At 33.5% G+C, this 72089-nt stretch overlaps 3 protein-coding genes across 3 annotated transcripts; 2 read left to right on the top strand and 1 right to left on the bottom strand.

The window, feature by feature from the left end:
- Positions 1-14873: 14873 nt before the first annotated feature.
- LOC106717994 lies at positions 14874-48085 on the top strand. Its single transcript, XM_045679805.1, has 46 exons — positions 14874-14928; positions 15131-15342; positions 27903-28149; positions 28412-28515; positions 28924-29099; positions 29419-29488; positions 29617-29748; positions 30028-30238; positions 30529-30707; positions 30916-30993; positions 31078-31185; positions 31363-31504; positions 31616-31758; positions 31836-32009; positions 32273-32500; positions 32779-32880; positions 32946-33107; positions 33476-33577; positions 33772-33863; positions 33951-34068; positions 34363-34482; positions 35290-35388; positions 35593-35700; positions 35781-35876; positions 36505-36593; positions 36839-36962; positions 37096-37290; positions 37357-37416; positions 37512-37740; positions 37838-37891; positions 38003-38154; positions 38234-38353; positions 38766-38981; positions 39122-39196; positions 39444-39639; positions 39789-39863; positions 40048-40175; positions 45104-45256; positions 45709-45842; positions 45936-46053; positions 46198-46322; positions 46440-46705; positions 46927-46991; positions 47096-47255; positions 47478-47674; positions 47975-48085. The coding sequence occupies exons 1-46, from the start codon at positions 14874-14876 to the stop codon at positions 48083-48085; spliced, it is 6300 nt and encodes a 2099-aa protein (XP_045535761.1).
- Positions 48086-48694: 609 nt separating this feature from the next.
- LOC106718178 (ubiquitin carboxyl-terminal hydrolase 7) lies at positions 48695-52789 on the bottom strand. Its single transcript, XM_014512191.2, has 10 exons — positions 52699-52789; positions 52000-52319; positions 51644-51807; positions 51282-51541; positions 50776-50950; positions 50149-50341; positions 49682-49835; positions 49191-49324; positions 48969-49065; positions 48695-48757 (listed from the first exon to the last, which is right to left on the bottom strand). The coding sequence occupies exons 1-10, from the start codon at positions 52753-52755 to the stop codon at positions 48725-48727; spliced, it is 1587 nt and encodes a 528-aa protein (XP_014367677.1). The 5' UTR covers positions 52756-52789; the 3' UTR covers positions 48695-48724.
- A 4264-nt stretch (positions 52790-57053) lies between these two features.
- LOC106717993 (kunitz-type U19-barytoxin-Tl1a) lies at positions 57054-58547 on the top strand. Its single transcript, XM_014511984.2, has 5 exons — positions 57054-57293; positions 57408-57486; positions 57634-57743; positions 57859-57946; positions 58374-58547. The coding sequence occupies exons 1-5, from the start codon at positions 57065-57067 to the stop codon at positions 58489-58491; spliced, it is 624 nt and encodes a 207-aa protein (XP_014367470.2). The 5' UTR covers positions 57054-57064; the 3' UTR covers positions 58492-58547.
- The last annotated feature ends 13542 nt before the right edge of the window (positions 58548-72089 follow it).

Raw genomic sequence — 72089 nt, 5'->3', positions numbered from 1 at the left:
ATTTAAAAAGAATTGTAAATACATAAAACATATTATGAATTAAAAAAAATAGTGAAACATTGTAAATGTAATTACTTTATGATAAGCGTAAATAATCCAAGCATAATGAGAAATTCACATTTATTTTTCTGGGGTCGTCCATTAATCAACAAATTTTTTAGAAACTTTTTGACCCCAATCCACTGGTGATATGTCGTTACGTTATAGACTACGCCCCCGTGACATCTTTAGTGTTGAAAATACTCCTTGGTTAGTTTCTGGTATTTTCTTTTTTTTTTGTAATCAAATATTCAGACAAAAATGTTCTTTTGTTAATTCAAAATATAAAGTCTACAAATTAAAACAATATTTTATTTCACCAAAAATCTAATATTTTACAATATTTAGACCCCCTTTTCGTGATGTTACGTGATTTTTACAGAACCCCTCTTTTGAGCCTCACGGCATTAATGGACGATGACTTTGCAGATTAGGGAACGTACCCATACTACGTGACCCGTTTAGGGGTTTTTTTTTTTTTTTTTGTGACTGAGTAGTCACTGTTTGCCTTGAGGAGGCATTTACAGTTTCACCGGACTTGAGGTGGCCGGGCGCAGATGGCGCTTAGCCTAAACCTCGTTTATGAGTAACTGGGCTCGAGGGCTCGCTCAGGAGCCTCGGCTCGGGCTGTTACTTCGTTATTATTATCGGATTGGGAGGTCACCGAGCTCTTAGGTCGCTTCGGTGGACGCTCCATGGAGTGACTGGGCACAAGGGCCCCCGAGAGGGGACCTCGGCTTGGGCTGTCACTCATTACGCGTTTAGCATTCCGATTCAAGGGTGCCCGAGAGGGCCGAACCTCGGCTTGATCGGTTGCTATTATCTGATTGCTATTATTAATACAGCTAACATTACTACCACTTCGGAAAGCGTTAGCGCTGGGAGAAGAAGTGGCGGAAGAAACTCCAGCAACGCTTCTACTATTAATAGGTGAAAACCTGCCTGCTATGAGGCCGTATCGCGAGAATGATTGTCGCAGCCGACAGCGACTGCGGCGTGTGATCTGTCTGTGATGTTTAGCCTTAGTCTGAGCTATAGTTATTGCATCGTCTTGAAAGTCAAGAACGTGCCTAGGTCTACGATAATCCCGACGAAACTTACCGAGCGCGATTGGATTGTAGGTGGCGGCACCTACAATAAGCGGATTAGGATGACCGACGGCAGAGTCAAAATAACGACGCGACGCCAACTTCAGGTGTTGGGCAATGGTGGGCAAGTCCAAATCTATATGAAGATTGCTGTTGCGCATGTACCACGGGGCTCCCGTGGCTCTACGCAAGAATCTATTTTGAATAACCTGAAGTCGATGTATTTGTTTCGGGGCGATGTGCGCGAATACCGGACTAGCATACGTCATGACGGGACGAACTACTGATTTATAGAGTGTCACCTTGTTCCGAAGGGACATTTTACTCTTTCTATTAATCAACGCGGAAAGACGACCTAGGATGAAAGCCGCGCGGTTCCTGACCCGGGTCACGTGAGCGGAGAAGTTAAGTTTAGAGTCAACAAGTATGACACCTAAGTATTTAACTTGGTCTTCCCAAGGTATTGGGCTGTCCATGAGTTTAATGGACGGAAGAGCAGTACCTTTCTGGCGTGAAAAGTATAGCGCCGCGCTTTTGCTAGGATTAATTTCGATCCTCCATTTCCGAAACCAGGCACCTAACGTGTTGGCAGCGGTTTGGAGACGTCGACATATAGCATCGGGGGAACGTCCAGATGTGTATACGCAGGTGTCATCGGCGAATAGAGCTAGCTCTACACCGTGTACGCGGGGAATGTCATTGGTGTATAGGGTAAAGAGAACTGGCCCTAACACCGAACCTTGGGGCACCCCGGCTCGAACGGGGTGCAATTGTGAGCACACTCCCTCGACGCGGTAGCGAAACGTGCGATTACTTAGGAAGTCTCGTATTATGCATACGAGACGGTCGGGTACTCCGTACTCATATAGCTTGTATATAAGCCCGTTGTGCCATACTTTATCGAACGCTTTCGCTACGTCGAGGAAGATAGCTCCGGTGCTAAGGCCACGTTGGCGTTTGACAAGTATGTGCTCCGTGATGCGGTGTACTTGATTGGTGCATGAATGTTTGGCGCGAAAGCCAAACTGTTCTGCAATAGGCATGCCTTTTGTGTCCATAAAGGTGCGAAGGCGAGCTAATATTAATCTTTCATAAATCTTCCCAAGGGTTTTGAGAAGGCTTATGGGGCGATAAGACGTGGGATTGGAAGGTGGCTGTGAGGGTTTGAGGAACCCTATGACTTCGGCGTCCTTCCACTCGCTGGGAAAGACGCCTTTGGTCATTGCCGCATTATAAATGGCTACAAGAAGTTGTATGATGGCAACTGGAAATAGTTTCGCCACCCTATTGGTGATGTCATCTGAGCCGGGAGCTTTGCGTGGACGTAGATTTTTAATTAATTTCTCGACTTCGTCGCTAGTAACCGGAGGAATCGAGTCGAGAAGGGGTTCGTTTTTCCTCCGGTCGACCTCGCTGTCCACCTTCCGTAGGTGGTCAGGGTCGACCGGTAGGCTACTGGGGGAACACTGGGCCTCGAGGCTGTCGGCAAGACATTCGGCTTTCTCTTCGTCCAGCATAGCTGGTGTTGTATTTGGGCGCGACAATGGCGGCATCGTTGAGTACATGTCGCCTTTAAGTGACTTGGGAAGCTTCCAGAATGCTAAATGTGATGGCTTTATATTTCGAAGCGTTGAATCCCACCGTTCGTTCCGGATGGCAGCTATGCGTGTTTTTACTTCACGCTGTAATTTACGTAGCTGTTTTCGGTTCGATTCAGTGGGATACAAATCGTGAGCTCGTTTAGCCGCGTTCTTGCGTCTTAACAAGTCTCTGGCATCTGGTGGTAGTGCCCAGCGTTGGTTGTCTGACTCTGGCATTTGCCTTGAGCAGTCCTTGATGGCGGTTTGGATATGACTTGTTAGAGAGCCGATCGCGACGCCCATATCGTTATCAGTATTAATTAGGTCGGGGATATCGTTTAGATGTGGGGAGTTAATGTCTTTGAGCCTAGCACTAAGTTTGTGCCAGTCAATGACTGTTTTAATTGGGGGGTCAGCCGGTGCAGAGGGCCCTAGCTGTAACAGAACCGGTCGATGATCTGAGTGAAGCTCATGTATCACCTCAATATTACGTAAGGTTAGGTTAATATTCTTGATGATTGCAATATCAAGCACATCCGGAGTGTGTCCCAGTACATGGGGGTAGTGAGTGGGTCCTAATGGCGCTATGATTTCAAAATCAAGTAAGTTCGACAGTGAGTCAAGCTCACGGCCGCGTTTACTGATTCTGGTAGAGTTCCATCGAATGTGCTTGCTATTGAAGTCACCAGCAAGGATGGTGGCTCCTCCTAGAGATAGAAGGGATTCAAAGTCGGAGCGTATGTTGGTTGCACTTGATCTACAAGGAAGGTAGACCGAAGCTATCGTAATGGGGGCATGGCCAGTCATGGCTAGCTGACAGATCGAGGCCTCTAAGTGCGTTAGCGCGGGCGTGTCAATCGGTACACAGTGCAGAGATTTTTTATAGTAAATGACAGTGCCACCGCCTGGGGCGCCGGTCCTATCATTTCTAACGATATTGTAATTAGAGACTTTCGGGTCCCTCATAGCCGGTTTGAGAAAGGTTTCCTGCACGAGTAACACGTCGACTTGATGATCGCGAAGGAAGTTATGAATTTCGTCGCGTTGTTTTCTAACACCGTTCGAGTTGAAAAAAGCTACGATAATTGAACGCGGTTTGACTCTGCCATTATTATGCGCGAGGGGCGGATGACTACAATTATTTAACGCGTTTGCAGCCATCGGAAAGCCTAATTGTGTTCGAGAGCACTGACGATGTGCTTGTACTTCTTAATCAAGTACAGTCGGGTGCCTATATTTCCTGACGCCTTTTCGTATTCGTCGGCGAACGTTAAGACTTCCTCCATGTTGAGGCCTGAAAGACGATTGAGGGATTCAAACGGATTCCCTGTCGTTTTAGGTGGCGTAGGCATTGCCACCGGCTTGACCGGTACCGGTTTAGCAATGGGCGCGGTAGATGTATTGTACGCGGGTGCGCTAGCGGTGGGCCTGTTACTGCCCCATGCGGGGGTGTTAGTTTTCCACGATGGTTGAAGAGGTGGAAATTCGTTGGCTGACGGTATCGGAAGCGTTAGAAGACGTCGCGACGGTCGCTGGGGTTGCGATTGGATTCGCTTTGGTGCCTTCGGGCATCCGTGATAGTTAGCGGTATGATCACCGCGGCAAAGGACGCATGCAGGCTTCCCGAAAGCCTCTAATAATGATTTGTCTTTCGGCCTTGTACAATCCGACGTTCTGTTATAACCCTTCACAATATGGAAGTATTGATTAATCAGCATTATATTGAAGACGAAGTTTTCCATTGTTGTAATTATTGTGCAATATCTGCCATCAGCAGATATAGCTTTCTTTATAAGTAATTTATTTAAATAATTTAGTCGATTGCTAGAGCTCGAGGTGACAACCCGGATTCGGAGACCATCCAAGTTTTTAATTAAAAAGTGTGTGGAAAAGTTTTGGGTTTCCTTTTTTTAAAAAGAATCCCAGCGCCGCCCGCAAAACAATTGGTGTCAGAAGTGTGGGATGTCGGTAAGTCTTAACATTTAAGGCTCTGACATCTGAATCCCGGCTCCGGCACTGCAAGATCGACAGTAAGCCTTGACTAGTTCAAGCCTGCGTCTTGATCTCTACCAACACACTACTAGGACGACGGTCAGCCTCCGCTAAAAGCGTGAGCCCGCTCCACGCAACTCCGATCCGCTGCACGACGGTCAGTCTCCACTATACAACGTGAGCCCGCTGCAGGCGAGTTAGCAACTCGACTCACCAACTGATCACTCCTCATGAAGCCACACCTTCTAATCATCATACAGTGAGTGATTCTAAATTATTTATTGTGTTCAGTGAAGTTTTCCAGAAATTCCAGAGTTTTACCATTTTTGATGTTATACTATTTCAAATGTTTTAATATTTCTACATTCTACTATTTTCAATATTTTACCAATTTTGATTTTAATTATTTACTATTTTTATTGTTTGCTATTTTACCATTTTTGATGTGTTTATTTTTATGATTTACCATTTCTTGTGAATTTTGTGTGTATAAACATATATTTTTCTATTCTATCCGCAAATTGCATAAATGCTAATGGCACCTACTAGATCAGAAAGTTCCAAAGCAATCATGACGGAAAAAGTTACTCTCTCAGTTCTTACTAAATTCATTAAACCTTATAATGGGGACAGAGATCTGCTCCCCGCATTTTTAACTGACTGCGACAACGCAATGTCTTTAGCAACAGCAGAACAACAAAGTATTTTATGTAAATTCATTATTTCACAATTAGACGGAAAAGCTAAAATAGCATGTAGTCTAAAATCATTTAATACATGGTCAGAAATAAAATTATTCCTTAGAAATACATTTGGAGAAAAAAAACATTCTACGCATTTATTATTAGACTTACAAAACTGTAAACAACTTAGCACAGAAGACGTTACTAAATTTTCTCTGAGGTTAGAATCAATCTTAACCCGACTACAGTCAGATATACATTATAGTTGCAAAGTTGAGGGCGAACTTGCGGGTCGAATAGCGGCCATGGAAGATCTAGCACTCAATACCTTCCTTCTGGGATTAAACTCATCAATATCAACCATTGTTAGATGTAGGAATCCGACTGACCTCAACGAGGCAATACAACATGCTATAGAGGAAGAAAAGTTATACAATCTATCAAAAACACACTTAATTAAACATCAAAAACATTGTCACATATGTAACAAAACAGGTCACAATTCTTCGGGATGTTTCAAAAATAAAAAAAATAATAATATAAATAAACAGCAACCGCAAAGCTTCTTTCATGTGAATTCAAATTACAACGCCAAGTATTATAAGAAGCGTGACTCATGTTCCAATATAAACTCTAACATTAAGTCATGCAATTATTGCAAAACTTTGGGTCACACGATCGCGGAATGTCGCAAGCGCAAATTCAATGAACAGCGTCGCGAGAGTGCATCGCTTACAAAACCGGAACAATGTACATCGCGTGACTCAAACGTTAAGGCAAAAGTACACTTGTGCGATTTTAATGAAAATTTAAACTAAACGCGATTTCCGACACGTGTCTTAAGAAATCGTATATATGCAAAGACACGATACATTCTACTAATTTTACTAATTTTACTAATTTTACTAAATCAAACACACCTCAACCACAGCAGTTGAGTTCTACTAAATCTACTATTTTTACTAAATCAAATACATCTCAACCAAAGCAGTTGAGTTCTACTAAATCAAATACATCTCAATCAAAGCAATTGAGTTCTACTAAATCTACTATTTTTACTAAATCAAATACATCTCAACCAAGGCAGTTGAGTTCTACTAAATCAAATACATCTCAACCAAAGCAGTTGAGTTCTACTAAATCAAATACATCTCAATCAAAGCAATTGAGTTCTACTATATCTACTATTTCTAATTTACCAAACCTTAACTCTGAAATTATTTGCGAAATAAATGCTAACAACAAAAAGATATCGTTACCTCATGTTTTTATTAAAACTAAACATGCCACAGAGCAGCTATGCTTCCTAATTGACACAGGAGCTAGTATCAGTATAATAAAAAAATCTAGTTTACAACAATTTCCAAATCTCTCTTCCGAAAAAGTAAAATTAAAAGGCATTAATAACTCAGAGCAGTTGGTCGAAACCTTAGGTACATTCCAATTAAAATTTATTTTATGTCATGAAACATTACATTACAAATTTCACGTTACTACCGATGACGTCAACTTAGATAACTACGACGGCATTATTGGTAGCGACTTTTGTAGTTACTTTAAAGCAAACATTAATTACGCCTCAAAGTCTTTATTAATAAAAAAATATTCTATACCTATTATTTATACACAACCAACTTATATAATTCCCGCGCGCTCTGAAACAGTTATTGAATGCGGCATATCAAATTACATTTATGAACATTGTCCCGACAATGAAGCTCTGGTATTGCATCACGTCATATGTAAAGGTGTTTACGTTGCCAATTCCATTGTTAAAATTAAACCCAATGGTAAAATAAATATATCAGTTTTAAATACAACTGATTCTGATATTGAAGTCAAAGACTATTACGTAGAGTTGACTTTTCTAGATCGCAATAATTTTAACTCAGATCAATGTCGCGATATTAATACTATATCTACTACTAAATCAAATCGTCTCAATCAAGTACTAAATTTAATTCGCTGTTCTCATTTAAATGAAGAAGAGAAAAAGTCTCTTCTCGAATGTTGCTCTCAATACACTGATATTTTCCATATCGAAGGTGAACCATTATCCTTCACAAACGCAATTGAGCATAATATCAATACAGGGGATACGCCCCCTATTCATGTAAAATCTTATCGATTTCCTGAATTTCACAAAAACGAAGTTGACACTCAAATTCAGAAAATGTTAGAACAAAACATTATTCGCCCTTCTAATTCGCCCTGGAGCGCCCCAGTATGGGTTGTCCCGAAAAAAATGGATGCCTCTGGCAAAAAGAAATGGAGAATTGTTATTGATTATCGTAAACTTAATGATGCCACTGTTTCCGAAAGTTATCCACTGCCTCTTATCACTGATATTCTAGACCAATTAGGTCATTCCAAATATTTCAGCACACTGGATTTAGCAAGTGGTTTTCATCAATTGAAGATGAACGCCAAAGATGCGCCAAAGACAGGATTCACTGTTAGTACTAATTCTAGCATGTCTGGGCACTACGAATTTACTAGGATGCCCTTCGGATTAAAGAATGCTCCAGCCACTTTCCAGCGTCTCATGAATACGGTTTTATCCGGTCTTCAAGGTCTTCACGCATATGTTTATTTAGATGATTGCATCATATACTCACATGATCTCGAATCTCACATGTCTAAGCTTAAATTAGTGTTTGATAGATTCAGACAATTCAATTTAAAACTTCAACCAGATAAATGCGAATTTTTACGTCGCGAAGTTGCATATTTAGGTCATATCATCACCGACAAAGGTGTCTCTCCAAATCCTGATAAAGTAAAAGCTGTCTCTGAATTCCCAACTCCAGTCAATGTAAAACAAATTCGAGCATTTCTAGGTCTTGTTGGATATTATCGACGTTTTATTGAAAATTTTTCTAAGTTAACCAAGCCTCTTACGGCCTTATTAAAAAAGGATGTTCCTTTTAACTGGACCTCTGAGCAGGACAATTCATTTCAAATTCTCAAAGATAAGCTTACCACGGCACCACTGCTTCAATATCCAGATTTTTCTGCTCCGTTTGTACTAACTACGGATGCCTCTAACTACGCCATAGGTGCAGTTCTCTCACAAGGTGACATAGGTAAAGATAAACCTATCGCCTATGCGTCCAGAACGCTTAACAAGCCTGAAGGTAATTATTCTACTACGGAAAAAGAACTTTTAGCTATTATTTTTGCAGTTAAAACTTTCCGTCCTTATTTATATGGTCAAAAATTTAAAATAGTAACTGATCATCGCCCTTTAGTTTGGCTATTTAATGTCAAAGATCCAGGCAGTAGACTCATTCGTTGGCGCCTAAAGCTCGAAGAATACGATTACGAAATCGTTTATAAACAAGGTCGTCTTAATTCTAATGCTGACGCATTATCTCGATATCCAATAAATACAATTGATATTAATAATTTAAATAATTCAAGTTATGAAAAATATTTCAAAAATCAATTTACAAAAAATATTTCAAGTCTTAACACCGTTATCGAAGAATGTTCACAAGGTTTACACTTGTCCAAGTTTAAAACAATTGCATGTCCAGTCTCTTTAGACTTTGATTATTCTTTGCCACATTGTGAAGAAATATTATCGCAACTCGATAATTCTGCTGAGTTACTAAATTCCGAACGCGAGCCGTTCACAGTGAAACGTGTTAATGATAAAGACAAAACATACTATTTCTTATTTACTAAAATCCATCATTACGAAGAAACTAAATACAAAGATGTTTATAATTTACTAATAAAATTAAGAAACCAAATATTAAGCGAAGATGCAGATATTACTGATCTCGCTGTATCAGATTTCTCAGATCCTTTTTCTAAAATATCATATGTTAAAATTTATAATATGATTGCTTACATTTTTCATAATACTAATATTACAATTCATATTTACAAAAATCAATTAATTTATCCTACCCCAGTCGAAGTTCCAAAGATATTAAAAGAAAATCATGACTCTCCTATCGCAGGTCACCCAGGATCAAATCGCATGTATAAGCGAATTAAAGCAGCCTATTATTGGAAAGGCATGCGCTCTGACATTGAACAATATGTAAAGAAATGTAAATTGTGCCAAATTAATAAACCTTTACGTAGATCAAACAAAGCTCCAATGGAAATAACTTCTACTTCCACACGACCATTTGAGCGGTTAGCTCTTGACGTTGTAGGTCCTTTACCAGAATCAGGGCCCCAACAATTTAAATTCATTCTAACTCTTCAAGATGATCTTACTAAATTTTCTAGCGCTTATCCCATGGTCACATCTACAAGTGACGAGATAGCTCGTAACATTGTACATTTTATGTCTCTATTCGGTTTTCCAAAAATGATTTTAACCGATTTAGGTACTTGTTTTACCTCAGATTTATTTAAACAATTAACTGAAATCTTAAAAATTAAGGCTCTATTTACGTCTCCTTATCATCCTCAAACGAATGGAGCATTAGAAAGGTCTCATGCTACCTTAAAAGAATATCTCAAGTCGTTTACAAACGAAAATCAAAATGATTGGCACTGTTATCTATTCACTGCTATTTTAACCTACAATACTACTCCTCACTGTACCACTGATTTTACCCCATACGAATTATTATATGGTTATAAACCACATATTCCAAATTCATTATATGAAAATAATAATAATAACACTTATAACGATTACATTCGTGCTTTACAATATCGTATGCGGTTTAGCCGAGAAAAGGCAATACAAAATATAATTAATAGCAAAGAAAAGTCTAAACAATATTATGATTCTAATTCTCGCGAAATTACTTATAAAACCGGCGACATGGTGTATTTGAAACATCACCACAGGCTCCGGAAGGCCTTATCTCCCATATGGAAAGGTCCATTTAAAATAATAAAGGTTCACAATAAACATAATGTTACGTTACAAGTAGGTCGAAAACACGTGAAGTATCATACTAACGAGATTAAACCTTCTACATCTTAATTTATCTTATGATTACTATATTTTTAATAATTAGTATATCTCTATTTCCAGAGCCATATGCTATGGATCTCGCGCTGAATTCAAGATTACTCCTATATCGCATAGTCCCGGAATTTATTTTGAACCTACTACTAATATTAATTTTTACAATGATTATTGGAAGGTAATAACGCACATCGATCTAATATCTTTAGAACCTTATCTTGAAAATGTTGAAAAACAATTATATAAAACTCAAGATTTATGTATTAAAATTCAGTCGCAAGACGAAATTCAATGTAAGGATATCTGTAGTCCTATAGAAGTTTTAATACAATCAAATTACATTAAATTGCAATCTTTGTCTCATGTCATTATTAATAAATCTTCCACGAAGACCAAAAGGTCTCTAGAATTTGGTGGAGAAATTTTAAAATTTATTTTCGGTACCTTAGACGCCGATGACGCAAGGAAATATGACGCTGCAATTAACGCCTGTCAAAAGAGTGAGACAGAATTATTTCGTCTTATGAAAGATAACATACATATTGTTAAATCAACTATAAATAATTTTAATTCTACTATTTCCAAACTTAATCAAAACGAATTAAAGTTAAATACGCAAATTAATAACATGAATGAAATACTATCTCAAATCACTAAAATCGATAATTCGTTACTCTATACTTCTAAGATAAATACATTTTTAAATATTATTGAAGGCTCTTTATTAACGATTTCTAATTTGTTAGATACTACATTAAATGCTATTTTGTTTTCTAAGGTAAATGTACTACATCCTAGCGTAATTAGTCCCTTAGGTTTATACACCGAATTATCAAAGCATAGTAACCAAATAAATAAAAGACTCGATTTTCCAGTTCAATTAAACTTAGCTAACATTCATTCTATAATTGATGTCTCTAAATTAACGTCTTATTATTATAATAATAAGGTTATTTTTGTCTTACAAATTCCACTAATTACACAAGACAAATACATTGTTTATAAAAACATTCCTCTGCCTACAGCTCATGAAGATTCACATTACAAAACATTTGCACTTATCCAACCTTCTAACTCCTATATTGCCATTAGTACCGATAGGATGCATTTTGCAATGTTGGATAGTCTAGAAACTTGTAAATCTTTAAATGATGAATATTCGATATGTCAATTAACTACTATACTTTCAACACTAATAAATCCAAGTTGTGAATCAAAGTTATTAACAGAAGTAGTCCTTACACTACCACCCGAATGTAATTCTAAATTATTATATGGTGAAATTGATATTTGGCATAAGTTGAATAATAATAAATGGATTTATGTTCAGTCAAATATAAATAAACTTACAATAAAATGCGATGACGCAATTAGTGATCACTCGTTAATCGGAACGGGAATAGTCAAAATCACCGATAACTGTATTGGTTTTTCCAAGACTATTCAGTTGATGCCAGATAGCTCAATTTCTGTTAAAATATCGTCTCCTTTAGACATAAATTTTGATATAACTATTGATGATTGTTGTAAGAAAGACATATTCAATAAATCATTACCATATCTTACTCCTATATCTTTAAGCAAAATTAATCTAGACTCATTAAAATATGCAAATCACCAAATGGATGATTTAGAGAAAGAGTTAAATAATGTACAAAACGAATCTCATTTTATTAAATATGTCTCATATTATTCTACATTTACTTATATCTTTATTGTTTGTTTAATTTTCTATATTTGTTTCAAATTGTATAAATGTTACAAACAAAGTCGTCACAGCAGTGTTGGTTGTTGCATACAAATATTCAATCAATGCCATAATAAAAAATCAACTAAACAAAGTAATAAGTTGTCAAATGTCATAGAAATGACAGATATTTCTACATCCGACGATGAGAAATCTACTAAATCTCTGCCAGTTATAAACTACAAATCATGTAATTCTAATCTAAGTAAAAATCTGACAATGTCAAAAAGAAATATAAACTTTTAAGTAATTGAATGTTACTAATTTTGTGCACTTACTATTTCTAAGATTAATTAATAATTTCTATATCATTTGTTTAATTATGTTTAATTACTAGTTCTACTATTTTTGAATTGTAAACATTTTATTCAATTACTATTTTCAAGAATTTTTACTACATTTACTATATCAATTATGTTTAATTTCTAGTTCTACTATTTTTGAATTGTGAATATTTTATTCAACTACTATTTTCAAGAATGATTACTATATTTACTATATCAATGTGTTTAATTGCTAGTTCTACTATTTTTGAATTATGGACATTTTGTTCAATTACTATTTTTAAGAATTTTTACTACATTTACTATATCAAGTGTTTAATTATAATTCTACTATTTTTGATTATAACAACATTGTATTGTTATTTCTAAGTTATTTTTACTATGTCTTATGTTTAATATTGTCCAATTTCTAATTTTCTATTTTTAATGATGTTCAATTTTTGTATGTTATTTCTATTTTCAATGGTCTCCTAATTCGCGATTCTAATTCTAATTCCAATTCTAATTCTACTTCGCTTCATCTTAAATGGATAAAGCTTCGTCAAAAAGGGGGAGCTGTTATAACCCTTCACAATATGGAAGTATTGATTAATCAGCATTATATTGAAGACGAAGTTTTCCATTGTTGTAATTATTGTGCAATATCTGCCATCAGCAGATATAGCTTTCTTTATAAGTAATTTATTTAAATAATTTAGTCGATTGCTAGAGCTCGAGGTGACAACCCGGATTCGGAGACCATCCAAGTTTTTAATTAAAAAGTGTGTGGAAAAGTTTTGGGTTTCCTTTTTTTAAAAAGAATCCCAGCGCCGCCCGCAAAACATGATCGCCTAAGCACTTAACGCACCTAGGGCGGGCGAAGCAGTTGCGGGCAGAATGCCCGTACAACTGGCATTTGTGGCACTGTCCGGGTAGGCCATTCTTGCGTGGCGGTTCAACTATGAGCCCGCTAAGACCACAGATTGACTTAACGTCAAAAATGGCCTTCCCTTCGGGCGACAGGTCTAGATGTACCTGTACCAAGTCCATAGGCGATTTTGTACGCCTATTTGTCATGCGGAAGACGCTTATTACTGGATATTTTTGATCCTTGAGGGACTGGACTATGTCTTCTACCGGGATTTCCTTAGGGATGCGTTTGACCACCACTCTAAGGATACGCTCGTCGGCGAGCGTGTACGTGTGATAATAAACCTCTTTTTCTTGGAGGAATCGGGTTACGTATCTGAAGGCCTCGGCGGTCTCCAGTTGCATTCTGATTCCTTGGGCTGTCGCTGAAGCGACGACCTTGAACTTGTTGGATATGGCCGATTGGATCATTGGCCACTTGTCCTGTGCTTGGATATATATGGGCGGAGGTTTTTTATCAAACAGCGCGCGGGCTGCGGGGGGGACCGGACGGACAGCCGACGGTGGCTGAGTAGCGGGCTTTACGGGAGCAGTTTTGGGCGGCGCGACTGGGATGGTCATGAGGGATGGGATGGGTACCGGCTGTAAGGGTCCGGATTCGACCTGGGAGTGTGGACGCGGTGCCTTCTGAGGCACCGGAGATGGGGAGGATGATGATGCCGACGAAGGTGTGGGGGAGGAGCGCTTCTTGCGCTTTTTCTTGTTTTTCACTTCCGTGAAAAGACCGCCTGCATCTTCGGGGTTTTCGGGCGATAGAGGAGAGTCAAGCTCCATGTCTTCGGCGTCACTATTCGATAGTGACGCATCACTAGACGTCGAGTCTGAAGTGGATGGCCCTGCGCGGGCCTGGGATTCCGCGGCTGTTAACGAGGCATTAAGTGCCATAAATACATCAGGGAATTTTGTCCTCAGAAAGTCCAGGACAGCTACTAGACTGTGGTCCGCCATTTGGACTTATGGTGGACCGTACCTATTCTAAATGTAATCTCCCGGTGGGATGCCGGGGTGTGTATCCCTAGCTCCCTCCCTGCTGGGTTAAGCAGGGAGGATGTGTGCCTACTACGTGTAGCCCTAGTGTGTCCGAGTGCCGATCTTATTGTGCACTCGGGTGTGTACTTAGGTCTAACTAAAGCTTCCCGTGGGCTCTAAAGGGCCAAGCGTGGACCAACGTTGACTAGGGCACTACCCAAGGCCAATGATGGAGGTCCCTTCCGAATTACGCGGTTCCCTGAAGGGGAAACGCAGGCGAACGGGGCTGCCTGACTAGCTTCGTTATCACCGTTAGGTATCCTCTAGCCTTTCTCAAAATTGCGGTTATTAAGATATTGCTCAGCGCAGTGAAAACTGCACTTCACAATTTCTTTCACGCAGTTCCCGAAGTCGGAAACAATGACGTCGCTATCCCAAGAAACCAGATGGCTTGCCAGATGGCAGAGCAATAATAGTTCCTTAGCGGAACAATAGACGTTACGACGTTCTACCTAGAAACTAGGATTAGCGCTTACCAGAAGGCGGGCGCAATAAAAATTGCGCCGACACAATCGGCTCGCGAACAAAGGACGGCGGCACCTTTTATGGCGCGCGCAGGTGCGGATTGCTTAACGTAATGTCGGGCGGAGCGACAGATGTGCGGCGAGCGAACACGTCCGTTCGCCTCAACAGTCTGTAGCGGAGTGAGACCCGTTTAGGGGGGGGCGGAGTCTTTAAAATACTACGGTCAGTCACGGGAGGGGGGGGGGTGGTTCAGCTTTTTGTCACGTAGTCGATTTTAATGAGAGAAATCTCGTATTTTTTCGACCTATATTCGAATATAGCGCGGTGTTTAGCGCTTTGTAAACTCACAGTTGGTGCATGGTGGTGCAGTGGACAACCTGTCTCGCGTGCGACCTCTGCGGATTCTATCCAGGAGGCTACAAGAAGTTTTATGTGTTTTGGAAGAAAGCGTGGAGTTGTTAGACGTCGAGACCATCGACGAACAAGAAATAGCCAAGACTGAAGAAACTTTTGATATGACTGCCCCCTTAATCAACGATGTATCCAAGTGGATTGATGCTGGCAATGTATTTGTTGAAGACGTATGAGATGAATATTAATGTGATTAAACAGAAAATAATTGTTGTGTTCGTAAATTAAGTTACTGTAAGTTACATACTGTATAGCAATATGTTTTCACAAATGTTATTCTTTTTCATAATACATAATTCACTAGTAATTTAAGTATGCATGCAGTCTTATGCAATAAAGACGAGTATGAGTCAAATTATTTTTTTTTTCAATTTTTGCCTGTGAAATGATTAAAAATCATAATTATGAATTACTACGTGAAAACTAAAGGGGGAGGGGGGTCTTGGCATATACTACGAATGGTCACCGAGGGGAGGGAGGGGTCGAAAAATCTTAAAAAATAGGTCACGTAGTATGGGTATGTTCCCTTATATTCATTATATCAACTGTAACTTTGATTTGACAAAATAAGTAAATTGATCTACGATACCTTAAAATTCCACTACCGAAACATTAGCTTTGTAATCTCTTTTTTTTCTAAGAGAGCGAGGGGTAAGAAAGTATGTTTTATACAAGTGTGTTGACAATGGAAATCCACAGTTATGAGATATTCTTTATGTTTTAGGTACAACTTTGGTTTAAATCGTATCACCATCTCAAAGGCCGGCAACGCATCTACGATTCCTCTAGTATTGCAGATGTGAATGGACGTCGATGAACAACTTGGTGTTCCCGCTGCTCGTTTGCCTCCTTCTCTTATAAAAAAAATCCTTGATAGCCAATTAGTTTAGTAGAGTCTCTTTTATTAAAGATTGAAACTATAATTTTATCTTGTTCCATTTTTGCTAAACTTCAGACATTTCATTCGCTTTTTAGGTACAACAATCGAGGCATAGAAAATTAAAAACAAATTATTCAAATTTTATGTAGTCTTTATTGAAAATCAGTGCTTGGTTTATGGATTTGTTCTAGTTAAATAAATTATTATATTATATTTTAGCAGGAACTAAAATCTCCAAATATATGGAACAGGATACTTGAACTCTTTTTATGTAAAAAATGAACAATAACGAAATATTTCCATTCCATTAAATTGATATAAACAAAGGACTTATTGAAAATGTGATTGTTGTTCTATATACAAATTACAATAAGAATTTTAGTTTCAAAATCACAAATATTTATCGATTAATTGGATATTTAAAATTGTTAGCTTGTCGAGTTTCCCTTTTGTTTTTGAATACGAGTAATATAAGTTTTCGATTGATTTACTTGATAAATTAAGTAATTTAATTTTTTAACAGACCCAAAATGAATTTCCTTCGAGTCCAGGATTTTCCAGTGCCACAATATTTTTTGAAAAAAGACTAACAACAAGTCGAACTCGGTTTTTCACATTTAAATACTGGAGTGCAAGTAGTCAAATAGAAGACAAACACACAACGGATCGCTTTAAAACAGATGAATCAGATTTAAAACATAATATGAACACTTAATCATATTCTAAAGCCAGTTAGACACCTTACAAAATAGAATATTTAATATTTAAAAGTTGATTTACGAATCATCTAGGGATATAGAATCTTTAAGTGAATAGGAATAACTCACTAAGTAAACACGTGCATTTAAGTGATTGGATAATCCGCATAAAATTACATTGATACTTATTAAGACATCAAGTCAATAAGATTTTTACAGTACGTTATTAAATTGTAAAGCAAGTATTGTGTACGAAGTAATGACCATTATAAATGTAGGCAGCAACCGCATGTCCACATCTATAGAGCCGAAAGCTTGAATCCTCATCTGACCACTCGAAATATACTCCAGGATGTCTTTTGTTGCCTCATGGAACTTCTCATCTGAAACAAATTGCATGAAAATGCTGGATAATTAGACCAAAATATATCTAGACTGGAAGTGCGGCATCTAGGAAATACGTAAAACGTCTTAACGCCTAGTAAAGCGTACTCGAAGTCGACGAGTAACTATATGCCAGTTCTATGGAAATGTAGTACCAAGATAGGTGCAAAATTCCTACCATATTTAACTGCCAAAAAAAATGGGGGGGGGGTGGTTATGAAAAATAGATGTTGGCCGATTCTCAGACCTGCTCAATATGCTCACAAAATTTCATGAGAATCGGTTAAGCCGTTTCGGAGGAGTACGGGAACGAAAACTGTGACACGAGAACTTTACATATTAGATTACGTATATTACATATATATTACATATATTACATTAACAGAATACAGACAGGTAGCACTAGTTTGACTTTATTTTGACATACATACATACCAACTAATGATAAAATATAAATTTTTCCAATACGACGTCTCAAATGTTGTACATTATTAAGAAGTCTTTGCCCGGCTCTGGATAAAACGAACACCAAAAAAATAGTAACGACAAGCCGCAAAATAGACATCACGATAGTCACATTTTCGTAGTCATGCTGAAACATAAAATATGTAAGTACTAAGTAAAGGTACTTGTCACATCTTACTTAATATATTATAAACTAGCGGTAGCCCGCGACTTCATCATCACAGCATTTAAAAAACGTAGCCTATAACGTTTCCGCGTGCATCAGCTACCATCCCGTCAAAGCGGCTCCTTCGTACACAAGACAACTAAAATATTCTAAACTATTTTTTTCTCCTTGTACCGCGAGTATCGCATTACGCGCGCTCCATACACACAACGTTAAATCGTCGACGCCAGTCGTCAGACGACTGCAACTACATACACGTCAAGTGTAGACATTTGCTCCGCCATCTTGAAAATTGCTGCGACTTTTCTCACGACGATCTTGACAAACAGAATGCGACGAGGACGGTTGATGACGACAATATAATAAACTGTCAGCGACCCGTGTCATGTCGCCGATCTCTATATGCCATAGTCTTCATCATACTCACCTTGATACTTAAAGATGCTACATCGTAAAGAAATAAACTGATGTAAAACGTCCCCGATGTTAACATCACGCCCAGCTAAAATTAATTACAAAATATTAAATAAGAACTAAACGTGAGTTTCACTGCCGATGCAACTTTGCTATTTTTGTGATTATTAATATTGGAGTTTTGGCAGTAGAAGCCCACGGTAACAAAAACATCATCAAATATCATAATAACGCAATACCTGAAGACCGAAAATAGTTTTAAATAGCCTTATAGCTTCCGTAACGTGTGTTAATACCTGAAACCATTCTGATATCTTTTCTACGTACTGTTTACATACAAATTCATTTGGTCGAGTAGTCGTAAGCTGAAAGTTAGGCGCTACGAAACGTTTATGTTTAACAATCGATCTTATTACACTTTCCAATTGTTCCGAAAACTTATACAATATTGCACACATAAATATATATTCGTAAACATAGCGAAAATCCGAAAATACATAATATAATTTTACAATCATATTGACATAAAAAGGTAATCCATTATCAAAACTAGAGTATTTTGTATGAAACATTGTCAGTGTTATTTTCATTACCATATACGCGATCAGAGCTACTGTGAATATTATGTTCTTCGTTTCATAATTCTTTAAATAAATATCGTCTTTATTAATAAAGTCATTGTTCGATTCCAAAAACGTTAACATCTTTTTAAAATTTTCTGCATGGTAACACGATAAAAAAATAATTAACGTGGAATTAATTAACAAAAGGTTCACGAATATAATATCAGCGAAGCGAAAATACATTTTGAAATAAATACATATACCGATGTAACCGATACCAAGTAATACATCCAATGAAATTACAAAGTAAACAAAACAACGATTTCTTCGACTCATGAAAGATAGATTTCGAAATAAAAGTAAGACATTTCCTATGATAAATAAAAAACGGAAAGACTTCAGAATTTTCATTACGACGCTACAAAACGTTTTTAAGAAATACAATATGAAACGTCAAACAATAGCCAAGGTATTAATAATAATAAATGAAACACAGTAACACAGCATAATTTAGTAAAGAATAATTTCGTTAATGAACTATGTAACCATGACAACAAAATTGTAAATATATCGTTATTAATCACAATCAGCATTTTCCACGTCTGGTATTAGTACTTTATTTAATGTATATTAATGAAATATGTAATCCGAAATTGTATACAATTCCTAGAAAATGTCTATAATTTTTAAAATTAATATTTTACCCTGGATATGTTTGTATTAAATAATCTGATACTTTTCCATAATAGCATTGGATATCTATACATTCATTAGGAATTGTATGTTACCAAGGTTTCCGATAACATTATGTTTAATATTTTAAGTTATACACCAATGTTAGTTATTAATTTTTTAATCTTGATTTTTTAAATTTTAAAGTTGATATATAGTTTTTTTTATTATTGACATGTCCTTTGTATATGTTAGCCGACTTCTAAAAGAAGGAGGTTATAATTTTTTTTATGTGTGTTACCGCGAAACTCCGCCCCTGGTGGTCCGATTTTGATAAAAAATATTTTAATCGAAAGGAAGAGCTTGCAGATGGGTCCAATTTTTTTTTTTTTAAATAACTAGAAGACTAGTAGATTTTGAATTTAGCTTCAAAATTTTTATTAACAATTAAACAAGAGAACAAAAAAATAAACATTTCTTTTTTTTTACTTTCTTCATTATTTACGTTTAGTTAATAAAATTTTCGTGTCTCTGTTAAACAATTAAAATAAAAATCGTTGACAAAATTTCAGATAGAACAATCAGACGAAGCCATTAATTTGCGGCCGGGAAGTTAGGACCGCTATTATTCAAGGTGGATTTATTAGGCTACATTCGGCGCTACTCGATCCTACTCTGTTTTCTATTTGACGCTGCAATGAATTAAAACATTTAACAAATACAGTTTATCCTTCAAACAATTCTGTCTGAACCGGTGAGAGAGGCGCTACTATTGCGGTGGTTCTGATAATGACAAAAAAGAAAAAAACGACATGAGAGCTACAAAGAGAAGGTGACATTTTTTGACGTTGACAGAGAACGCTAGTAAGCTGCAATTTAATTTGACTTCGCCCACCGGTTCAGATACCCTTGTCGGTCTATCTTACTAATATTATAGATGCGAAAGAAACTCTGCCTATCGCGCTTTCGCGCCAAAACGACTGAACCGATTTAAATGAACCTTGGTATACAGATAGTCTGTAGCCTAAGAAAGGTCATAGGCTTTTTTTTAATACGAAAAAAAGGTTGTCAGGGGTTAAAAGGGAGAATAAAAAGTTGTATGGAAGTTTCATCATTTTTAGATGTAGAAGATTTTTTTTATCCGATTAGTATTTTTAATAATAACATCATATTGATAATGTTTAATACTTGTTATGTTCTGCTGTTTCATACATCGCGTTTTTTAAATATTCTATAAGCAAAATCAACTTTACGAATATTTCCTTAGTCATCTTAAGTTATCGGCCATATTTATTAAACGCCTGATGAAAAAATAATTTGTTTTCTGATTGGTAATTGCTAAGATAAGCTTATCAAAACAAATGAACTGTAATAGTAATAGATAGCATGTTATGGATGAGGTAATCCAAAGATAAACGATAAAATATTATTTCAGTGTAATACGTCATATAACATATTATCAACAATATCTGCGTTAAATGTTAATAGAGCCAAAGTTATACTTAAATAAATGACATTTGTAAATAATATGCTTAAGTAATCCTTAAATTCACGGTTAATTTCCTAGTCTGGAATAAATGCAGTTAAAATAAAACATGCCAAATCAAACAAATCTTTGCAATATGTATATAATAGACTTAAATTTCCTTGACTTTAGACAATTTAGTTACTAGTTGTCGCCCGCGACTCCGTACGCGCGGAATTTAAAAAAAATGTATTGAGTAGCCTATGTGTTCTTCCAGACTATGTTCTACATCTGTGTCAAATTTCAATAAGATCCGTTGAGCCGTTTCGGAAATACCTTCAAACAAAGATGCATCCATTCATCTAAATATTCGCATCTATCTAATATATAAAATTCTCGTGTCACAGTTTTCGTTCCCGTACTCCTCCGTAACGGCTTGACCGATTCTCATGAAATTTTGTGAGTATATTCAGTAGGTCTAAGAATCGGCCAACATCTATTTTTCATAACCCCCCCCCCCATTTTTTAACTGCGCGCGGACGGAGTCGCGGGCGACAGCTAGTCTTATAATAGGTTGGCAACTAAGTGATTGCGGATTTTTTTATAAAAAATCAAAGACAAGCTAATTTATAATATTAGTAAGATTAAAGTTTCAACCGTTTATTAATCTTTCCGTACAAAGGACGAAAAAAGACAGCTCGTGAGGGATTTGAACCCTCGACCACCACTTTTTAATTATATTAAATGGGCGCTCTAACCGCTGAGCTAACGAGCTCTTGCATAGTATAATTAACATTAGTATTGGTATAAAAATATTTACATTATCTTTTCAAAATGTACTGAAACAAACATCTACAAATTGTGTATAAAATTTTCTTTTATACGTTGTAGTACATTATCGTTGCAGACAAAAGATGGCGTAAGATAATATTTCCTTATCTCTTAGAAAACACACGCAAAAATTTTAACGCGATAAATACAAAACAAATGCTAATCGAATGTTTTAAATAAACACATGGCATTTGTTTTTAGACACATTGAAGAAAATAATAGCGCCTTTACTTATATAAAACTAGCTTTTACCCGCGACTCCGTCCGCGTGGAATAAAATATAGAAAACGGGGTAAAAATTATCCTATGCCCGTTTCCTGGTTCTAAGCTACCTGCCCACCAATTTTCAGTCAAATCGATTCAGCCGTTCTTGAGTTATAAATAGTGTAACTAACACGACTTTCTTTTATATATATAGATTTAAATAAATGAACTATTGATAATTTAAAAGTAACTAAGTAAAATCATCTAATTCCCAGTCAAACACATTTTTGAAGATATAGTCATGTAATCGCGCTGGCTGTGCGTACGCCGTTAAACTAAATTAATGACTGAATTAAAATTGTTCGTCCATGCAATACAAACTGCGGCAGCTATTAATTCTACTGCAATGGAGCCAAAGCAAGGAATTTATGCCACCATAATGACAATAACTTTAACCATTATGTATCATCATTTTATAATATAAAATATCGTCATATAATTTGCATAAAACAATTAGGTAATTAATGTAACAATGTGTCAAAAAGTTTTTGTTTTATAAAAATACTAGTTGTCGCCCGCGAGTCCGTCCGCACGGTATTAAAAAAAAGATAATTAGTAGTCTATGTGTTCTTCCAAACTATGTTCTACATTTGTGCCTAATTTATCAAGCTCAGTTGAGCCGTTTCGGAGATACCTTCAAACAAACATCCATCCATCTAAACACTCGCATTTATAATATTAGTAAGATTCACGTATTTATATGGAAACTTTCGTTGTAGTTGAACATCATATTTATCATGTATCGTTAAAGCTAACTCTGATATGATATTTTGCAAAGCACTGCAGCCTTTTGGAGTGCTATAAATCCCAGATAATGGTTTTCCCGCTACCGGATTAATAATACCAGTGACTATTTATTTTGAATTGTTGACCGGCCTACGTTCATTTTATATGCTAGCTTCGAATCAACACATCGATTAAAACTATCACAATATTACTAAGTAAGATAATATTTTATATGTGAAAAATACTCACAACATATCCTAATAACCTCGGTAAATAGTTTAGAGGTTTATGAGTAAAAGGATTAACTCAAAAACTAATAAACTACAATAGTTTTTAAGTTCGGCAATGTATAATTTTGAAAACATAAAACATGATACGTAAACCTAAACACACTATTTAAAAATACAGAGCAGGCAAACACAAGATGCATTAAGATTATTATTCAAACTCGGCACTCTGTAGATAAAGTTTTCACTAACATTAAACCTTACACTTTCGAAAATTGCAAACCTTTTATAATATTAAATTTTCGACTGCAGCTATCTTTTAATGCGGGAACGCTTTTGATGTAAGGTTTGATAAACCCGTATGATATGATGATTAAATGTGGATATATTCCAGAATTTTGTACAGAAGTCATATTCTGTTATCATTTCCCGGCCTTTTCCCACTCACGTGGGGTCGACACACAAGGTTTTATAAACCTTAAAGTTTTGGCTTAAGTTTTTACAGCCGGCCACCTGTCTGTCGCCAACCCTACCCTGGGAGGCCAGAAGTCATATTCTGTAAGGGTGCTATATTCTTGTTAATAAATAAAATAATAAAAAAATGTATTCCGTTTTTCTTTATTTTAAACGTTTTTGTTATGATCTACTTACAGTGGTAGAAACCAGCAACAACATCTGTTGCACGAATGGACCGCCTAGACCGGTCCAATACCACCAAACTGAAGACAGGCGTGAAGTGGAAACAATTCGATTAATAAGTGTGCACGCCAGAGGCTTAATTTTTGTCTTCCACTTACCACCCTTTTTATATTAAAATAGCTAGCGCTTATTAGATGGGAAGGGGAGATGGATTTGGCGAAGGAGCGTTCTTAGCGTTGATTACGCGTAACATAAGAATAATCAAAATATCTTCTATTTATACGCCGCCTCCTCCGTTGATTAAAGGTAGGCATTATATATGTATATGCATATGTCTACGGACAGCAGTCACTTCGCAATTTTGGCAAATTTAGGTGGCCGCTTGCTTGTTTGCCATCTTACACAATAAAAAAAACACCACATTCAAATTTGTTTACTGTTAATTAAGCAGTCCTCGGTATAGATTTCTCACATTAATTCTATACGTAGGAACTCCCTTAGCGACCGTTTCATCACTCTGAGTACAGCAGTAAGTTATAATCTTTGTAATTTAAAAATAACTTCACATCTGCTTTTCTTTTGAAATTCAGCAAACACTTGCCAGAGCACCATCGTTTAAGATGAGACGCGTTGATTAATGGATGTCTCAACAAGCTCAGCCTTTTATTTTTGATGAACGAAGAAAAATTGTGCTTGTTGACTTTTAATTTTTATCTCAAAATTAAAAGTAAATCTTTCACTGTAACTCAAGTAAAGTCGAATGAAACACTACTATTAGTAGCTGTTGCGTCTTTTTATATTTGAAACATCTTTTGACTTTCCAGAACTTTTAAGGAAAATGCTACAAAGTTTAAGGGATAAAGATTTAAGATTATCTGAAATTAGCGGATTGTTTTCGATCCGATGTTCATTATTATTACGAGTACATAGTATATCTGAGTATATGATTTGTATAAATACGCTGCTATCAACCTCCAGTCTCTATACTCACCCCAATCAATTTATCACCCTCATCCCCTTAGTTGCGTTTACATAACCAAACATTAATCCTTCGATGGTTTGTTAATACTATAAAATATTATTTTTACGTGTTTCTACAGATATTATCAAGATTATTTTAGAGATTTTAACCACGTAAATTAAGAAGAAAAACATTTTATTCTTTGTTATGCGGAACCGATTTTCACTTCAGCGTGCTTTAAGTATGAATAAGAGATGGCACTGTTTTTAACTAATATAATACATTATAAACAAAACAATTGTAAATACCTTTTCAAAACAATAACTCAGAATATAAAAAGTGTTTTAATTTATTTGCAATTAGATACACAAAAAAGGGAAAATATTGAAATTCGTCGAAAATGATTCCATAACCTAAAATAGCATTAAATAAGTTTACTTAATTAAGAGTCTGTTAACAAAAAAAACGCTATTAATATAACTATTAATATTCCATAACATAAAACTTAATTCATGTTATTTATCTTGAATGTTATCTTTCATCAAGTCTCTGTAAATTTATTGAAGCGCCATCTTTTATGAATTTATACAATACTGTGGTACAAGAGGGTAAATTTAATTACTTTTTAATTAGATAATCTTGTTCTAATATTTACTAAGGCGATGAGTACAATAATTATATAGCAATTAGAATGGTGTAAGGTTTTGATATGTTGTCAATTTATCAATAGGAAGCCATACAGCTTGGTGGCTCAGCGGCCCGGAGCAAAGCCACGACCACCACTATGACATGGGATATCCATCTCATAGCGGTGGTAGTGCTTTTGCTCACCAATTTTTTTTTCTTAAACCAAAAGTTTTTAATTATACTAATTTGCACACAACTTCGACTACATTTTAGCTACTAGATTGTATGAAATGTACAGAGATTAAGTAACAAAATGTTATGTTGTTTTCCTAATAAAAATTGATTGAGACCACTCGTCCAATTTTTATCAGTAGCAGATACTCCATTTATACTTAAGCAATATAAAAATCTTGCATATTTTATAAAAAATCAAGTTACTATATAAAGACTGAAGTTACAATTTACAGCGTAAAAAATAAGTAACGCATATGCATATGTAACCTCGACCTTCCTGGAAATCAAACAAAGCATTCTGTTTTATCTGAGTAAGTTCCCTATAAGTTTAATTACAATAGGTATTACTAAACTAACACGGCTTGGCTACACAAAGTATACTGTGGAACATTTTCGTAGCGCTTTAAAAGGGTTTAAACGTAGTACAGCACATAAGGCAAACAAAAAGGAAACGGTAACACCGCTAATTAGAAGAACAAAGCGTTGCGAGGTAAAGTCGATGAGATCTTTGTGAATAAGCCACTCTTTAGTTAGCTTTCAATTGCATTGTTCAAATAATGTAGTTTATATTATACCTAGCTGTACTAACACATCTAATATGTACTAGTTGTTACTAGTTTTTATTAATTGTTACACCGACCTTACTAGATGTTTCCTGTAATTTCATACTTATGTCTAATTCTTAGATGTTTCATATTATTTTCTCAAAATAACGAGTTTGTTTAGTTTATCTTTTGTTTCGTCTGCAATGATTTACTGCTTAGTTGTTAGGTTATTATGGTGTAATAAAGTTATTATAAGAATTAAATGATAAAAAACACTTTTTTTAGCTCGTGAGGGATTTGAACCCCCGACCACTATTTGGAAATAGTTGCTCTTACCGCTAAGCTAACGAGCCATTGTAAGGGTTGATAAAAAGTAATTTACTTTTGAAAATTTTATAAATAAGTAAAAATGTACTTTAAATAAACAATGTCTCCTCAGATTAAATGATCATTATAAGAAGAACTGGATATACAATGTCCATTATATTCTGAAGAGTTACGGTCGTTTTGTATTTAAACATTAATGAAAATGTAGGAAACAAAATCTGAGTATAAATTTCAAACAAAATTATAAAACGTAGATAGACTCACGTAGACTTATCCGAAATCTTTCATCATCGACTTGGATTGCTTCGCCTTGAGGCTTGATGTTGAACTATTCACATAAATATTGTTCCAAAAATGAGAAGTTAAAGTATCAAAACATGTAACCATATACGTGCAGTAGAAGTAGGTCATGCATATCTGACTGGTCGCACTCTGCGCTACGGCTTACGTTAATCCGCTTTGTACCGAACCGTTTGCAGCCTTCACAGTTCAAGCGCTATTCATCCGTTTGGATTTTAGATATTTTGACAACGATATTATTTAACTTTATCTTCTATTCTTATAGAAGAGTAAAAATTATTTGTGTATTCAATAATACTTCAATTGATTCAATACAACTAAAAAAAAAAATATAATCGAACTGATAACCTCCTTCTTTTAGAAGTCGGCTAAAAAACAAAATAGGTATGTTTTGAATGTTGTAGGTATTTCATGATTCAAGTGTAATATTCTAGACTCAGAACACAGCAATCGGCGTATACCTATAAATAAGAAAAAAGTTTTTAATGAGTGTTGTTAATTAAAAATTATTTTCATGTAAAACGAATAACGATCCTACTAGATTATAGTATACTCTATTAGGTTACGGCTGATGTTTCCACGTACATTTACAAATTAAATAATCATTTTTTTAAGATACCATTATGCAGAAGAGTTTTAGCGAACCATCTTTAGGAACTATCGGAACTGGGTGAGAATAACATTTTCGGTAATTGAATAAGTAGGAACCGAATCAATATCAAAATTGATAGATTGAAATTTGTAGTAAAAACGGCACAAAAGTAAAACATACACATCACAGGCTTCTTCAATAGCATAGATAAATAAATGGTTTAAAATAATTTAGTTTTGCTTCAGAACGCTTTCCCTAAATGCAAATACGGCAATGAGTCATATGAGTTTAAATCATACCAAAATAAAATCAACAAAGTTCAAGGGTAAGTGTTTATGGAATGGTCGAATTGGCATCGTTACAAGGTTTATGCTCGATCTTCCTTGGAATTTGTCATGGCAGGTATTGTGTTTTATCTTTACAAATAGTAGAAGAAAAGAAAATATTTTTTTGTTTTCGAATAAATTTAACTGCTTTTCTACTATACCCCATATTACTTTAAAATGATTTTTCAGCAACAAAAAGCTCATCTATCAGCTATTTATGAGTACCATATTTTTATACTAATAAAAAAAACATACAGAAACATACTGTTTTCTCCCTTATTTTCTTAGAAAACGCCGAGATAACAATATGTTTTGTATATAGATGTTTTGGCAGTGGGAACACAGTCACATGCTACTTATCATGACTATCTAATCTGAAATTGCAGAATAAGACTTCTTACTAAAAACAAAGTAATATTTACAGGTATTTACTCTGGTACTGATTATTTATAAATTTATCATTCATCTACTAGTCGCGTATTATTTGGAGAAGTCGTTATTGATATTAGAAGCTACACTTATCATAGCTGAAGTTTTATTCACGGTTGACGTCATTTTACATCTACTTCACGCCTTTTGGCCTATAGTCAGGCTGCATATGAGAGTATATAAAAGAAACTACGTCATGCTGTTATATGACGTCATATCTTTAGCGCCAATGTCAATTATTTGTAAGTAAACTTATTCATAAAATTCATTATCAAATAATTCCTTTAATTAAAATGATTAAATGGTCACTGACTGTGGGTTTGTGAGTTCAAAATCTCTGTATAAAACAAACAATATGTTTTAAATGGAGATTTTGTGCTCAGAAAACCACACTTGTTTATTGTGAGATATATCAAGGGCTTGCAACCTTGGTGACCACTTAAAGATTCTGAATGTGTCAGAGAATCAATTAAATTCAAGTTAGTACGAATTTATTATTTCCAGTTAAATACAATCCAAATTATAAATACTTAGCAATGATTGGCAGTTGGTTAGGCGTTGGAAGAATTTATAGAATGTATGTTCTGTTCACAAATATCAAAGAAACTGTAAGTGTGAGTATTTATATACTATACTTATATACCCTTATATACTCATGAATAAATGAATAAACGTAGTATTCTAATACTTATGACTATAATTCATTAAGGTCATTATTTTCTGGACGATTTCTTTCGATTTCGACGATTTCTTTATAATAATATACAAATCATATCAAATTGTATAAAATGTATTACATTTTTTTTCAGTGCTATGGTGTTACTTTTCTTGTGATCATTATATCAGATTTCTTGTTATTGCTTTATTATTTCTTTGTGATGTTATCAAGCTTTATTTTCTGTAATCATTGCTGGTGATAAAAATTATTCAATTTTTTTCTACCTTCTCTTAGAATCTTTAAAGTGCTTTTAATGGCTTCATTTTACATATTAAAATATAATGTAATTATGTGCTAGATGCGAAGCTCTCGTATGAAAATATACATTATGGAACATGTGTTATCGGTGATCTTGTTATCGCACGTCAGCACGTGCTTGTGGTACTCGATGCATGTTAGACGATCCGATATCAAGGAATGGCATAAGCTCGGCTATCCGGAACATGTTAATAGAAAAAAGTTACAATTTAATAGGTAAGTCTAGCTGTATCTTACTAATATTATAAATGCGAATATTTAGATGGATGGATGGATGTTTATTTGAAGGTATCTCCGGAACGGCTCAACGTATCTTGATGAAATTTGGCACAGAATTCGCGAGCGACAGCTCGTAATAAATATAGGTCAATGAACTTTATACGGAAAACATACCAAAGCATTGAAGTACATAATCTGACAGTTCCAAAGAACTTGAATCCAGGACATGTAAATTACAAATTCATTACTTAACTATTGCGATACAAAAAAGATAACTCAATATGATGTTAAAGTTATATTTCTTGGTATGTTTCAGTTACGGACCTTGCTGGTATTATTGTACTTGTCGGTTATTTAATGTGATATTTGGTGATTCTTTTCCATTGGTAAGGAGAAAAGTACTTATTTAGACCAGTAAATAAATCTATATTTCTTTTAAATATAATTAATTACTTTAGTATATAAAACATCTCTTTTCGAGTCTTATTTTTATATTATTTGTGTATTATTTCAGAGTCCAAGTGAAAAATTGCTTACATCATTTTTAATGCTTTTCGGTTGCGTTTTTCTGCGTTATCAATTCATTGGAAACCTAACATGGGAAATGGTTCTGAAACAACGACGATGGTTTACGTTCGTAGATAGAGTGAGTAGAAATCTATAATCTGAAGCGTCACTAGCGTATGTTGACCACATTCTATCGCGTCATCGTAGGATAAATCCGACATACACTTTTGTTGTCAAATGTCGGATCGAATGAAATGGTTAGGGAAAGCCTTGTAACCTAATTGTAGAGCTAAGTTAGTTGGAATGGTTACGAGAAAAAAATTGGAAATATCAAATAATTTGCAAATTACAGAGTACCGAAGTGAAGTGTGTAGTACTCGTAATTTTATTTAATGATAGATTTTGTAATTTTTTTCAGTATCACCACATGATAAACTATTTAAAATTGCGCGGAGCCTCAACTACTCTAACTGAACAGACTGAGAGATATAAGACTCAGCTTTGGAAAATGAAAGACGGTATCTTAAGCTCTAGTTACTTTCGCCAGTTACCGATTTCCTTACAGATGGAACTTATATTTGATATTAACGTTGGACACTTCCATGATACAATGATTTTTAATGATTGTGGTATGTTACATTTTATATTTTAATTTCTATACTAATAATACAAATTGATTTAATATCTGTTCGAAAAAACTCAATCAACAACAAAGTTACGAGGGTTTTAAAATTGCCCAAGTCTCTTCGGGAAAAGGAAGGTACGGTCGTACTCGCTTAGGCGTGGGAACTTAGTTCATCATAGATCATTTATCAATAGTAATTTTACTAAAACCCAAAAGTATTTTTACTGTACCAGGAAGAATCTGACACGTATATTAAGTAGAATATAAAATTACAATGTAAAGAGTATTTTATAGATGAAGCATTTATGCGTCAAGTTTCCCTATTAATGAGACACGAGATATATTTAAGCGGTCAGCAAATCTGGTGTCAAGGCGTAGTGAAAGGTGGAATGATATGGATAAAGAAGGGAGTCGTGGAGTTATTGTCTGATGAAGACGATGAAAGTCCAATGATCGCTTTTAAAGAAGGAACCGTTAGTTAATTAAATAACTGCCGTATATAATTAATTAATAACTTTAAGTGACTTTAAGTGACTTTAAGTGTAAACATCAAACAAAATCTATCCTAAAGGATGCCTAGTGGCCATTACCGACTTTGAGAGTGAAAGTTAGCTCTATGATTCAATTTTATCAATTTTATTTTTTATAATAAATCCGCTTTTACGATTCGGACTTTCGTAGGTTCTTGGAGAGATATGTTTATTTTATTCCATACCGGCGAAAGTAACTATAAAAGCTGCGACTTACGTAGAAATACAGGTAAATAAAATTGTTTATTAAATCACGCTTTTGTAAGTGTTAGATGATCCTTGTAATAATATTATACATTTTGATTATAAAAAGGTGCTACGTCGAACAGAATTTTTAAGAGCAATGAACGAAAATCCAGTTAAACTAAAAGAAATAAGGGACAAAGTTGAAAATCGACTTTCAAATTCAAGGCGGAGACAAGTAATTAAATTTTGTATTTAAAAATTAAAAACTGACTTACTAGATTTACTTTGATGATTAAAAACTACCCTACGATAACTTAAAATAATAACATTTCTTGACAAATGAATGCGTCAATTACAGTCCTTCAATTATACTAATGTAATTATCAGTATTTATACATAATTTTATTTTAAGGAAGCAATAACAAATTATGATAAGGGTGATTCGAGACTTATTAGAACACGCTATAGACCTATGAAAGTATTCAAAGAGCATTTATCGGGTCTTGAAGAGGAAGATTCTACATTCGTTGATGATTCTCATTTATATTATAGAGGTAATTATTTATAAGTTTTAGTTTTAGTAATTTAAACAACTAAAATTAAAAATCGAACGAAAAGTAAATCAATTTCACAGAATTCAATTCAATCATTTAATTCCGTTCTAGATGAAAATAACGTTCGTCAAAGAAAGTTTACAACGGAGTACCTGGAGCTTTATCAAATTTCTGAGAACGTCACTACGATGGACGAACCAACAATTTGCCTTAAATCTAAATTTCCATGGATCCTCGAGCCCAATACTGATTTTGTATGTCGACAAAAATTTAGTTTCCTAATTTTGCTTGCATTTAAAAATGTAATATTAATTTAAATTTATATTTTCAGACATTAATGTTTGATATAGCTCATTTTTTTACTATCTTATATGTGTGCATAATGTCACCGTACTTGGCGATTCGAAGCCATGAGAACAATTGGGAGAAAGTGAAGACTACAGTTGTGTTTACTGCTTTGTTATTAAATATTTACATACAGCTTACTACAGCTGTTGTCGATAAGGTATGTTTTTTAGGGATTCACCTGAGTACAATGAGTTTAAAATTATTATTATACTTAACGGGTGACAGGCCCGCGACTCCCTCCGCACGGCATTATAAAAGTTAATAAGTAGCCTATGTGTACTTCCTTAAATGTCATCAAGATCAGTTGAGCCGTTCCGGAGATATCTTCAAACAAACATCCATTCATCTAAACATTTTCATTTATAATATTAGTAAGATGATATGATCGAATAAAGATATCTGTCAATTTGATATTTTCAGAATACAATAAAAGACACAGTGAAAGACATAGCTGAAGTAAAGATGGCGAATATAGGTTTTTACTTAGATATTCTATCGATATTTCCTTTGCATATATTTACCGATACTCTTGATCCAAAAAGGGAATCAATTTTAAGTCAGTTAGTGGTTATGCTGCCTATTCTTCAAGTTTGGCACATTTGGAGCTATCTGTCTAAATGGGAAAATAACTTTAACGTTAGCGTTAGGGTAAGATATTTTATTTAAAAACAATATCTATTTCTTCTTCACAGTTATTTATTTCACCCAATGCTAAAACTTACGCACGACGTAATCAAGTCAAAAACACGTAAACAAGTGTATAATTAATCTTATTAGTATCTTTATTTCTAAGAAGTTAAGATTGATTGTCCCCTGAACGGTAAGTAAGGGTGTGTTCAGATCTGGCAAATATGCCGCGTATGCATCAGATCTGGACGCACCCTTACAAAGTGATCAATAAATATTAACAATTAATTTTTCCACAGCTTATTTGCTTATTAAAGTACGGTCTACTAATCATGATCTCCTGTTACTGGTCAGGATGTCTGCTATACCTTATTGCTTGTCCTAAGAAATTGTGCATAAAAGTGGGTATATATTTTACTATTTTCTAATTGTTATGACATATTATATCCAAACGAACTTTATCCAGAGTTCATGGATGGCTCAATTGATCTATTGGGAGACAAAAATCTTCGTCACAAACGATGCTAAGCACGAAAAACCTATAATAACCGCACTAGACTTCGGGACATCAATTTTCACAGGCAGTGGGACTTCGGACTTAGCTCCAGGAATGAGGGATCTTATATTTGTACGTACAAGACATTATACTGTAATGGATAATACAAAATAAAAATAAACACGAGTATTAGAACTATTTCAATAAAAAATATAAAAGTAATTAAAATCTTGCTAATATTATAAATACGAATGTTTAGGTGGATGGATGGATGGATGGATGTTTGTTTGAATTATCTCTGAAACGGCTCACTGAATGTTGATGAAGAACATACATAGCCTGGAAGAACACATAAGCTTCTTATTACGTTTTATTTTTTTAATTTCACACGAATGGATTCGCGGGCGACAGCTAGTAAATTCTAAAAAAAACATGATTTAAAGTCTCGATTTTTATTTTAATACATAAACAATGCAATTCAGGAGTAAACGTGTTTTCAGGTAACTCTATTGCTTATCGCCGGATCCTACTTAGGTTGTTTTTACATAGCTAAAGTTTGTAGCATTTATTTACTGCTTACACAAAGAAAATTAAAATTCAAGGTAACGTAACTAATCACACAATTCATTGATTTCATTACCGTGGATTTTCACTGCTTAAACACCTGTACAGAAGCACATATTGTCGTACCTCTCATATTCTTTAAAAAAATAGGAATGATTATAGATATTTGTACATATTTTCCACCACTGGAAACCCACGGTTATAAAGACTAATTGAGTTTATATTTTGACAGGAATCAATGCGTGAGTTATTTTATTTTCTATCTGTGAATCACGTGAGCAGCAAAATTAAAGCTCGGGTTAAAAAGTTCTTTTGTGTGCAATGGTAATAATTTTTACTGAATATATCAAAATTAAAATTTGAACTTTAACATTACGTTTGAATTAATTTTAAGTTTAAAGTATTTTACAGGTATTACAACAGCGCTGTGTCAGTGGATGAAATTTTCAAAGATATATCGCCAAATTTACAACAAGAAATATTGTCTGTAGAAATGGTAGACACATTGTTATGCTGCACATTGTTTCAAGTATGTTACAAAAGTTATTTTGTAAACAAATTTAATTAAAAAACACAATAGAACTATTTATTATCAATAGCTAATTAAATAAATAAATAAATAGCTGGTATAAATACGTACACTTGAGTTTCTTATATTGAATAACTTTTACAAAAACATATGACATCCCTCTCGTTTTTGTATTTGAGATTTCTAAGTATTTTGTTTGCGTGTGATGTGTTTGCCAATGGCTTACATACAATCTCAATAACAATTAAAAACAAAAATGTATCGCGATTATTATAAGTATTAAACATATTCCAGGAATCCAGTCATGATTTTTTACAAACGGTAGCAGCAAAGATCAAAACTATTGTACTACCTGATAACGAAATCGTACAACATGCAGGAGATATTGGCAGAGATATGTATATTTTATCGAAAGTTAGTTTTGAACTTTTAATATATTTAATATATTTAATATTTAATATATATATATTAGGGTGGCCCAAAAAAATAAAATTTTTGTTTTTTTCGATTCTCGTGTGAAAACATGTGAGTTTACTATGTTTTAAGAACCTCCACCAAAGGACAGGTTAAAAAAAATTCTTAAAAGGTCGCTCAGAATTTTTGAAAAATTCCAAAATTGCCCAAAATCAGATTTTTTTTTTTGTTTTAATTTTTTTTCTCGTCATGCCATCTTTTTAAGTGTAAAATAATATAAGGATTCTGAAAATTTGACGTCAAAATTTTATTTTCTAAAGGTCGCTCCGAATTTTTATAAATTTCTCTTTTAAAAAGATATAAAGTATTTACCTTGGAAATTTATAAAAATTCGGAGCGACCTTTAGAAAATAAAATTTTGACGTCAAATTTTCAGAATCCTTATATTATTTTACACTTAAAAAGATGACATGACGAGAAAAAAAAATTAAAACAAAAAAAAATCTGATTTTTGGCAATTTTGGAATTTTTCAAAAATTCTGAGCGACCTTTTAAGAATTTTTTTTTTTAACCTGTCCTTTGGTGGAGGTTCTTAAAACATAGTAAACTCACATATTTTCACACGAGAATCGAAAAAAACAAAAATTTTATTTTTTTGGGCCACCCTAATATATGTACATTCAAAGTCATCATCAGTCCATTATGCGTCCCCACTGTGGGGCTCGGAGCCTATCCTATCCTCTTCCTATGCGTCCCCTTTCCCGTCAAATCCACTACCCCTTCCCATCCTTTCCTTTTCCATTTTAGGGTCATTGCAAAGTGATAAGTTATAAAGGAGTGACAGTTAACAATGGTGGTCCTGGGAGTAAGTTCGGTGTATTCGAGATGCTCTATGGACTGCCAAAAGTAAGATCTTACCAATCTACGTTTATATTTCACTAAAATCTCATTGGACTGATTTTGTTAGAAAGATGACTTGATTCAATTGTCATTAGAAATACTAAATCAAACATTTGTAGAGGAGTTGATATTACCTGATAAAGAAACTACATTCTTTAGGTCAAAGTTATAACCATGTTTTTTTTTTTTAATTAAACTTAATTTGTACAGGTTTACACAGTAGTTACATCAACCAATTGTATTTTATTGCATCTCGACTACCGCACGTTGGTGCAGTGCTGGAGTATATTTCCTGACATCAGTCACATTGTTATGACGGTACAGAGTATTAGATAAATAGAGAAGTCAATTTTATCAACAGAATAAACTTTCGAGATAACTTTCTTATTAATTTACAGGTTCTTCATGATCCTGAAATTTGTGAACAAGCTAAGTCTTTTGAAAACGCAAAACCTCTCACTGGTAGACTCGACGTTAAAACAAACAGAATAACTGTAAGATATTTTTACACGATTTTTAATAAAAATTATTTTTTAAATTATTAAGTATACGTATAATTTTAGCGTTAGACTCCATGTTAAAGATTTATATTACCCGTGGGATTCCATTGCTAAAAAATAATACTACATATTGTTATCTTTGTTTTTACAAAGAGATAGAGAGAGAGAAATAGAAATAATGATTTTATACAGGTAGTAATCACGAGAAAACTGACAGCAGTTGTTTGTTTCAATACCTTTCTTTTGTTTACTATACAAAATAATTATTATAGCAATATGACAACAAAATTTTTCTTTTAAGTATAAGTTAGGGATAAAATATTCTGCTAGCTCGTGAGGGATTTGAACCCTCGACCACTATTTTGAAATAGTTGCTCTTACCGCTAAGCTAACGAGCCGTTGTAGTAGAAGACTAAAAATAGTATATAGTTGAAAGGGAACTTATATTCAATAAATATTGTCGTCCCTTTCATTCTCCTTGAAAAAATAGAGAAAACAATATGTGTCAATACAAGTGGCATGGTAGTCTATAAGCCCAGTAAAAAAAAACAATAGGCTCCTACGGTTACAATAATCACTCATCCAGACGCTATTCTAAATATATTTTTTATTTCTTTCACAGCAAGAAATCAAAGAGAGTTTCATAGTTATAAATGACCGAGAAGAGAAAACGCATTATTTAAAAGCTTTTGAGCAATTAGGAGTTATGAGGTATATTATCACTAATAGTATAAAGAGGAAAGATTTGTATTTTTTAATGTCTGTGACGAATAAACTTAAAAGTACTAGATCTATTTAAAAAAAATATTTCACTATTAATATTATACTGGCTATCTATCTGTAATTTAGGTATAAAATGGTTTAAAAATATTATATCATGCCTGTGACTGCTCGCCACTTGTTATGTTCATAGTAATTTTTATTGTTATTCTATCATATTTTATTAATTTCTGCAGATTGATTCGATATATATTTTTACCAATATGTATCACTCCGCATGGAATATTTTTGAAATTTTGGTGCACTTTACGATTGGTAGTAGCCATCTACTATATTTTAATCGTGCCTTATAACATTTCAGTAAGTTTTAAATATAATCTAATACTAAGACATCATATTCAGTAGTTCGAGTATTTTGGCATATACGTAAGGCTTTCGTTCACCTTAAACTTTTGTTTTGCAATGTTTTTAAGACATAATTTTAATATTTTAGACTAAACAACATAAATATGGCAACAGTTACATCTGGTCAGATATATTTCTATACCTCGATATTGTCGTAATGGCCTACGTAGCATTCTACGACGAAAGATATTTATTAGTAACACATCCTTTGCTGACGGTAACTCGATATCTGAAGCGTGCATTTATTTTGGATATTATAAGCATCTTTCCCTTCGAACAATTGGTAAGATTTCTTCTAAAAACGGCGTTAAAATTTATTATTGTTTTTAAAACTTTCTTCAATTTACAGTCAAATATTATAAATGAACATTCCGATACTGATTTGTATAGACTGAATCGCATATTACTGGTGAGTGAAATACTGCCGCAGGCATCGTTTGATACTAACTGTAGTCGCTTAGTGTATATTTCTGAGATACATAAAATTTCTGTTTTTTTTCTCAGGTAACACGAGTATTGGGGGCATTTTCGTATTGGGAGAATGATATAATGAGAATTAATCAAGCAGTTGTATTATTCAAATTCTTGCCACTTGTTGCGACCGTAGTCAACTCAGCTACTGCGTTCATATTCATCAGTTCCTGCCAGCCGTTCCTTCCTCCAGACTCGTATTATGTCTTGGTGAATTGTTCGAGAACCTTCGTTATATCAGGAAGTACATATGAGATTAAATGTAAGTTTATATCTGTAACGATATCCAATTTTTTGTCAAAATTTCTATAAAGATTTTTCTTGAATGTAAACTAATTCATTTTATTTTTTCATTACAGATGCAATAACAGAATACATTCATACCTTTTATTGGGTGTTCGAATTGTTTGTTGGTAAATAAATTGAACATATATTACATGTAAAATAATATCAGTTAATATGAGTTACAATGACCAGAGAACATTGGTTATTATTTATATTTGTTTTTTCTATCTCTAAAATAGGTTGCGGATGCACACCAATTGTGCTATCGAATAAAGCGGACGTTTGGTTAAGTATGGCACTACAAATAAGCGGAGCCCTTTATTTTGCATTTATGTTCGGATATATAGCATCCACACAATCAACTGCATCCCACGCATTATTAGAACATACAGTAAGTAAACTTACTTGTTACGTAATATTTTTTTAATTATTTTAAATATATTGTATTGTATTGACGCATATATTTTCAGGAACAGACTAACGACCTCGCCGATTTCCTTTATCAGCAAAATGTAGACCCAACGATCACTATGAAAACACTAAAATACTTCGAATATGTGTGGAAAAGAACCAATGGCAGTAACGCACAGGTAAATCTCTAACCGTTGGTTTCTAAGATTAAAGTCTCTATCGTCACCGTCAGAGACATCTTTGACAAAACAGAGATAACAATATCTTTTAAACGGAGATTCCGGTCTCAGAAACCCACTGTGATTGTGTACTGTGTTGACAATAATTTTTGCGCGTATGTAAGTAGCTTGACCGATTTTTAGAGTTAGTTGCAATTACAGTATTATCGCTATCCAAAGCACCCATACAAAACATAGTAATACCTCAGTTTTCAGTTTCAAGCCGAATGAAAAGAATTACAATGTTTTAGTTCAACTGTAACTGCAATGTAAGGTCATACATTTCATTACAGAAATTTTCGTAGAGTAGCCCCCACATGTAATAAATAATATGATGCCGCTAGGAATAATAACAATTTCGTACACTTCACAGCAAATATGTCGTGGACTTAACTCTGCTTTAATGGAAGACACGTTAGTTTTTATGTATGAAAGAGCATTGAGAGAGGTGCCACTGTTCGGTAGAGTCGAACGATCGTTTATCAGAGTCATCACGCAACATTTACATGAAATGTACTTCCTTAAAGGAGACACCGTTATTCAATGCAAAGATGTACAGAACGATATCTTTATTATTTATAGAGGAAAGGTATTTAACAAGCTAGATTGTACTATAAGTAATGTTAGATTTCCGTAACTTAATGCTGTTGTTAAAATTGTTGACAATACTCAATTCATCAGTCATAATAACTTATCAAGAATACTACCTTTATGTAATGTGATTTTCAGGTCGACGTATTAAGTACATACAACGAAATGATAACTTGTATGGGACCAGGTGGCATGTTTGGGAATTTTACTGGGGTGTGTATAAGCACGCTTTACATGATATAAGTTAAAACTTAGATTAAATACGAGGAGAATAAATAAATAACTCTTACAGAGAGCAACTTTTTAACTAGTCAAGTTAGATCTTTTGGCGTAGTAATATTTTTTGGGTACAGCTTAAGCGAGCTATTACGACGTCATTGGAGTAATGTCTCATATTATATTAGAAGCATATGTACTTAATTTTAATAGAAAAGAAAGATATATACATAATATTTTACAGCAATCAACATCATGCTCAGAAGTAGCTATATACGCGAGTAGAAGCTTAGACTTGTTAGTGTTACCAAGTCAAACATTCTTTAATTTAGTTAAATATTATCCCAAAATACAAGAACCATTGCGCAAAGCGTTTGAAGTGTCAAAAGATTACATACTACCAATATCGATGGATGTAGACAGCGATGAGGAGTCTACAGGTATTTTAACAATGTTACATAAACTTTTATTAGCAAGAAAAAAAACCGTCATAAATACAAATGGTTTTAGTAATAGAATTTTTAGATATAGTCGCTCCACAATGTAGTTAAGTTAAAGTGTTTTTAATGCTAAATACTTTTTATAGAAGATTCCGACTTTGATCTCCAATCTCAAGATTCAGCAATCGATTCTAGAAGTGGGTCAAGCCGATTTGAAGTGCCAGGTAAGGTTTCTTTGAAAGTATATTTGTTAGTGTAATCCAAACTATCCTTGGCAAAAGCTGATAAGACAAGGCGCAAGGGCATCACAAATGAATAAAATTTGAGCTCAAAAATATTTATTACATTTTTATTTATATAAGTTATATTTTTAAAATTTATATATCATTAGAGATTATTTTTTCTCAGTTGGACAAATATCAGTGCGAAGTTCCCATTCGAATATAAGTCAGTCTAAATCAGCAGCAAGTGTTATAAGCTACCAGAGTTATATGCGTTTGTCGAATCTATTCAGACCTGGTACTTTGCTTTTTCAAGTAAGTAAACTTACTCACCTCAAAAACCACAATAGAAATCACCTTCATTTTTTATATCATAAGGTGGCAAACAAGCGAGCGGCCGCCCGAATTCGGCCATAGGCATCCACAATTTTAGATGCGTTGCCTACCGATAATCGACCGAGGAAGGAAAAAAGCACAGAAAGAGAATATTACCCCTTCTTATGCATTCCCTGCTCTGTCAAATCCACATTTCATTCCCAACAGGATAAGAGAAAGAGGACTTAATAAGGCCTCTTGTTAATCTTTATCATTTAAAAAAAAAACAAATCTCTCACATAACCGTCCCCAATATTCGTAAGTGTCATACAATATTGTCATGCACAATAATTAATGCTTTTAAATTACCTTTATGAATAATAGTATCGGTATTTTTGATATTGAAGTATCAAAACTAAATATTTAAGATCGCGATTGTTAATGTTTTTGCGCGCGCAAATCTTAATAATATTTGAACTGTAAAATTAACGTTTCAAATATACGATTACATATTTTGTTAATAAACACAACAAATACTTGTAAGTTAGTGATCTCCATAAATAGATAGACGATATCTTGGAAATAACAGCTTTTATTTCGTTCTTGAGTTAAACTCGTCTGTTAATGTTGTTACGTGACACTTAATTTTATCTATTGTCACGTTATTTCTTTTTTTCTTGTGAGGGAAAAGAAAAAAAATAAAAGTGACAAAAATTAGAAAAGAATATAAGTTATATTAGTACATAAAATGAATAATAAAAAGAAAATATTGATCAATTTTATAAAGAAATTAAACTAATAAAAGAGGGTTCCGCCAAGGTCTGGCCCTGTTCCTGAGGTACCGCACGCTCCTTGCTAGTTGTAACGCGCTGAGCCTGGGTGCGAAGCGAATGCCAGGAGTGAGTAGTGATCGGTGGTCGTTAGGCTATATCAAGCCAGTTGTGAGCTGAGCCTGGTTGCGAAGCGATGCCAGGAGTGAGTAGCAATCAGTGGTCGTTAGGCTTTATCAAGCCAGTCGGCCGTCGGATGTCGATGTTGTAAAATTCCAAACTTACTCCCTGTCATGGACATGGCACAAATTGAGGCACGGTTATAAATTCGTGCCCGGCAGCCGTTACTAGTTTCAACCGAAAGCGAAGCAAGGACGGTACGTAGTATAGCTGTTCCGGGCCGTTGCAGTCTTACAATTATATAGAAAAGAGCAAAATTCATATTTAAATATGAAAGCATAGCATGGTGAAATGAAGTGAAAAAATAACAGTGAAATAATAAAATACATTTTGCACAACTTACCCAGTACGGGGAGCAATTCTTATTTCGATAAGAAGTAAGAATTTGGTATAAGATTAAATAAAGATATAAAAATTATAGGTTATACAGGGTCGATGCCCTTCGCATCGAGGTCAAGGTAAAAAGTGACAGTGACAAGTCGTAAAATCAACTGACAGCTCGCGCCACAGAGTCATCAATCCGTTCAGAAATGTCAGCTTATTGAATTTTTGTAACATACGTTACACATACCCCCCTCCTCAGGGAGGATTTTACCGCGGGAAAATCCTTTCAAGGAGTTTTACTTGACGCGCCAACACGGTCTTGCAACAACTTTAAATCTTTAACATGCCATGCCCCTAAATTGCGACCGGTCATGTCTTCTAACACATAAACCAGAGGTGACCTTTTTTTTACAATTTTGCATTTTTGGAATTTGGGCGCGAGCTTCTTACTGAAATGGGAATCTTTATCACTTAGGAAGTAACAACGCTTCCAAACAATATCACCAACGTTAAAGTCTGCGTCAATTCGCCTAAGATTGTACCGCTTAGAATTTTTAATGTGGCTTTGCCAAAGAGCGGCCTGCACTGCGTCGAACACTGGGCCCAAGTGTCCCAGATTTTCCGCGTAAATATCACGCGGTAAAAATACTAATTCGTCAGAGCTCTCGTCATTATTAATGTAGTGAGAACCGCAAGTTACCAATTCTCGTCCGTGCACTAAGAAGGACGGGGTGAAACGAGTTGTTTCATTAACAGAGTTATTTATCGCGAATTGAATTTTGGGTAAATTTACATCCCAAGACCGATGATCTTCATTTACGAAGGTAGATATGGAAGTGACTATAGTTTTATTATACCTCTCTACTGTATTTATTTGCGGTGTATATTTGGGCGTAAAATGTATATTTGGTATTTTGTATTTCTTAAACAATGCACTGCACTCGCGACCAATAAACTGACAACCATTATCTAAAATAACCGTTTGTGGAATGCCGTGGACGAGAAACACATGATCTTCCAAAGACTTAACTATCCCATCCGCTGTAGCTCTTCGTAGAGGAAAAAGCAAACAATACTTGGAAAAGCAACACGTTACTACAAAAATGTAAGAATTCTGCTTTCTAGAATTAGGTAGTGGTCCCACCAAGTCTATAGAGATTACTTGGAAGGGGCGGCAGCACTCTTTTGGTCGTCCCATCCGACCCAAAGTTGTGTGTGTTGGTTGTTTATACGCTAAACATGTCTCACATGCCGTAACGAACTGTACAACGTCTTTATACATGTTAGGCCAGTAGTAACTTAACGCTAAACGTTTATGAGTTTTAAATATACCAAAATGGCCAGAAATTGGTTCAGAATGATTTTTAGTCAGTATCTCTAAACGCGACTCTTTTGGTACAACAAGTTTCCACTCGAACTCGCCATGTAAAGGGTTTCTAGATTTCATGTATCTATACAACTTTTCATCCTTTATATTATAGTTTGGGAACTTGTTTGGTGTAGCGATACAACCATTGTAAATATTTAAAAACCACTTATCGTCAGTATTTAACGAGTTATGGCTTAAATTGATATCAGCAATTTGTACCGTTCGCGATAAGGCATCTGGTATAACATGATCTTTACCACGACGGTGTTTTATAGTGAAGTTAAAGGAGGATAGACGAACACCCCATCGAGCTAAACGTCCAGTAGGGTTAGAAAGTGAAAGAAACCATTTTAAAGCCGCATGATCAGTGTAAACATTACAAGTCTGGCCGTTTTCTACATAACATCGCCAATGTTCTAACGCCGATAACACAGCCAGCGCTTCACGCTCCGTGACGCTATAATTCCTCTCCGGACCCGTCAGGCTCCTACTCATGTACGCTACTGGATGTTCTATTCCATCAATAGTTTGGGATAGCATACCGCCGATCCCGTAGTTACTAGCATCAGTATGAACATCAAAAGGTAAATTAAAGTTTGGACAAGCTAGGACTGGTGCTTCAACAAGCATGGATTTTAATTTAAGAAAAGCTGTGTCAGCCTCATTCGTCCATTGAAAGGGTGGTGAATTCTTTTTAGTAGAAGTCAATTTATTAAGAGGTCCAGCGATCGTACTAAAATTAGGAATAAAACGTCTGTACCACGATGCAGTACCTAAAAATCGTTTGAGTTCTTTCCTTGTGGATGGTGTGGGATAATCTACTATGGCCTGTACCTTTGCAGGATCTGTACGAAGACCTTCAGAGTCCACCACATATCCAAGGTAATTTAACCGATCCCTAAAAAATTGGCATTTTTCTAAATTAATAGTGAGGTTAGCATCCCTTAAAGCGTCGAGTACACGTTCTAAATTTAGTACATGTTCTTCAAAAGAGTTACTTACAATAACAATATCATCAAGGTATGCAAATACTTTAAATTCAAATTCTGGTCCAAATAATTTATCGACTAATCTCTGTTGGGTTGCTGGGGCATTAGTGAGACCAAAAGGGGTCACTTTAAACCTAAACATACCTCTATTCGGCACGTAGAACGCAGTCTTATCACGGTCAGCCTCATTCAAGGGAATTTGCCAGAAAGCTTTAGATAAATCTATACTAGAGAGGAATTTAGCGTCGCGTAAATTGTCCAAGATTTCAGTCACGTATGGTAAACTATAAGCATCCTTCTTGGTGACAGAATTAAGTTTCCTACTATCGAGACAGACTCTAGAGGTCCCATCCTTCTTACTAACAACTAATAAGGGAGACGACCAAGGACTCTTACACACCTCTATAACGTCAAGGGCTAACATCTCATCGATTTGCTCAGCTACTATACGCTGTTTTTCTGGAGATAAACGATATGAACGCTGCCTTATTGGATCTGCATCCCCAGTGTCAATCTTGTGAACCATCAAGGAAGTTCTGCCTAGTCCTTTACTTTCGAAGGATATTTGCTTAAACTTCGCTATGATGTCATCAGCGATATCTCTTTCATTGGAGTTTAAGTTACCATAGCAATTAAGAAAATTTGGCTTATCGTTGCATTTATTTTTATCTACTTCTAGGACTGATATGAAATTCACTGAATTTAAATGATTTGGAAGTATTTTAAATTCTTTCCAAAAATCAATGCCTAAAATGAGACAACTTCTAACCTCAGGAATAATATGAGTCTTGATGACTTTTATCTCGTCTTTAAATTTTATAGGTAATGACATGTAACCAAGGGACGTTAACTGTTCACCACCCGCGGTGTTAACATTAATTTTTAAGTCTGTATAGATTTTAAAATTATAATTAAGTAAATTTATATGTGAATTATTACCTAATATACTTACAACGGAACCAGAATCTAATAAACCATAGAAATTTAAATTTGTTTCATTGTTAATATTAATTTTAACATAAGGTCTAGGATCTCCACTAGGAATTTCATTGAAAACCGTGGCCAGTTGGTAAGTCGTGAAGAAATTTCTAATAGTTATTAACCAATTCTTCCAATCTGTGTTACTAAATTTAGAAAGAAGAGAGATATATTATTAATCCACATCACCGCTACAATCCGCTACCACCACACCAAAACGGTGTAAATTAAATAGACACAAAATACTATGTCTTATAGCCAGTCCGTTTATAGAGGTCCGTGTAAGTTGATCTCTAGTTGAATAAATTATTATTTTAGGCGTTCGGATATTTAACATGTATTGTGGCTACAGCTAACTACGTGCTGATTCTGTACGAGCTTGTCACACTCAATGATTGCTACATCATATTTTGGGTTCAATCAGTACTCGATATATTTTTTTACTTGAAAATCTACACATATATGCATCAGGTAATGTGTATTGTATTTATTTCACGTTTTTATGATACTCTGAAGGAATATTGCTATTACTAATATTATACATGAGAATGTTTGGATGTTTGTTAAAAGTTTTCTCCAGAACAGTTGTTGTAGAACATAGTCTGAAAGAATACATACGATGCGATGCTAGTAAACATGAAGGAAAACTAATAAAGTGATTTTTTATTTGTACTGTATCTTTTAAATTATTCTTTTTTGATAATGAGTTTTAAAAAAAGGTTTAAATAACATAATACTAACATTAACATGGTTGGTTTCAAATAAAAAACGAAGAACCTTATATAACATGTATGTTAAAATACTTCGTTGTATCTTTGCCTTCTAATGCTTTAAAGTAAATAAAAACTATCTATATTTAAAATAATGAAATATGTAAGGAAAATTTAAAACCTGCATATTATAATAATCACTGTCATTCTCAGGGCTACCTCAATAAACATGGAGAGTTGATACTGAGCCACTCTAAATGCCGCCGTAGATATTTCAAGCACAAACTCTGGGTATGGACTGACATTATTGCCAATTTCCCGCTAGAGCTTTTCGGATTTTGTTTTTCGTAAGTATAGTTTACTTACATAATTAATTTTTGGGGCTTATTTTTCTTTGGTGTTTTATTTTTAAGCAATCTAATTGTTTGAATTATTTATAGAGATCCGCTGAAAGCAATGCACTACCTGCGTGCTACAAAATTGTTAAGATTGAAACATATTTACGACTTTTATTGCAAGACTGCTGCTGAATTAACAAATAATCTGACAACATTACAAGTATTTCAATTACACATATTGTTATAAATTGTTTTTCAAGCTGTAACAAAAACATTATAAATTAGAAAAGATACAACTTCAATGGCTTTACATCAGCTCCATCTATTTCATTAGAATGTGTATTTTTAATATTTATGTTTTCAGTCGATGACCACAGTTTTCTTGGTTGTACTGTTCATACACACGTTTACTTGCATTTGGCTGGTTACACTGATTGCGATATCGCCTTATCAATTCATCAGAACTTTAAAAATGCATCTCATCGACGAGTGAGTTTAATAACTTGATATGTAAAATATTAACAAAATTTGGAGAAAATTATTCATATATTAATAATATATATGAAATTAGTACTTGAATACAAATTAACATGTTTATCCTTTTAGAGATACACCACAACAGCGATGGGACTACACCACATCTTTATATTTAGTGATATCGGAACTAACTGGAACCGGTGGCGATGAGATTCACATTGGCGATATATTCCCAATGGCGATACTAGTCATATGTCTTATTTGTGGCAAAATGTTAGCGGCTATTGTTGTCGCCACTTCGATACAAATCGCCTATTCAACTAAATATGCCTTGAATAGTTACGAAATGAAAACAGAAGAATTAATTGATCTGCTGAAAAACCAAGGGTTATCAGGTAAGAAAAAAAAATTTTATTTTGTTCCTTTTTTAGTCACATACTTTAATAGTACATAGGGTAACGGTTTTTTACGATCTATTCAGAGTTCTAACTGCACAAGTAAAAACACAATCATCTTAATTTCAACAAATACAACAAAAAGGCTGATGTGTTTTTGTTTAATTGTTTATTCAGGGTCCTAAATTGTAAAAAAAGAGACTAGTGTTTTTATATTTCAGATTATCAATTAAAAAAGTTTTGGAAATACGTTCGACAGCTTTGGGTCAACGAACGAGGTCGTCAGGTATTCAAACTTACTTAACTAAAATATTTGTAACAACAAATTTTTCTCAATGAACTCAACTGGAAATATTTCTGAACATCTAATTGTAATGATTTCCGCAATAGCTCCCAGATTTAATGGAAAAAACACCATACGTGTTACGCTGCGACCTCATGACCGCCATGTTTGGTCACCATTTGAGGAACTGTTATCTTTTCGCTGAAACCGGGGAACCATTTCTACGTCAATTGACCGCCGCTTTAAACTACACGGTCTTCTTTCCCGGTAAGAATCTACATTGCTTTAATATGTTATTTTAAAAACTCGTTTCTACTGTCTTTATACCTTTATTATAACAATTCCTCTGTTCTCAGTCTTTTTATAGAAACAAAGACAAGTAAATATACTTTATTGGACATGGACAAACGTTCTATTCGTTTGAATCGATTCACCTTTATAAATACAAATTATATTGGTAACTTGCATATAATTTTATCTTTGATAAAGGTAACTACATAGTAGTGGCAGGAGACAGCGAGGCGCGCATGTTTTGGGTGGCGTCAGGCTCTGTATCCGTGGTCTCGGTGCGCGCCGACCTCACGGAGACCACACACGAGACGCTCAGCGCCGGCGACGCATTCGGCATGCTGCAGGGACTGAACCGAGACGTATCGCATTACTTCTCATATAGAGCCGATACTAAGGTATAACATACAAAAGCGCTTAATTCAAATTGAAAGAACGAAGTACAAAGAACCAATCCCCATACGATAAGCTGTATGCAATGTGTGACCATGTGTTTCCACAAGTAAACACCTCTAATATATTACGTAACCTGAACCACAATACTTTGCAAAGGTGTTTCACCACTTAGAACTTTGGACAAAGAACTTTCCTACATCGGATGGTTCTTAGAACCAGAACTTCGAAACAAAAACCAATAGCATGTTATTGTATCTGTTTGCTAACTACAGCACTTTTTTAATGTTTGTGTTTTGTTACAGGTGGGTATTTTAACTTTAAGTCTAGATTCCTGGATCAACATTCTCCCTTACTTTCCTGCCGCACAGAAACTTATTTCGGAGAGATCAGAAGTTTTGTTTGCCCAGATTTAATTATGATAATTAATATGTTAATTTAAAGTATGGTTGTATGTAACTATTTAGTTTGAGTAAATAAAAATAACCAGTATTATCTGAATTTTATACTTCATTCTCTAGAATATTGTTAATGTGACGTAAAAAAGTGTTGAGATCCCACTCGTCATGCTTGAATTCAATTTAGTTATATGAAATAAAGGGCAAATAGTGTCAGGACCACAATTGGCAAAACGTAGTACCCTCTTAATGTAAAAAAAAAACTAATTGTACCTAAAAATTATGAACTCCAGTAGAAAAACACTAAATTGGGAATAAAAAGTAAGAAGTCCTTATTATGTCCGAGTAACTATTCTTCTCTGAATAAGGCAAACGACATAAAAGGATTTTATAGTGTAAACGTATTTGTAAGCTTGGTACCGTATGACGATACCCAAAAAAAATCGTTTTGGAAACATATTTATTAAGAGAAACACATAAATAATTACAATAAAACGTACACAAAATAAACAGCTATATTGATTTAAAAATATCCATGGAATTTACACGCAATCTGTCACCATCGGCGTCATGCTAATTTAAAAAAAAAGAGTAAAATTAAACAAAAAAACACACAAACAAAGAAATCAATCACAAAACGGCGTTTTGGTGTTCGTTCTATCTTCCTTTATATTTAGAGCTGGCTAAAGCCTGCAAAGTGAAGAATTGTTTTAATGCACTGAATATCTTCGCGTAGTACTTAGCGGAGCTTACGGATGTGTCTGATTTAATTTTTCTGCACTTTACTTTTCTGCCGCCTGAAATGGGCAATTCAAAATTGCATAAAATAAAAAATTAAATAAAAAAAATAAACACGTATACACGTCGGTCATGCGAGAGATCGATATTTACATGTTCTTACCATCTCGTATCTCATCTCTTCATTGATCCGCTCGTACAAGTCCGCAGGGATATCGTTTTCAGTTACATCTTGGAGCACATAGTTCAGCTGTGACGTTCTAAAAAAACAAATGTTCATTTTAAAAACAATCATTGCTGATACACATTTCTATCTCTGTTTTTTTCATAAACAATGAAAGGGATGACAATATGAATTTCATACGCCCATTATGACTGTACTTACTGTATATAGATAAGCATATAAGCACTCGTAGCACGTCTCGCTAAGTAAGGAGCATCCTCTTTGCCTCCAAAGTTGTACTCTATCGCTTCTTTTTTCCTGCAGCGCGACACAACGTCATCGTCGAACTTACACCACTGCAATATATAGGATATTCATTCATCGCCTATGTATTTAAAAATTTTTTGAAACGATTTAATTATTATGAAAGATAGAACTAATCTTTTTACAAGACTAAATCAGGTGGTGAATGTTTTTCCCGCGTATGTTTTATAAAAACAAACATAACGTTTCTGTACTTAACCTATAAAGGGTCGTATGTTAATTCCATTGTCACATCCTGTAGCCTCAACGACTGATTTTAATTTTAATAATTTAACGATTTTAATAAGTTAGGTATCATTCAATTAGTATTGTTCCCCTGAGTGTCATAGGGGTGTAAAGTCAGTTGGATTGTCTTTTACTCCTCAGTCTGTCGATTAATTACGACCTACCTTTCCGTCGCCTTTTGGATTGATGAAGACAACATAATGACCTCCGTGGTTATCACCGGAATGCACCAGCACTGCGTGTAATGTGTAATGTGCAGGCACTGGAGGAATCTCCTGAAGGTACGGATCCAAATTTATCTCTTCGTAAAATTCAAACCTGTACAGATAAAGAATATATTCATTTAAAAATCATTATTGCCACTGATACTCCGTAAAATCTTTTACTGATTTTACAAAAAGAGAGAATATTCGAGCAAAGCAGTAGATAGTGTATTACTGCTAATGAACGCACGCGCCAAAACAGAACAGTATTGTTCTGACAATACGTGTTCTTAATCTGATGAATATAATTCTTCGAAGTTCAAACCCTATAGCCCTTCGTGGGTCTGAAATTAGTGAATCAACTTTATTATTTTATTATTTGGACATTATCCATGGCCCCCATCATCCAATTGCTCCTATAAATATACCTGTCATTGAATTTGACGGAAGCATCACTCTGTGGGTCGTACTGGAACCTCATGAGGTGCAAATGCAATACTGGTGGAAACTCGTCAAAACGCACGCCTTTCTCCGCCTCTTGCAGACCATGCTCGCCTGCATCGTACTTGTTCTCACCATCCAATGTCTCCGTGCTGATATAGTCCTTGAAGGATTCGTATACTAGAAGAGATATCACACAAATGTGGCAAGCAATTGTTTTACAGGTAGTATTATAGCGCAGCCAAATTATCTAAATTTTATTCGGCGTATGAACTGTAATTTTATATAATAATAATAAAGATTCTTTAATGCATACTTAAATGATTACAACATCAGTATCGCCTTGGCTCTTTAACTAGGTTCACCTGTATTTAAGGAGCCAATGACTTCCCTTTCTATTGCATCATACAAAATAGACAGTGAGATAAATAGACAATGACGATGACAATGATATAACAAAATGGATACAACTTTTTTCAAAAGAAGTTTCACAGACATTAGTATGACACACTCCAAAATAAGCTATTTTTTACATTACATATAAATATGACAGAAGTTTTAACAATTTTTGTAATGTAAAACTATTTTCTTTTAATTCTTGAATACATACTAACAATTATTTTTTCCTTTCACACTTAGTTGAATGTCATAAAACGTCTCCACACGAGTGCTACTGCAATTAACGTTTTTGCACTTAATGAAAGACGTCATTTTCCCCTCGAACAGCTTTGGAACCGTGCCTTCTACTAAAGTACCTTTCATTTTATTCTCTAACTTATCTAATAATACCTGAAAATAATGAATTAGTAATATGATAATACTATCGTTAATATTTAGTTTGTACGATACTATTTTGAAACAATAGTTTCTAAAGTAAACTGATTGTGTATACTTTTATAATTTATAAGTTAGAACATTACTTCCGATCAACATAATCTGATTTCATGTAACCAATCCTTTGTCAGAATCTTACAAGTTTCGCGAATTCGTACAGAAAATTGTTATTCGCTTCATATTTTTATCCTGCATATCACAGCGGTACAGTTAATCATACTTTTAAATTAACTTTTGCTTATCAAGGTTTTGGAAAGATCAAAGGACTTTTAATTCATAAACTTACTCGAAGAAATTCTTGAACGTCATGTTGCATAAAAGAATCTAGTGTCTCCCAACCAAAACTCTTTGTCAGCTTCTTAGTTGCGACTGGCTTCTCAGAAAATTGTAGATCAAAGAAAACGCGTTGCAGTGCAAAAGCAACAGATCGGGAACTGTCGTCTCCGACAGTCGGTATTTTATAAACTGCCTTGCGTAACACATTAGTAAAGAAAAGAGTTTGCAACAGCGAGTTCATGTAGCAAGTTGCTCCCTGGTTCTTAAGACCTGGAATGCACTTGGTTAAGTTATGCTTACGTATTGTTATAAAACACTTAAATAATATCAAGATTTTTTGAGTAAAACTAGAGAAAGATTTTATCTTCATACCAACATATCCTGTATGTTTTTTAGAATCCCAAGCTACGCCGTGCGGAGCCTCCGCAACCACGTGTGCTTCTATTGTTATAGCATCATCTTTTACAAAACCATTTTCGATATCCAAAAGATCTTTCCACGATATGAAATGTGTAAATCCCCAATCATCTTCCTTGCTAAAATTTTAAAACAAAATTTATCATTTTTTTTTTTCCAAAAACCTCAGTAGAATCATTTTAACCATGTAGTGGTAGAGCGTCTATAAAATTATATATACCTGCTGTAGTAATTCATATTTTTTATACTAAATGTTCCCTATGACCGTAGCCATACTTAAAGGCATTATAAGTAAACAACAGTCACATTACCTGTGATACATATGATGGACTTTCCTACAAAGATGTTGGCCATCTGGCTTATAAGATAAGAGTTTGATTTCACCCAATCCATAGCACGACCAACCAGGAGCATCGCAGTCGCCGTTACACTGCAGAAAGATACCAAGGCCCTTTTGTTGCTGACGATCAGGAGTAGTAGTGTTACGCACAAGGACTAGAATCTTCCACGGCAGACATCGGATATAACACGGCGGTGATAACACCTGTTCCTTCAGTTGGCTGACATTCTGTACAGTGAACCGAAATGTAGCTTCGGGTCGGGCGATGTCATCCTCATCGTTTATTACGTCCTTGAATGAAATTATAATTACAAACGTATAATATCAATAATTTTCTAGTTCAGGAATTTTATTTACATGTGACAGTTGTCGTAGGGCAGCTTTGAACGATTACGTCAGGGTCTGACGGAAATTGAAAAAATATACCGGAATAACAGTAACGTGATACTTTGACAATATTTCTTCAAAGATGTGTATATTCTTACTAGTAGATTGACACACGGAGGCTGTTGATAATTATCCATTTTTTATCTACTACTGTAGACTCCCAGCTATAGAGTTGATTAAAATAGAGTACTTAATACTCCTATATTTGTAATATTCTACCGATTATGTATCACGTAAACTTTCATATTTCCACTATGCTTTAAAAGGTTATAATCGTTCTTACCGTGGTCAAAGGGATTAAATCAGCTGTCGTATTTTCAGCGGTACTTGTTTCAATCATTTTAAAGTCGCAATTTCTGACAAATTTGACAATAAATCATTTAGAAACCAATTCCACTTATTCGTCCAGTCTTAACGTTACAGTAATATTATTGTATCAATAATTTTAAAGTTTAATAGCAATTAATGTTATAAATATTTAACTATAATTAAATGATTTGTTTGTATGTAAAGGTCATAATGGTTGTTATCAAATAAAATACACAAATTTTGTAGAGTTTAGGCCGATGACACGTGTCATTTTCAGTATTTTAAGACATAACAACTTTTCGAAATTTAAAAAGAAATTATTAGGTTTTAGTAGCTTGAATTGAAACAACTAAAAACTTTTTGGATAATTTCTCAGATTGGATATCGCTATTATTAAGTTTTTATTCTTTTAATTAACATATTTCATAACATGTAACAGTATAGTTTCAACCACATTATCATTTAACGGTAAGTGATATCGTGGTTAAAAAGAACACTTTAACAAAAAATCGCAATGCCATGTCACAAAATCTAAGTTTTATCATCGCAGAATAATATTTTTTTAATTCACTTAATATAGTTTTCAAATTAATTACGACAGCACTAATCCTCCTACAATATTGTGTCAAATTAAATGGACCAGCCGACGGCCGCGCTTAATTAAATTTCGTAACGGGCCTTGTAATTAAAACGTCGTCGGCGAATATCAATCCATCGTAAGGCCCAACGTACATAAGGCGAGGTAAATCTTCCAAAATCGGCGATTTTAATCGCTAAGCAAACAAGACTATGCATTACAATGTCAGAAATTCGTTACGGGTATGCGTATGTGTCGCTGAAATTATGTTCTTTCGTCGTCAAAGCCAGTCCCTCGCTAATTGTTAGTCAAGATTGTTGCCGCAAAAGATGCCACAATTTTTTCAGGTGACAAACCAAATGTGTACACAAATATGGGTTGACAATTTATATCCGTATCAGCAGCGTGATCGCTATGTCTGTTCTAACCGAATAGACGACTCGCGTCAACGATCAATGTTGACTGTACGGATCTCGCGCTACGCGATACTCACGACGTAAGACTAGAAAAACAATATCGCTTAGCTTTGTGTACAAAGAGCCTAAGATTGTAAGAAGAAGATGATAACATTTAATCATACTCCAATTTTGAAGTAAATTTGTAACAAAAGAAAGTGTCTTTTTATAAAAAGAAAAAACAGTCTTTCATGAAACTAATTACATTTTGTATTCTAAAAATTAAGGTGTAATCAAAAAATGACCTAACATCGGCGACGAAACAACTTTATTTACTTTTGTATTCACTATAAGACCAGATAAGTTCGTCGCAATATATTTTTATATGAGACATGTAACCTACAAAGATTATTGATCAATACATGAATATTAACCTATAATACTATAACGTTTAATAGTATTGATGTAAACGATGCGATTAAGTTCAATTTAACTAAGTAATCGACCCACTTCCGGCGTATCGTAGCAATATAAATAAGACCATGTAGATACATATATACACAGCATACTGTCAACTAATATTATCAAAGTTGATGAAATGTCTTAATGATTAAAGAAGCAAGCTCTGCTAATTAGAAGTTTTTGCCTCGCGGCGAGGATTATGGCCGGCGAGACTGGCGGTAATTGCTCGTCTGCTCGTCGGTCGTCTCCCTGCCCTTAATCAGTTTTAGCCTCGTCGCCGGCAACTTTTCCTAAATTAACAATACGTATATAGATATTTATACGTCTTTATTCTCTTATTAACTAATAATAGTTGAAGTCTTATTAAAAAATCGCTTGTCACATCGGGAAACGGTAACATAATGTTATCTTGTGTAGTACTGCATAAACAAGAGGGGAATTTCTATCTCCTATGAGTCTTGTTTAAGCCCAGTGCAGGGGGTCTTAAAGATAGAATAGATTCCTATAGACCGGGACACGAATTTATGATCTCCACTCATTAACATCTGTAGTTTCTTTAGATTTCATACACATGTAGAAGATGCTATATCCTTTGCAGTCACCATAACCCAAACTAACTGCCACACTAAATCATTAATTGTCAGTAAGGGAGCCCCTAAGTGCTAATTCCTCGTATTACATTAAGGTAGAGTACCAATGGACTGTGAGTGCTACTGACGCATGAAGTTAGGCGACTGTTGTTTGTAATTGCTTTGAACCTTCTCATCGATGAAATATCTTCGTTAATTAACGTAAAGCTTGGCTATTAATTAGGTTTTTTGCGTGTCGGAGGGGATTATAGTCCCGTAGTCCGTCGCAGTCTGTCGTAGTCTGTCGGTAATTGCTCCTCCATCAGGCCGGGCTTAATCAGTTTAATCCAATCTCGTAAATTCATTGGATCTACGGCTATGTCTCTTAAACGATTTTTTGTATCGATTGTAGTATGTATTGTATACTATTCATTTTAACTACACATTTTGTTTAGACCTAATCTAAGTCAAGAAAAATGTAAAAAAACATCTTACAAAATATTTAATTTGGTTACCGTTTTTTGAGAAGTTGTTTAAGAAGAAAAAGTTTATATATATATGTCTTACAGAACCAGTTAAAAATGTATTTGAACTTGAGTTTAAAAAAAAATATTAACAATTGAAAAACAACATATTAGTTACATATAGTGTACATATACTAATATCATGAATTTAATTAAGATGTGGAAACGGGTTTTTGTCATATTATACAATAAAAGAAGTACCTATATAGTATGTCATTGTAGAAAACTATGTTTATAGGTTAAATAATTGTTAAGGTCTTAAATTAGACGGCGGGGTGTTTAATTCTACAAAAATCAGAAAAAAAACTTGAGAGGTGTCAAGGGACACCCGGATGGAACGAAGTTCCTTTCTCTTAATTAGTGAAGGAACTAATGTTTATTCTATGAATAAAAAACTTAAGTCTTCACAAGAAGTATATTTTATTTCTATGAATTTTCGTTATATATTGTCACGTCGTTGCCATGGTGAAGTAGCGCTCATTCGTCGTTAACATACTTACTATAGCAAAAACTGTCGTGACAACTTTTCGTAAGATTTTTTTCCGTCTAGCCCCCTTTCACAACGCGCGATAAGGTACTTCGTTTCAATAAACGCTAATTAAGAAAAAAATCTGAGACAAAGTTAAATTTCGTTCGCACAGCTCTAAACTTAATTAAACCCAATTAATAAAGAGAGATAAAATAACAATTATTTCAAAGTTATTTCCATATTTGAAAAAAAATTTCAAACTTCGCACTGATTATTAAAATCGCTAACTAACGAACTAATTAAATCAAAAATAATTACCGTAACTTGCAACTTGAACATACCGTTAATTAATCCAAAAACATTGCTCCTAATTAGACGAGTTATAATACAGATTGTAGGGACTGGAAATTGAAAAGTTGTTGTTAAAACTTTATCCGCGTATTATTTTATAAAGATATTGTGGATAGAAAATATAATATTATTTAATATACAGGATGTGGAGAAGAATGTTGAATGAGAATGTTAATTACAATATAGTTATAATTTATTCTACAACTAGCTGTCGTCTGCGACTCCGTTTGCGCGGGATTAAAAAAACTTAATTAGTAACCTATATGTTCATCCAGACTATGTTCTACATTTACGCTAAATTTTAGCGAAATCTGTTGGGCCGTTCTGGACACATCCATCCATACATCCAAGCTCTCACATTTATAATATTAGTAAGATTGTTTCTTATTTCAATACAAATGTCTCATATGAAAACAGAATCTTTTGACAGTTATCGATCTGATATCGATATGTATATTTCTGTAACATGTCGTTAAATCTCAAGTACTGTTCGCAACATAACTTGTTCACAACGACATTGTTATTTCACACAACAATAAAATAATCAACATACAAATACGAACAGAAATCGCATGCGTTACGTAACTGAACTCATACCGTAAGTGATAATACGATTTGCATTCGAACATACAAGGCCTTTCGGATAATGCGAGCATCAGCTACTCGACGTTATGCATATGTTCTGAGCAATGTTTACTACTCAATATATTGTACTAGTTCTTATTGAGTGACTCAACAATACGTAACGCAATATTATGCAACCGTTCATTGGTTAAGCGCAAAATCACCCGCAGTGGAAACTCTGTGTAAGATACAATATCAATCTTAATAATAATATCTGAAGAAAAAACAAAAATAATATTAACGTTTAAAAATGTCGAATAATAACAAATATTTTTACATTCTTTGTAACTTTCAAAATGTTTGCACATAAAATGTTTATGTACGATTGTAAAATATTTTATGTTACCAGTTTCGCAACGTAAATCAAACATGCCATATATTGTTGTGAGAAAGTATTTCCATGTACAATGTACATTTTTAGTATTAATAGTAATTTATGTAATGGGTAAAGTGGCGTGTAACTTTACGTTAACTTCAGCTACAATACGACAGTACACGATACCGAAAACAACTAAATTAATGAAACGTTATATGGAATCAGTTGTATTTAAAGCAGCGCCACAAATTGAACTGCCTGAGATAGATAGAAGAAAAATATGTTAGTTGTACATTAAAATCTTTAATTGATTTATCATTTTGTTTATTGATTATTTCTTCGTGTTTATAATTTTGTTTCGTTTTCAAAATAATTTAGTAATTAATGTTCCTATAGCACCAGAAGAAATTTGGAACTGGGATTATTGGTGCAAGTTGCAACCGAAAACAGGAAATTGTTCCGATTTTGTAATAAGGTAATTTACGGTATTTTTTTAAAGTAATTCACGAAGAACCGAGTAGTCTTATTAGTATGGTCGATATGGTACAAACTTACAAATTTAACGAAGAAACAAATTCAAATAATTAAAGTTACAACCGTGATAATTTTATGTTTTTTTTAGATATTACTATGACATACAAATAGACCAGTGCGTTAACTTCACGTACAGTGGATGTGACGGCAACAAAAATAACTTTGAATCTGCCGAAAAATGCGAACAATATTGTCATGGTGCGTTCACATACTCTTAGTCACTTTTTCTATCAAAAACCAATTATATGTCTTATATTATTTGTAACATCTACCGTAAAAAACTGTTTAAATAAGATGCTATTCCTTTTGTCAGGAACTACTTATTTATCACTAAAGGAAGAAACTTCAAATTATTGCGCTTTGCAACAGGACGCCGGTATTTGTCTCGCTGTAGTTCAAATGTAAGTAACAACAAAAAGATTCCTTGATAATACGAAAACTGTATGCAGAAACAGCGTCTTTTTAGACATATATCAGGGAAAACATTCTCTTTACTGGACTGAAGTTTCCTTAAGGTACATTGCTCAATTATAACATAGTTTTCAAATGTTTGTAAACTTGAATATGTTCTTATTTTATATGTTTCAAAGTAACGGCTCGTTAGCTTAGCGGTTAGAGCAACCATCGCAGAATGGTAGTCGGGGGTTCAAATCCCTCACGAGCTAAATTTTTCAACTTTGCTTTTTTTTTAATACCTGAGACAAACGATGTGATATTATGATATTATGAATGATATTGTGAATTATTTATTGACATCTTCTAATTCTCTCTGAAAAAGCTGCAAATCTTTTGATTACCTTTTTTTGTACAAGCCACTACATTTTTCAGGTACTACTATGATATAAACAAAGAAAATTGTATGGTATTCCATTACGGAGGCTGTGGAGGAAATCGTAACAGATTTAATAAAAAAGGAGACTGTTTGAGTGATTGCAAAGGAACATAAGTGAAAATAATAAGTTAGTATAACAAAATAAAGCATTTTTAACAAAAATAATAAAATTAAACGCATTCACAACACGAGAATTATCCATCATCGGGTTTTATTTACTTTTACCGTGGTTCACCAATCGCGATGAACTGTTCCAAAGCACTTTGTTGCTTTTCGAAGGGAAAATAAGAAATAATAATATGTTTTTGTACACATGTCTTGTCAGTGGAAACTAACCGTTATACTTTCTATGTACACATGCAATGGGTAGAATTTATAGTCATGCAAACAAAACATCAACCACTAAAAGTTCTAGGGTAGAGTGCATTCGAACGAATAGAGAGTCGTTAGCCGTAATGTGCTTTGGGCATTCGAGAATTTCAATACTTGAACACATTCAGTCGTCCGACGTTTCGAGTTTAGCAACATCAGTTGTAAATGCGAACAGAAATCACCAGCTCGACGTTATCGTAAATGTATTTATGATAATACTTTGTGATTGTGTATTGAAATGTCTGATTTGTTCGGAACTTTCGAATGAAGAATTTACATTCGCGAACATCTCAGATTTATTTTTTAATTCATGCCTACTTAAATACTCTAATCATAGTAAAATAAGAGGAGATTGCTGTCTTCACATTGCAGAGCTTTAAAATAAGCTACAATTTATTTACTTCAATTGATAAAGCTTGCTGAAGTAAATATGTAATTTTATGAAGTACGCTTATTTTATATGTGAACTTCACCACAACTTAATTAATAAAATAAGCTTGTTTTGTTTACGTTATACAAGCTTCCAACACAAAGCTATTTGTTGAGTGCTTTAGACGACAAAAGGTTTCCATCCGATACATTCATAGAACGTATGAAAGAAAACACCTAATTTGCAACATTATATATTTAAAACACGTACAGTAAAATGTAGATAATAATAAATATGAAAAAAAAATCTTGAGAACTTGGTAAAATAATTAATCAAGTCTAAAAAGTCGACGGAAATCCAACCGATATACTGACACCTACTTAATTATTTCCTTTAATTGATTTTAATTGTGGCTCCCATTATTAATAACTTAAACAGTATTTATCAACTCTAATTAAATTCATACTCTTCTTGTTAATACAAGAAATATAGTCCTGTCTATATCTACAAACGTCGTATAGATACTTTTTATTCGAGACGTCACGATGTCTGTCTATATTTGCGTTAGTTTTAGATCTCCAGATGAAATTACTTTGACGGTATTCTCCGAGGAAATTAAATGTCTCGTTCTCATTAAATAAAAAAAATCTCTTGAGATAACAAGTACACTATATGTTAAATAAATTTGTACATTTATTAAATGTACTGTTTGAGGATGAAGTTGACGTGCTTTTTAATTTATCATAGCTATGAAATGATCTGACGGCACATCGTAAAATAAGATTCAAATCCGACATTGAACATTTGACTAAGTTAACGAAAATTTCATATATTCGTAATTAATCAGTAATTTTAATTTGACTTTAATTATTCTGTAATTTGATACTGGCTGTATACAAATTATAAGGCAAACAAAGCTAAAAAGTAAAATTAATAAGAGGGAGTGTAGCGTACAAACGATACGAATCACTTCATTATTAATTACAAGTAGGCCTTCAGAAAGGACATAAATAGAGTAATATTTTTCTATCCTCTGTAATCATAGCTACGGGCCTTTCATTAATCGAAGATCCGGCTGTCATTATTTATGTATAGTTCGTGTTAATTATATGACAAAGAACAAATAAATTGCTTGATTTAACGATTCAGGGTTCACGATTCGCAGACAAAATATATAATATTATATAATTTCTTGGTGTGAACATTAAAATACAATTTTAAATCACTTTAACAGCTTTTTTCATAAAAACTCAAAACAATTTCAATAGATATCTTGCGATATAGAAGTTTCGATCAAATGTCAATAATGAAGCAAACCATAAGATCCATTTTAACAAAATATTTTGGTTTGCGACGTCCTACTCGTTTGCCGCATTTTAATAAAAACATTATAAAAGGGTACGTAATAAAATGTAAGCAATGTTAAATATTGAATAAAAACATTTCAACAAATTTAAAATAATATTTTTACTTTTTATCAAAAAACATTAAACAAATTTACCGCCAATGATTATAAAAAATGCCTCGGTTTTCATGTAAATAAAATAAATGCATCGGTTTAATAATTCATAGTTTAAAGCACCGAAATTACAGTAACAAAGGAAAATCTCCTATCACTTAAATGCGATTTTTTTTAATAAACAATACAATTGAACATTATGTTTTTTTATATAATTTTAACATAATGGCTTTTTCTTGCTTTGACATTATGTTTTAATATTCTGTAATTTACTGCTAGCTTTGACATTACATTTCGTGAAACATTTGACGTTTAACGACGATAAAAATTAAAGAGAATTGCAAGTTTTGAGAAAAGCCATAAAAGGTTCTTTGATAATTCTAAAATTGATTTGAGCGACATCTGTAGTCACATGCATTTTGATGGAAGGTATATTTCAAGGGCGCATTCTTTATTATTGTAGTGTAATGGAGCATTCTCAAATAAAATTTAGTAAGATTATACAACACTTTTGAATGTACAAAATTTAGCATAAGGCTTTACTTTATATATCTTACAGGAACGGCTCGTTAGCTTAGCGGAAAGAGCAATCATTTCAAATGGTGGTCGGGGGTTCAAGTCCCTCACGAGCTACATTTTACTATTGATTTTTCCATATTTCTGCTTGAATAATCAAATACTAATACTAATATCATAAAGATGAAATATTATATTGTTTGTTTGCTCATAGTAAATTGAAACACTGCCTTTGATTTTTTATTTAGTATTAACTTTGCCTTGAAATGTAGTAACACAGTTGACATTACTTAAAGAGATAAAACCGTTTACGGGTTTTGTGTCAGTAGCTTTTTAAGAAATGCTAAATAAAATTAAAATGCTTTCTCGATTATGCTGAAACTTAATTGAGCGCCATCTGTAGTTAGAACCATACCAATAGAGATTGTATTTTAAGCACAAATTGTTTTTCATTTTTCGCAGGAATAGTTTTCTGGTATAAAATTGTTCGATTTCGAATGATGATATCGTTTTTAAATATCTAAAAAACAAGAATAAGTTTAAATTTCAAGACACTGGTCGTAACGGCTCGTTAGCTTAGTGGTTAGAGCAATCATTTCAGAATGATGGTCGGGGGTTCAAGTCCCTCACGAGCTACATTTTACAATTATTTTTCCTTATTCCTTCTTGAACTATCAAAAGATTCTTGATACTTCTGAATTTGAATTGAACGCCATCTGTAGTGAGTCACGTGTATGTTGAAGGAAGGTTCTATTTCAGAGGCAAATATTATTGTTTATTTTTAGTAGAATGTAGATTTCTTAAGGTCAATTATTTAATTAATGATAATTTTATAGTTTTAAATGTACAAATACTTGAATACGTTCTTTCTTTATAAGTGTGTTTGTAACGGCTCGTTAGCTTAGCGGTAAGAGCAACCATTTCAGAATGGTCGTCGGGGGTTCAAATCCCTCACGAGCTACGTTTTACACTTTTGGTTTTCTTTAAAAAAAAGTTGATCAACTCTTGCTTCTTATTGTTGAACTTAACAAGCGACCTCTTTCTTATCGAATAATCCATATTCAAGTTAATCATCATAATTAAAATAGAAATAAATTCTTAACTATACAGTTTCTACTTTCATAAACAAACATTTTGAAGTTAATTAAACCTTTTTGATTAATTGATAATTAAAGTTATTATGTTGTTTACCCTTTTTGCAATTCTGACTGAAAATCAAATTGTAGAATTAGTTTGAATGTATGCTTTTATTATTTCTTAATATACAAACTGTCAAGTAAATAGGAACAACATAGAAAGAAAACAATATAAATCAATGAATATTTTGTCTACAACGATACGTTATGTGCTACGGATTCGTAGAAGCATCTCTACGCCATACCATTTAAAGCTATGGTAGAGAGATTTCATTTATAACTACTTAGCTACGAACTGAACTGGTTTAGTTATTAATGCATAATTTAAAGCACCGAAATTATAGTTGCAAAGAAAAATCTCCTATCACTTAAATGAATTTTTTTTAAGAAACAAGATATGTAATTTAACATTATGATTTTTGATATAATTTTTACATGATGGCTTTTTCTTCCTTTGACAATATGTTTTAATATTCTTTAATTTACTAGATTTGACATTACATTTCGTAAAACATTTGACCTTAAACGACGAAAGAAATTGAAAAGAATTGCAAGTTTTGAGAAAAGCCATAAAAGGTTCTTTAATGATTCTAAAATTGATTTGAGCGACATCTGTAGTCACATGCATTTTGAGGGAATTTATATTTCAAGGGCGAATTCATTATTATTGTTCAATTGTAGTGTAATGGAGCATTCTCAAATAAAATTATGTAAGATTATATAACACTTTTGAATGTACAAAATTTAGCATGAGGATTTACTTTATATATGTTAAAGTAGCGGCTCGTTAGCTTAGCGGTAAGAGCAATCATTTCAGAATGGTGGTCGGGGGTTCAAATCCCTCACGAGCTACATTTATTATTTATTTTTCCTTATTCCTTCTTTAACTATCCAACCATATTAAAATTATAAAGAGAAAAGATTTTATTGTTTTTTTGCTCAGTGTAATTCGAAACACTGTCTTTGATTTTTTTTATTTACTGTTAACTTTGCCTTGAAATGTCGTAAAACAATTGACATTACTTAAAAAGGACAAAAATCTGAGAGTTCTATGTCAGAAGCTTTTTACAAATTTCAATAAAGGCCTTACAAACCTTTCTCGATTATACTGAAACTGAATTTAGTGCCATCTGTAGTCACGTGCATATTGAAGGAAGGTTCTATTTCAGAGGCAAACATTACTTTTTATTTTCAGTAGAATGTAGATTTCTTAAGAAAGAAAGAAGAAAGAAAGAAAGAAGAAAGTTTATTAACACAAAAAAGATTAAACCAAAAAACAATAACCTTATACTAACATAAAATTACACATAATTAATCTGGAATATTAAGTTACCATTTATGGTATTTAGGGTAATCTTGTGATGCTCACACTAGGCATAGCCTGTATCGTGGGCACCGATATTCAATAAAGAAATACAATATTCAGAACACAAACTAACAAAAACCCTCATTCACGGCATTTTAGCATTTAACAATTATAAGTTACTCCAGTATACAATTGAAAAATAAATAAATAAATTTAAGTAAATGGAAAAATAACAAAATAAAATTAATATAGATACTATAAATATGTATGTATGGTACGGATTTATAAATAGATAAGATACAAGTATATTAAAGGATCTAGGATTGTATCTTCAAAAGGTACTCAGTATCTTTATAATCTAAGGTAAGCAGACACTTCAGTAAGGTGGATTTGGCTTGTGGCAACGATTTCTTTAATAAATCGCAACGCTTTACTACAGAGTTATAAATATGAAATTTCATAAAGGAGCCCGTGCGTTGTGCAAAGTAGGATTTAACTGATGGCACGGGTAAAAGGTAGACTCTGCGAGACAGCCTACTTTTGTGTTCAGCGGATCCAAGCACACTTTTATGCACCATCATCACAGTTTTGTATATGTATAATTGCCTTACGGTAAGAGTGCCAGAATCTCTGTATAGATCCGTCGTGGGGTACCGATAAGGTTTTTGCATCATTACTTTTAAGACGGAACGTTGAGCTCTTTCAATTCGAATCATAGTGGTGGCACTCGCAGCGCCCCAGCAAGATATGCAATAAGTCAGAAGAGATTGGCACAACGCAAAGTATATGCTTTTTAAAATGTCTAAGCTGGTCACATCTCGTAATTTTCTCATGATACCAATTACTCTTTGCACCATTTAAGTTCAATTAGTTAATGAATAATGATAATTGTGTCGTTTTCAATGTGAAAAAAAACTTGAATGCGTTCTTTCTTTATAAGTGTCATTGTAACGGCTCGTTAGCTTAGCGGTAAGAGCAATCATTTCAGAATGGTCGTCGGGGGTTCAAATCCCTCACGAGCTACGTTTTTGACACTTTTGATTATCTTTTAAAAAAGTAACTCAACACTTATTTCTTATGGTTGAACTTAATAATCGACCTTCTTTCTTATCGAATAATCCATATTCAGGTCATCAAATCATCATATTTAAATTAAAAATAGAATCTAAACTGTACGGTTTCTGCTGTCATAAAGATATATTTTGAAGTAAATTATGATTTATTGATTAAATTAGTAGTTATTAAATTGTTTACACTTTATGCAATTCCGTCTTAAATTCAAATTTTAGAATTACTTGGAATGCATGCTTTTATATTTTCTTAGTATACAAATTTTCAAGTACGTAGGAACAACATAGAAAGAGAACAATGTAAATCCATGACAATTTTGTCTACAACGCTAAGTTTCTACGCTGCTACGTTATGTGCTACGGATTCGTAGAAGCGCCTCTACGCCTTACGATTCAAGGCAAAAAAAATTATTTATAGCTACTTACTTACAGCAAACTGGTTTAATTAAAAATGCATAGTTTTAAGCACCGAAATTATGGTTACAAAGGAAAATCTCCTATCGCTTAAATGCAATTATTTTAATAAACAATATAATTAATGTTTTTTGATGTAATTTTAACATGATGGCTTTTTCTTCAATTGACAAACTGTTTTATTATTCTTTAAGTTACTGGCATTGATATTACATCTCGTGAAACGTTTTACCTTAAACGAAGATATAAATTGAAGAGAATTGCAAGTTTGAGAAAAGTCAAAAGGATATTTCATAATTCTAAAATTGATTTGAGCGACATCTGTAGTCACATGCATTTTGATGGAAGGTGTATTTCAAGGGCAAATTCTTTTATAATTTTTCAGTGTAATGGAGCATTCTCAAATTAAATTTTGCATGATTATATAACATTTTTTAATGTAGAATAAGGCTTTACTTTATACGTATTAAATTAACGGCTCGTTAGCTTAGTGTGTGTCACGTGTTTTTTGAAGGAAGGTTCCATTTCAGAGGCAAATATTACTGTTTATTTTAAGTAAAATGTAGATTTCTTAAGGTCAATTATTTAATTAATGATAATTTTATAGTTTTAAATGTACAAATACTTGAATACGTTCTTTCTTTATAAGTGTGTTTGTAACGGCTCGTTAGCTTAGCGGTAAGAGCAATCATTTCAGAATGGTGGTCGGGGGTTCAAGTCCCTCACGAGCTACATTTTACTATTTATTTTTCCATATTCCTGCTTAAACTACCAAACCATAATAATATTATAGAGAGGAAAGATTTTATTGTAAGTTTGCTCAGTGCGACTTAAAACACTATCTTTTATTTTTTTACTGTTAACTGTGCCTTGAAATGTCATAAAACAATTGAGATTACTTAAAAAAGATAAAAAGTTTAAGAGTTCTGCGTCAGTAGTTTTTTAGAAATTTTAATGAAATAACAACCCCTTCTTGATTACACTACAACTAAATTGAGCGCCATCTGTACTCAGAGCTTTACCAATAGAGGTTGTATTTTAAGCACAAATTATTTTTCATTTTTGGCAGGATAAAAGTTTTCTGATATAAAATTGTTCGATTTTGAATGATTAAATCGTTTATATCTGTATAAAAACCAGAGTCAGTTCTTATTTCATAACATAAAATGTAACAGCTCGTTAGCTTAGTGGTTAGAGCAATCATTTCAGAATGGTGGTCGGGGGTTCAAGTCCCTCACGAGCTACATTTTTTACATTTCTGGTTTTCTTTAAAAAAGTAAATCAGATCTTATTTCTTATCGTTGAACTTAATAATCGACCTTCTTTCTTATCGAATAATCCATATTCAAGTAAATCATCATTATTAAATTAAATATAGAATCTAAACTATGCGGTTTCTACTGTCACAAGTAAACATTTTGAACTTAATTATACTTTTTTGATTTATCGAAAATTGTAGTTATTAACTAGTTTACTCTTTATGCAATTCCGACTGAAATTCAAATTGTAGAATTAGTTTGAATGTATGCTTTTATTTTTTCTTAATATACAAACTGTCAAGTACGTAAAAACAACATAGAAAGAGAAGAAATTTAAATCAATGACAATTTTGTCTACAACGCTAGTTTTCTACGCTGCTACGTTATGTGCTACGAATTCGTAGAAGCGCCTCTACGCCTTACGATTTAAAGCTATGATAGAGAGATTTCATTTATAACTACTTAGCTACAGGGAACTGGTTTAGTTATTAATGCATAATTTAAAGCACCGAAATCTTAGTTGCAAAGGAAAATCTCCTATCACTTAAATGCATTTTTTTTTAATAAACAATATAGAACATAAAGTTTTTTGATATAATTTTAACATGATGACTTTTTCTTCCTTTGAAAATATGTTTTAATATTCTTTAATTTACTGGCTTTGACATTACATTTCGTGAAACATTCGACATTAAACGACGATAGAAATTGAAGAGAATTGCAAGTTTTGAGAAAAGCCATAAAAGGTTCTTTGATCATTCTAAATTGATTTGAGCGACATCTGTAGTCACATGCATTTTGATGGAAGGTGTATTTCAGGGGCGAATTCTTTTTTATTTTTCAGTGGAATGGAAAATTCTCAAAAGAAATTTTGTAAGATTATATAACACTTTTGAATGTACAAAATTTAGCATAAGGCTTTAATTTATATATATTTAAGTAACGGCTCGTTAGCTTAGTGGTTAGAGCAATCATTTCAAATGGTGGTCGGGGGTTCAAGTCCCTCACGAGCTACATTTTACTATTTATTTTCCTTTATTCCTGCTTGAATAATCAAACCATACTAATATCATAAAGAGGAAAGATTTTATTGTTTGTTTGCTCATAGTAAATTTAAACACTGCCTTTGATTTTTTATTTAGTATTGACTTTGCCTTGAAATGTCGTAAAACAATTGTCTTCACTTAAAAAGGATAAAAAGTTGCAGGGTTCTGGGTCAGTAGCTTTTTTAGAAATTCTAAATAAAATTAAAATGTTATCTTGATTACGCTGAAACTTCACTGAGCGCCATCTGTAGTTATAACCATAGCAATAGAGGTTGTATTTTAAGCACAAATTGTTTTTCATTTTTCGCAGAAATAAAGTTTTCTGATATGAAATTGCTCGATTTCGAATGATTGAATCGTTTTTAAATATCTAAAAAACCAGAATAAGTTCTCATTTTAAGACATTGGTCGTAACGGCTCGTTAGCTTAGTGGTTAGAGCAATCATTTCAGAATGGTGGTCGGGGGTTCAAGTCCCTCACGAGCTACATTTTACAATTAATTTTTCCTTATTCCTTTTTGAACTATCAAAAGATTTCTTGATACTTCAGAATTTGAATTGAGCGCCATCTGTAGTCACGTATTTTTTGAAGGAAGGTTCTATTTCAGAGGCAAAAATTACTGATAATTTTTAGTAGAATGTAGATTTCTTAACTTCAATTACTTAGTTATTGATAATTTTATCGTTTTAAATGTACAAACACTTGAATACGTTCTTTCTTTATAAGTATGATTGTAACGGCTCGTTAGCTTAGCGGTAAGAGCAACCATTTCTCAATGGTCGTCGGGGGTTCAAATCCCTCACGAGCTACGTTTTACACACTTTTGATTTTCTTTAAAAAAATCAACTCTTATTTCTTATCGTTTTACTTAATAATCGACCTTCTTTCTTATCGAATAATCCATATTCACGTAAATCATCATAATTAAGTTAAAAATAGAATCTAAACTGTACGGTTTTTGCTGTTATAAATAAAAATTTAAAAGGTAATTAAACCTTTTTGATTTATTGATAATTATAGTTATTAAGTTGTTTACCGTTTAAGCAATTCTGACTGTAAATCAAATTTTAGAATTACTTGGAATGCATGCTTTTATTTTTTCTTAATATACAAATTGTCAAGTACGTAGGAACAACATAGAAAGTGACCAATATAGATCAATGAATATTTTGTCTACAACGCTAATGTTGTACGATGCTACGTTATGTGCTACGGATTTGTAGAAGCACCTCTACGCCTATCGATTTAAAGCTATGGTACGGAGATTTCAATTGTAACTACTTAGCTACAGCGAACTGGTTAAGTTATTAATGCATTATTTAAAGCACCGAAATCATAGTTGCAAAGGAAAATCTCCTATCACTTAAATGCAATTTTTTAATAATAAAAATATAATTGAACGTAACTTTTTTGATGTAATTTTAACATGATGGCTTATTCTTTCTTTGACAATATGTTTTAAAATTCTCTTATTTATTGGCTTTGGTGAAACATTTGACCTTAAAAGACGATAGAAATTGAAGAGAATTGCAAGTTTTGAGAAAAGTCATAAAAGGTTCTTTGATAATTCTAAAATTGATTTGAGCAACATCTGTAGTCACATGCATTTTGATGGAAGGTGTATTTCAGGAGCGAATTCTTCTTTATGTTTCTGAGGAATGAAGAATTCTCAAATGAAATTTTGTAAGATTATATAACACTTTTGAATGTACAAAATTTAGCATGAGGCTTTACTTTTTATATGTTAAAGTAACGGCTCGTTAGCTTAGTGGTTAGAGCAATCGTTTCAAATGGTGGTCGGGGGTTCAAGTCCCTCACGAGCTACATTTTACTATTTATTTTTCTTTTTTCCTGCTTGGTAATCAAACCATATTAATATTATCAAGAGAAAAGATTTTATTGTTTTTTTGCTCAGTGCAACTTGAAACAATGTCTTTGATTTATTTTAATTTACTGTTAACTTTGCCTTGTAATATCGTAAAACAATTGACATAACTTAAAAAGGACAAAAAATCTGAGAGTTCTATGTCAGTAGCTTTTTAACAAATTTCAATAAAAGCCTTACAAACCTTTATCGATTATACTGAAACTGAATTGAGCGCCATCTGTAGTAAGAGCTTTACCAATAGAGGTTGTATTTTAAGCACAAATTGTTTTTCATTTTTCGTAGGAATAAAGTTTTCTGATATAAAATTGCTCGGTTTCGAATGATTATATAGTTTTAAAATATCTAAAAAAACAGAATAAGTTCTCATTTCAAGACATTAGTCGTAACGGCTCGTTAGCTTAGTGGTTAGAGCAATCATTTCAGAATGGTGGTCGGGGGTTCAAGTCCCTCACGAGCTACATTTTACAATCAATTTTTCCTCATTCCTTTATGAACTAACAAAAGATTTCTTGATACTTCAGAATTTGAATTGAGCGCCATCTGTAGTCACGTGTTTTTTGAAGGAAGGTTCTATTTCAGAGGCAAAAATTACTGTTTATTTTTAAGATAATGTAGATTACTTAAGGTCAGTTATTTAATTAATGGTAATTTTATCGTTTTAAATGTACAAAAACTTGAATACGTTCTTTCTTTATAAGTGCAATTGTAACGGCTCGTTAGCTTAGCGGTAAGAGCAACCATTTCACAATGGTCGTCGGGGGTTCAAATCCCTCACGAGCTACGTTTTAAACTTTTAATTTTCTCTTAAAAAAATTTAATCAACTCTTACTTCTTATTGTTGAACTTAATAAGCGACCTTCTTTCTTATCGAATGATCCATATTCAAGTAAATCATCATAATTAAGTTAAAAATAGAATCTGAACTGTACGGTTTTTGCTGTCATAAATAAAAATTTAAAAGTTAATTAAACCTTTTTGATTTATTGATAATTATAGTTATTAAGTTGTTTACCCTTTATGCAATTCTGACTGTAAATCTTTTATTTTTTCTTAATATACAAATTGTCAAGTACGTAGGAACAACATAGAAAGTAACCAATATAGATCAATGAATATTTTGTCTACAACGCTAATGTTGTACGATGCTACGTTATGTGCTACGGATTCGTAGAAGCACCTCCACGCCTTAGGATTTAAAGTTATGGTACAGAGATTTCATTTACTTAGCTGCAGCGAACTGGTTAAGTTATTAATGCATTATTTAAAGCACCGAAATCATAGTTGCAAAGGAAAATCTCCTATCACTTAAATGCAATTTTTTTAATAATAAAAATATAATTGAACGTAACTTTTTTGATGTAATTTTAACATGATGGCTTTTTCTTTCTTTGACAATATGTTTTAAAATTCTCTTATTTATTGGCTTTGACATTACATTTGATGAAACATTTGACCTTAAACGACGATAGAAATTGAAGAGAATTGCAAGTTTTGAGAAAAGTCATAAAAGGTTCTTTGATAATTCTAAAATTGATTTGAGCAACATCTGTAGTCACATGCATTTTTATGGAAGGTTTATTTCAGGGGCGAATTCTTTTTCATTTTTCAGTGGAATGGAGAATTCTCAAATGAAACTTTGTAAGATTATATAACATATTTGAATGTACAAAATTTAGCATAAGGCTTTAATTTATATATATCAAAGTAACGGCTCGTTAGCTTAGTGGTTAGAGCAATCATTTCAAATGGTGGTCGGGGGTTCAAGTCCCTCACGAGCTACATTTTACTAATTATTTTGCTTTATTCCTGCTTGAATAATCAAACCATACTAATATCATAAAGAGGGAAGATTTTATTGTTTGTTTGCTCATAGTAAATTGAAACACTGCCTTTGATTTTTTATTTAGTATTAACTTTGCCTTGAAATGTCGTGAAACAATTGACATAACTTAAAAAGGACAAAAAATCTGAGAATTCTATGTCAGTAGCTTTTTAACAAATTTCAATAAAAGCCTTACAAACCTTTCTCGATTATACTGAAACTGAATTGAGCGCCATCTGTAGTAAGAGCTTTACCAATAGAGGTTGTATTTTAAGCACAAATTGTTTTTCATTTTTCGTAGGAATAAAGTTTTCTGATATAAAATTGCTCGGTTTCGAATGATTATATAGTTTTAAAATATCTAAAAAACCAGAATAAGTTCTCATTTCAAGACATTGGTCGTAACGGCTCGTTAGCTTAGTGGTTAGAGCAATTATTTCAGAATAGTGGTCGGGGGTTCAAGTCCCTCACGAGCTACATTTTACAATTATTTTTTTTCTTATTCCTTCTTAAACTATCAAAAGATTCTTGATACTTCTGAATTTGAATTGAACGCCATCTGTAGTCACGTGTACGTTGAAGGAAGGTTCTATTTCAGAGGCAAACATTACTGTTTATTTTTAGTAGAATGTAGATTTCTTAAGGTCAATTATTTAATTAATGATAATTTTATAGTTTTAAATATACAAAAACTTGAATACGTTCTTTCTTTATAAGTGTGTTTGTAACGGCTCGTTAGCTTAGCGGTAAGAGCAACCATTTCAGAATGGTCGTCGGGGGTTCAAATCCCTCACGAGCTACATTTTACACTTTTGGTTTTCTTTAAAAAAAAGTTAATCAACTCTCGCTTCTTATTGTTGAACTTACCAAGCGACCTCTTTCTTATCGAATAAGCCATATTCAAGTAAATCGACATAATTAAAATAGAAATAAAATCTTAACTATACAGTATCTACTTTCATAAACAAACATTTTGAAGTTAATTAAACCTTTTTGATTTATTGATAATTAAAATTATTGAGTTGTTTACCCTTTGTGCAATTCCGACTGAAAT

Source organism: Papilio machaon, chromosome 10 (assembly GCF_912999745.1).
Source record: "Papilio machaon chromosome 10, ilPapMach1.1, whole genome shotgun sequence".
NCBI classification, from domain to species: Eukaryota; Metazoa; Arthropoda; class Insecta; order Lepidoptera; family Papilionidae; genus Papilio; species Papilio machaon.
Note: the sequence above shows the minus strand (reverse complement) of the source record. Positions and strands in the feature narration are given on the sequence as shown.

Excerpts from the sequence above, each read along its gene's own strand:
- LOC106717994 (XM_045679805.1), top strand. The coding sequence starts at position 14,874 with ATGTCGGGCGGAGCGACAGATGTGCGGCGAGCGAACACGTCCGTTCGC. Across the intron at positions 30,994-31,077 it reads CGACTTACGTAGAAATACAG|GTGCTACGTCGAACAGAATT; the intron begins GTAAATAAAATT and ends GATTATAAAAAG. Across the intron at positions 31,759-31,835 it reads TCGAGCCCAATACTGATTTT|ACATTAATGTTTGATATAGC; the intron begins GTATGTCGACAA and ends TTATATTTTCAG.
- LOC106718178 (XM_014512191.2), bottom strand. The coding sequence starts at position 52,755 with ATGATTGAAACAAGTACCGCTGAAAATACGACAGCTGATTTAATCCCT. Across the intron at positions 49,836-50,148 it reads TCCGTCAAATTCAATGACAG|GTTTGAATTTTACGAAGAGA; the intron begins GTATATTTATAG and ends TTATCTGTACAG. Across the intron at positions 48,758-48,968 it reads AAGAGATGAGATACGAGATG|GCTTTAGCCAGCTCTAAATA; the intron begins GTAAGAACATGT and ends TTCACTTTGCAG.
- LOC106717993 (XM_014511984.2), top strand. The coding sequence starts at position 57,065 with ATGCCATATATTGTTGTGAGAAAGTATTTCCATGTACAATGTACATTT. Across the intron at positions 57,294-57,407 it reads GATAGATAGAAGAAAAATAT|CACCAGAAGAAATTTGGAAC; the intron begins GTTAGTTGTACA and ends ATGTTCCTATAG. Across the intron at positions 57,947-58,373 it reads TGTCTCGCTGTAGTTCAAAT|GTACTACTATGATATAAACA; the intron begins GTAAGTAACAAC and ends TACATTTTTCAG.